General features: G+C 42.0%; 1 protein-coding gene across 4 annotated transcripts; it reads left to right on the forward strand.

Annotated features, from left to right (window-relative positions):
* Positions 1-4806: 4806 nt before the first annotated feature.
* LOC306918772 (protein mono-ADP-ribosyltransferase PARP6-like) lies at positions 4807-52980 on the forward strand. 4 transcript variants are annotated; one of them, XM_079496103.1, is made up of 26 exons: positions 4807-4833; positions 6339-6456; positions 10431-10667; positions 12985-13115; positions 17794-17952; positions 19273-19350; positions 21946-22040; positions 24014-24074; positions 24813-24903; positions 25113-25179; positions 26327-26476; positions 27169-27319; positions 31261-31392; positions 32667-32762; positions 33142-33234; positions 34041-34166; positions 34500-34565; positions 36493-36560; positions 37451-37499; positions 37842-37954; positions 41296-41368; positions 43758-43827; positions 44573-44652; positions 45166-45271; positions 47800-47884; positions 50060-52980. In XM_079496103.1, exons 5-26 carry the CDS (start codon positions 17950-17952, stop codon positions 50160-50162), a joined length of 1956 nt encoding a protein of 651 aa, XP_079352229.1. In that variant the 5' UTR covers positions 4807-4833; positions 6339-6456; positions 10431-10667; positions 12985-13115; positions 17794-17949; the 3' UTR covers positions 50163-52980. The 4 variants fall into 4 exon arrangements, 2 of the variants coding, with proteins under 2 accessions (XP_079352229.1, XP_079352230.1); XM_079496104.1 differs by having other exon boundaries at positions 45208-45271; XR_013789399.1 differs by lacking the exons at positions 43758-43827; positions 50060-52980 and having other exon boundaries at positions 45208-45271; positions 47800-47841.
* The last annotated feature ends 3175 nt before the right edge of the window (positions 52981-56155 follow it).

Below are 56155 nucleotides of genomic sequence, written 5' to 3' on the forward strand. Positions count from 1 at the left end.
GTGGTGAGGTGACCACCGGAGCTGAAATAACGTTGAGCGGTGGTGAGTAAAAACAGAGAGAAGGGCTGGAGCGGTGGCGGTGGTTTGCTCTTCACCGCGGCTCGTGACGTCATGTTGTAGTTCGGTGGTCACCTCACCACCGAAAATCCAGATTATGAATGAGCCTGAAAGGCTCATACATAGTCTGGATTTTCGGTGGTTAGGTGCCCTTCTCTCTGTTTTTACTCACCACTGCTCAACGTTATTTCAGCTCTGGTGGTCACCTCACCACAAAAATCCAGACTATGAATGAGCCTTTAGCCCCTCCTATGTCCAGCTTTGAGGGTTTGTGTAAACAGTAAACACAAACATTACTAACACAAACATTGAATGCCATTGATAATGAATGGCCAGCTTTGACCATTTGTCCAAACACAAACATAAAAATACCATTGACAATGAATGACATTTCATTTGCCATTGACAATGAAAGGAGAATTTACACCATATGTGTCTGAGCAAATCAGCTTTTTGTTCTAACAAACATTAAATGCCATAGACAATGAAAGGAGAATTTACATCATATGGGTCATCTGAGCAAATCGGCGTTTTGTGCTAACACAAACATTACATGCCATTGACCATGGAAGGAGAAGTTACGTCATATGTGTCTGAGCAAATTGGCTAATCGGCTTGTATATAATTCTCGTTAATATTATTTACGTTGGTATAACATGACCAAGAAGTGGTATAGTGTGGGGCATTGTGTAATGCCTTATCTCAGTGATATGAAAGAACTATAGAGCATGTTGACAAATGAATTCATGAGGAAGTATATTCATTTTTGTATTGCATGATGTACGATAATAAGAGCACCTCTCACTTCACATGGGTGTAATTTTTACTTAAGTAAACAACCATAGCAATACCGCATTTGCAATGTAGAAACACTACAATAATTATTACTTGCTTAATGCTGGATGAGTGAGAACTTGCTCAAGCAAAATGAGGATAATAAGACAGAAGTTCTCAAGTCATAATTGGTTCTAGTAGTGAGCAGAGAGAATCAAATTAATAAATAGACTTGTTAACCTGACTGTAGAAAGTAACACTACAGTAAAGAACTTTATTGTTGATTCTGAATTGAATTTTAATACACACATGTTACCAAGATTGCCTTTTATCATCAGCCTATCTGTCGTTCGTTGGACGATGCAAAAACGCTCATCCATGCTTTTGTTTTCTTTCAGATTTACTGCAATGTACTTTTTTTCTGGCCTGCCAAACAACTGACAGATTACAACTAGTTCAAAATGAGGCAGGGTTTTAACAAAAACTAAGATGAGAGATTATATTACTCCAGTATTAGCTTCACTGCATTGGCTCACGGTTGTTATGGACTTTATATATTTATTAATCTTTTATCTCACTATTTTTGTAAACCCTTTTTTCCCACCCAGTGTAAATTATCTAATGCAATCCTGGACACCACACTCCCTCTACCAACCTGGGGAGAGCAACGGACCGATCTCTAGAGTGGCAGCGGTGGCCGAACGGATTGCGGAGAGGTCTTGATACTGGAAGGTCGCCAGTTCGAATCAGCGGTCCGACACGTTAAAATTACCACCGCTGAAGTGCCCTTGAACAAGGCATTGAACCACTACGATGAAATGTTCTATGAGCAGGGCCTGGCTGGAAACAAGTTCTTGAGCTTAGCTCAGATACCCTGGGTAAATATAGTAATCATTTCATTTCATAGCTCCAATCATCACCCACACAGTAAACCTCTCCATCAAACAGGGACAGGTCCCCCAAGATTTCAACTGGCCAAAGTAACCCCCCTGCACAAAAAAGGGAGTAAATTTGAACCCGGCAACTACCGCACTATTTCTATTCTAAGCTCCATCTCGAAAGTGATGGAAAAAATAGTCTATGAACAGGTTGAAAAGTATCTTGCCAGTGCCACTAATAAATTAATGTACGAGTTCCAATCTGGTTTCAGAACATCCCACTCCACTGACACATGCCTCCTCTATTTGAGCGACCACATCAAACACGAGGTGGATGCTGGCAAATACTGCGGCATGGTCATGCTGGACCTCCAAAAGGCTTTTGACACCGTGAACCACTCCATACTGGTTAACAAGCTAAAAGCAATTGGTTTTGATAGCACATCAGTGAGCTGGATGCAATCCTACCTGGAGGGGAGAGAACAGATGGTGGAGGTGAACGGAACACTGTCCCCCCCCTCCCAGTGAGCTGTGGCGTTCCAAAAGGAAGCATACTAGGGCCTTTACTGTTCCTATATTAAACGACATGACATCAACTTGTGACTGCAACTTGTTCCTGTTCGCAGATGACTCAGCACTGCTGGTCTCGGACAGGAATAAACTGCAGGTTGAAAAGGCCCTCAGCTCTGAACTCGGTAGAATCTGCACCTGACTCGCTGATAACAAACTATCCTTACACCTGGGAGAAACTGAATCCATTCTCTTTAATCTCAGCAAGGCAGATGGCTTCTTGGTTAGAGTGGGGTGACAATATTATCACACAAAAATATGAAATTACCTACGTACCCAGGTTCCATCCTGGAGGCTAATCTTTCCGGTGATAAAATGGCCACCAACGTAATCAAATAAGTCAACCAAAGAACAAGATTCCTTTACAGGATCTCCTCACTGGTCAACAAAAACACCTTGAAGACCTTAACAGGAGCCCTCGTACAAGGTTTCTTTGACTATGCATGCACCTCTTGGTACCACAGCACCTCAAAGGCCCTTAAAACAAGGCTCCAGACTTCCCAAAACAAACTGGTCAGGCTCCTACTTGGCCTCACCCCCCGAACCCACCTCACCCCTGCCCACTTTGACAGGCTGGAATGGCTTAGGGTCGACGACAGAGTACAGCATCTTGCAATGGGTCTGGTCCACAAGATTCGATACACCACCAAGATACCCATGTACTTCCTTAATGTTAACGAACAACACCAGAGGGAGTGCAACAAACCATGTGCAACCCAGATTCGGCACAAACAAGGGACTAAATTATTTTCGCTCCTATGCCACCAAAATGTGGAACGCCCTACCAACAGTCATTAAGACATGCGAATCCCATGACTCCTTCAAAACCGCTCTCAAAGGGCACCTACGGATGGCTGCAATTCAAAACTGGCCACCGTACAAATCGGAATCCCCCCTCCCCCACCCCTTTTTCCCCTCACTGTTTCTTTTCCCTTTTTACCTCCTTTATGATGAATTCCTGTTCTGTTCTTTGGCTATATAGAAGTGTCTATTTGTAAGTCTCTAGGGGCTTTATTTTGCGTGTCTTAAGTACCAGGTCTTATTACTTAACTTAAGACCTGGAGGCGTGATCAATGCCATTTGGCTATTCTGAGTGGCCAAAGAGCATTGACCACGCCTCCAGGTCTTAAGTTAAGTAATAAGACCTGGTACTGAAGACACGCAAAATACAGCCCTTAAATGTTTTGATGAATTGAACAAGGTGGACCCTCTTGTAAACAAGTGTAATGCTTTATTGGGTCGTCCACTCACAGTTAACAGTCTTTGTATTGAGTTGTGCTTGAAATGTACTGTAATTCTGCAAACTGTTAATACATATTTAAATCAATCAATCAATCAATCAATCTCATGCTTCCTTCTATGCATGAGGAGGAGTCCAAGCCACTTCTTTTCACCTGGCACCCTTTTGCCAACCCCACCTAGGTATGGGCGCTGATGACACGGAGGAGAGAACACACCCCCAGTGCCCACAGCACAGCATCCGCAGCGGGAATCAAACACAGTACCCAGCGCTACTGACTCTGCATGCCACCGTGCCACTCTTTTTTTTAGGTTTTATTTTAAAATTATTGTTTATAAAGCTCTCAATGGTCTGGCACCTTCCTAAATAAATGACTGCCTGCCTATAGGTCCCAAACCACCCCCTCAGGTCTTCTAGTGCTGACCTGCTCCAAGTGCCTACAAATAATATAAAAATCACACCTGTGTGAAGTTAGGGGCGCTCTTATTATCATACAGTAGGCCTACAACATCATCGCCAACTTCTTACTGACAGTTGAGAGTTGAAATCCTCCACATATCAATGTTTGTGTTACGCAATGTTTGTGTTTACACTATGACTATATAATTGTCTATTCATTGCCAATGGCAATTTAATGTTTGTGTAGGACAACGTTTGTGCACACACACTAAAAGCTGGACATAGGAGCCTGGCTAGCGCCCCTCAAAAATCATGGTGACACAGCATTCTGCTTCTACGGCCCAACAGCTTGGAATAAACTCCCATTACATCAGACAGGCAGCCTCTGTAGATAGCTTTATTGCATAGCTCATATACATGCCTATATCTTCACACTTGCTTTCAGTTGATTCTGTGTTGTTATTCATGTCCTCACTGATCTGCCTTATTCAACACCTTTTTTTGCAATTATTTAATGTTATTTTATGCTTTTGTTTTCCTTTTTCCCCCCCTATATCCAGCTATAGTGTAGATCTTTGTCCTAACACAAACATTAAATGCCATTGACAATGAATGGAGAATTTACGTCATATGTGTCTGAGCAAATCGGCTATTTTGTGCTAACACAAACATTAAATGCCATTGACAATGAATGGAGAATTTACATCTGTTTGATCTCCTATGGTTCCAAACATGTCTCCTATGGCTGGAACTATCCCATTGAGATAGAATAAGCACTTCCGCATACCATTATTACAATGGGAGTCGTTTCTTTGGGGGTTTTGCTTATTTCTCCTGCAAAATCTGGCAACACTAGACTCTGCGTCGCAGATATCCCATCACCCGAAAGGATCACAGGGGAGAAGAGACATGAATGTACAGGTCTAACTTTATCAGTAGACAGCAGATCTATGCTTTAATACGACATTGAAGAAAAACCACGTCTTAATAATTTGTATCGTGTGTTATAATAAATTAGTAGTATTAAAACAAAAAATATATATAATAATAATAATAATAATAATAATAATAGTAATAATAATAAAAAAAACACTAGCCTACCTCGTCAAAATGAGGGATGTAAAGTAGACTCTCGTCTCCTTGCCTGCATCATCTACGGTTGTCAGACAACCAACTAGCGACCATCCCTCCGCCCTATGGGATATACATATATTTTATGTAGATAATGTTATTGACACCAAATTGTTGTACTTTTACATTTACATAATTGTTTTATCAAAGATGGATGTGAAAGGGAGTGGACGGATGCTGCAAGCATCCCATTGCATTCTCGTGCTGGACTCCGAGTCTGGAGCTTTTAAAAACAAACTGGTTAACTGGTAAACTGGTTTTTGCATTCAGCGTCGAAACAACGTCACATTATTATGTTTGCATGTTCCAAGTTCAGGTAATGTATGACTCATGAGTCACGAGTGCCAGTAGTTATCACGTCAAAAAACACGATTATATTTATTTAGATGTTTGTCCAAACTAAACATTCAAAGTAGACCTGGAAATCTTACAAACAACAGCTCCCTCTGGTGGCGGTGATAGATATAACCACAGCTGTGAGAATTTTTCATGGTAATGTATTTCTAATATGATTTGCTTTTACTGCCATTGATTTATACCAGAGTGAGAACTTACAGACGGGGAGGCTGAACAACATTGCAGGCATTGATTGCATTGACTGATATATTATTATAAGTGTTTTTTCTTCCCATTTATGTGTTTATATTGGTCTATATTATGTGAACTTTATATTAACACAATTTTGATTGCATAAGGCAGTCAGTCATGTTCATGTGGACAGAGTTCTGTTTATTGTTTAGTTTCATATTATGTGATAATCAGCTGTGCTTTAGAAATGTCAGTTGCATTACACAGTATAGCAAAAGCATTCCACACAATTCATTCAACAAACATTTAACTTGTACAGTTTGCACAGCACAGTGCACGGGAGACAGACCATGTGATCTACCATGCTCTACCGCTCAGCAGGATAAGTCCCCTGTTGTGATAATCAGCTCTGCCATGGAGATGGCAGGCACAAGTATCTAAACCTTCTAGACAGAGAGACAGGCATGTCTGCTACAGCCATGCAATCCAAATCTTACATTGTCTAACTTGTCCAGATGATTAGCCTCCAGGCAGTCTGGGAAATACACTGTAAAGTAGGCTATGATACTTGCACAGCTCAGAGACAAGTTGATGAATATAACTCATACATTTAATCCCAGTGCATTGGGTGCACTGTGTGCACAGACATGCCCATTTCCTCGCTACTGCCGGCAACAAGTGCTCTTGTAAAAGGAAATACAGTGCACACGTGGTTGCGTGCATACGTGACCATTCTCCTTCCCCTCACCTTATCTCAACAGTTTGTGTGCCTCCACTGCAGCCGATACCCATGTTGCCAGCCGCTGTGTGCGTCCAGCTCTGCTACTCCTGCTGTGACACCCCTGGTCGGCCAACGGACACACACTCCTCCTAGTCCAGGTGAGGGACAAACAAATCTAAAGTCCAATCACCCTACAGTCGCTGAGCCAAGGCCCTGGCTGTCACAGTCTATTAGTGTCTCCTTATGGTAGAGTATGATACCCTGGGAAGATCCGACCTCTGCTGTGTAAATCCCACAGACGTATGCTGACTGGACACTTAACACACTGCTGAGCAATGTTTTGGAATGATAATTCAGATGATAATATGAATTATTTTTGTATTACATAACATTGGCTATTTTATAAATGCTAAACACATAGTCAAATATTAAATACAATAAACGTGTTCACAATAATATAATAGGGCTGACTTCATTATGACTTCATTATAGCACTAGAGACTATGTCAGGCAGGCGGTAGTGGCCGGATGGTAACTGCAAGGTTGCCAGTTCGAACCTGGGCTCCCCCAGAGTTAGTGTCAAAGTGTCCTTGAGCAAGACACTGAAACCCTAATCGCTCCTGATGTGCCTGTTGGAGCCTTTTTGATTGATTGAAGAATTTATTAACAGTTTGCAGAATTACAGTACATTTCAAGCACAAACTCAATACAAAGGCTGTTAACTGTGAGTGGACGACCCAATTAAGCATTACACTTGTTTCCAACAGGGTCCACCATGTTCAAATCATCAAAACATTTAGAGACGTACAAATAGACACTTCTATAGACAGAACAGGAATTCATCAAAAAAGAATTCATCAAAGCCTTGCATGGTTTCCGCCGTCATCGGTGTATGAATCTGTGTGAATGGGTGAATGTGATGCACAATCTATGTAAAGCGCCTTGGATAAAGGCGCTATATAAATGCACCATTTACCATTTATGTCAATTGTCATAATAATGTTATCACAACAGAACTAGTGATTTCTACTTTCCAGTCCACCAAATTATCATTTCAGGGATATGTAGGCTACTGTTGATGTATAGTGTGTTGGTCAATGACAATTGAGGAAAATGAGGTAACATAAGGTCTTCATATTACGGTAAATATAAACAAATTACAATTTAGGCATTTAGCACTTTAGCAGACACTCTTAACCAGAGCGACTTATAAGTGTGAGGTCATAATAGAGCGTCGCAGTCCCGCCCCCTACCAGGGACCAGGAAATGATTCCCATACATTTTCCTCATAGACATTTCAAAAAGTATTTATTTAAAGACCTTTTAAGCCTCGTACAAAGCCAACTCGAGTTGTGACAAATCATGACAACAAACACAATTTTTCGGGCCGAACAAATAATTAGAAAGAAGAAGAAAACGGCAGGTTACAACACTTTTTGTTTTTCTTCTTTGTAATTATTTGTTCGGCCCAAAATGTTGTGTTTATTGTCATGATTTGTCACAACTCGAGTTGGCTTTTTCCGTGGCGTAATCGTCTTTAAATAAATACTTTTTGAAATGTCTATGGGAAAAATGAATGAGGAATTCACTTCTGGTCCTAGCGTCGTCATGAAATGAATCCCGACAGGATTCTAAACTCAGGAGTCATGTCTGATGCTCTAAGTGACCATTCCATTGTCTACTGTGTATGGAAAATAAAAATCCCAAAGTCTCCCCCTAAATATATTACAGTGAGACAAGCCAGAAATATCGATGCTGACAGCTTTAACAACGATCTAATTGCCATCAACTGGGACAGGTTCCAAATAATTCCCTCTGTTGAGGATGCATGGAACTTCTTCCACTCCGAGGTTACCAGTGTAATTGACAGACATGCACCCTTCAAAACATTCAGAGTAAAAGGCAGACGACTACCATGGATCAACCCACAACTACTCAACCTACAGTATACAAACAAAGGGATAAAGCCTGGCTCAAACACCGCACAACCAAAAATCCTGTTGACTGGGAAAATTACAGACTTCTCAGAAACCAATGCAAAACTAAAACAAGGAATGTACAATCAGATCACTATAAAAATAGCTTCAGACATGACTTCCATAACCCCAAACAGTTTTGGAATAAATTGAATCACTTTCTTAACAAAAACAATAAAAGCTCCATAAAATACCTCAAAATTAATAATGATATAATATCTGACCCACTGCATATTTCCCAAGCCTTTAACAATCACTTTTCCTCTATCTGTGCCAACTCCCCTGATGCAAACTCGTATATTACAGCCGGCTCTCCTACAATTAAGACACACAACGGATCCTTTTCATTAAAAAATATCACACCTGTAGATGTACATTGTGTCATCTGTGAATTGAAGGAAAGCTGTGGGGCTGGTCCGGATGGCCTTGAATCCAAATACATCAGACTTGCTGCTCACATTCTTATGTATCCCCTTGCTGATTTATTTAACCTGTCTCTGTCAACCTGCTCATTTCCATCAATATGGAAATGTGCGAAAGTCACCCCCATCTTTAAAAGTGGGGACACATCTGATCCTAATAACTATCGTCCCATTTCCATTATCTGTATCACTGCAAAAATATTTGAAAAACGAATCTATAATCAGCTCTCACAATATCTGAGTCTCCACAACATCCAGTCCCCAGTCCAATCAGGTTTCAGACCACATTTTTCCACCACTACAGCCTTGCTAAAATTCACCAATGACATACTCTTATCCTCCAGCAAAGGCCTCCTTACTGGAGCAATATTTATTGATTTATCCAAAGCCTTTGATGTGGTTGACCATTATCTGCTACTCGACAAGCTCCATGCCATTGGCTTACAGCGAAATGCCATTCTCTGGTTTAATGCGTATCTCCATAATAGGCGCCAGTATGTTGTTTCACAAGGTACCCAATCCACCTTGGGTCCACTCCTTTTTTCTATTTTTATTAACGATTTACCGGATATTTGCTTACATAGCCACGTTCAGCTCTATGCTGATGACACTATTATTTATTTTTCTGGCTCTGACATAACGCGTATTCAATCATCCTTACAATCCGACTTCAACCATGTTCAGAACTGGCTTCACAATAAAAAATTACTGTTGAACAAGAAGAAGTCCTGCACCATGGTGTTTGGCACACGACATAGCCAAGCAAGCACACTTGGAATACACATACATCTTTCAAATGGCTCTCAACTTGAGAAAGTTGACTCTTTTAAATATCTTGGAGTGTGGCTCGACCCAGAGCTTACCTTCAAACCACATATTGATTATATTACTAAAAAAACATATGGTTGCCTAATTAAGCTCACTTTACCGTTCTATGAATTGCTTTTCCTTTGATGTTAGGAAAATAATTATTGCTCAAGTGTTACTTCCCATTATTGACTACGCAGAGGTTGTGTATCAACACAACAGACTCTCATCTTAAGCCTCTAAATGTGTTATATAACTCCCTGTGCAGGTTTGTATTGAGATGCCCATATGATACCCACCACTGCCTCATGTACAAATCACTCAATTGGCTGCAGCCTAAATCAAGACGGCAACTACACTGGTTTCTCTTCATTTATAAATGCATTTATTTTAGGTGCCCTGCTGACTTGAAGCAGTACCTTCAATAAAAATCTGAAATCTGAAAGGGGGCAGGACTGCAACACTCTATAGCAGAGTAAGCATGAACTCTAGTCAACAAACAACAATGTAAATAGTACAAGTAGAGTGCAGAGACAAGAGCGTAGTAGTGCCTCAAAGAAACTACTGTTGGATACCAGGTACCAGTAAATAATGGACCTATATAGCATCTGTCTAAACAACATGCAATCTGAATGACATTAACATTTTTAACAGGAATCTATAGGGTATCGAGCTTCTATATTTCAATGTTGACAGAGGAACTACTGGTAACTATAATGCTTTTTAAAGATTGTGTTCTTATATATATGTTTGTTTGTTTGTTTGTTTGTTTATTTACCTACCTACCCATTGCAGTATTGGGCATAGCAGTGGTAGCCATTTTGTGGTGCCACAGAAAACCAATCCATTTTTCCCAGATAGACATCTTATCACCGCTACACCGATGACACTCAACTGTTTCTATCCTTCCCCCCCTCTGCTACTCAGGTGGAAGAGTACTTCACCGCATGCCCGGCTGACATCTCACAGTGGATGTCTTCTCACCACCTCAAGCTGAACAAGACTGAGCTTCTCTCCTTCCCAGCTAAGTCCTGCCCCATGCAGGAGCTAACTATTTCCATAGACAACTTGGTAACTTCAGTTCCAACAGCCATTGGAACCTTGGTGTGGTCCTGGACAGTCAGCTCTGATTCAAAGCACACATTACAGCGGTCACTCGATCCTGTAGGTTTACCCTCTATAACATTCTTGACTATTGTAACTTGACTATTGTATCCTATCCTGCCGCAGCTCGCTTGGTCTTCAACCAGACGAAATTCTCACATGCCTCCCCCTTCTCCGCTCCCTGCATTGGCTCCCGGTCGCCGCCCGCACAGAGTACAAAATGCTCTGATATGCTGCGATTCAAAGCAACCATGGCACCCCGATATCGTGCAAGTCTAATCGGACCCTACAATCCCTCCTGTGCGCTCAGATCAGCCGACGTAGGGAAGCTGAAAGTACCTTCGCTAAATATGCAGGGACGCTATTTTATGTATTACCATATTTTTGTTCTTGCTTACTGTAAGTCACACTAGATTAAGAGCGTCTGCTAAATGCCTAAATTATCTACTGTATCTAGCATATTTTAGTATATATATCAAAGTTTGGCGGGTTTCGCTACTACTACCCTCATTATAACATTACTAAATGTGTGAAGAGATCAGCATAATAAATTCCCTTAAAATGTACAAAGAGAGGAAAATGTTCAGAATGAATAACACAATTATTACCAAAAGATTTTCCTGGACAGGCGTGTTTTAACAAGTGCTTAAACAGGATAATACTGAATTGACCAGAACAAAGGCCCTGTCTCCTTAATCATTCTCCCGCAAATGGATTTACTATCAGTCTATAGATTCCGTTTACCCATGAAGCCTAATTGCACTTGTGTTGGCAGTCGCACGCACGCACGCACGCACGCACGCACGCACGCACGCACGCACGCACGCACGCACGCACGCACGCACGCACGCACGCACGCACGCACGCACGCACGCACGCACACACACACACACACACACAGACACACACAGACACACACAGACACACACACACACACGTACACGTACACATACACTTATTTTGCTCAAGAGACAACGCAAAACCTTTTGACGTGCCATTCAAAACATCCTCCACTTATTTGAATTCAGGACAAGGGGGGGAAATCCTTTTTTATCAGGGTCACTGCTCTTTAGTTAGCCTGCCAAAAGACATCAGGGAAGAGCAGGGAGATGTTTCTTTTATTGTGCTCTGTTTGGCAGCTGGAGGCAACGCACTGAGCAGGACATTTGTCCCAACACCTGACCATTAATCCATCCATAGGTCAGGCCACCTGGGTCATTGTCCATTCATCCGGTCATTAGGTTTCAGCGTCCATGATAACCAGGGTAAACTCTGATTAGCATCAAAGCCTGCATGCATGCATGGCTGCTGCTGCTCACTATTGTCTCTCATTGCAAAGACTGATATTTACCTCTGAAAACACCCCCGATAGTAGTGAAATGTGTTAGTTAATATATGCTTGTATTGTTGTTGTTGTTCAAAATCACACTCGTGTGAAGTGAGGGGCGCTCTTATCATCATACATCATCATACATCATCTCATTCTCGACCAATGACATATCTCCCACCCAATCACGCCGGGCCAATCACAATTCACGTCCTCACTTTTGTCTTCAATGTTTGTGTTTACACAATGTTTGTGATTAGTACAGAATGTTTGTGATTACACAAACACTGGGGGGCTGAGGGGCTAGCGCTAGATCTCTCTACCAGCCATATACAGGTACTACGGGTAAGCCCCATGGCACAATCGTTATAAGATGCTCAACCAATGACACATCTCCCACCCAATCACGCCTGCCAATCACAATTTGCATCCTCACGCTTGTCTTCAATGTTTGTGTTTACACAATGTTTGTGTAAAAACAAACACTCAAAGCTGGACATAGGAGGACATTTTCAAAAATGTCAGTCATGTTTTAGCACATATGATCTGACACACACACACACACACACACACACACACACACACACACACACACACACACACACACACACACACACACACACACACACACACACACACACACACACACACACAGTGTGTAGAGCCATTTTCCTCCATCCCCCTCCCCTCTCTCCCTCTCTCTCTCCACCCTCCGATCCTCTCCTCAGCAGCAATGCTGTCAGCTGCGGGTCACATGACCAAGCTGCCTGCTCTCACTGAGCATGCTCCGGACCCTCAGTGTTGTCAGGCAAAAAAAATAAGACAGCAGTCGGGAGCAGAGATCTGCAATAGATAAACACACAGACACATACACCAGCTGGCTCGCTGTCAGACATAACGCCGACAAGCACACCAACGGAGCCTGCAGGCAGGCAGGCAGGCAAGCAGCATCAAAATGGAAGGGATAGCTCTGGCCGCGGCACACCTCACAGCCGTAGCTGTCTTTTAAAGAAAAAACTGGCTTCTTTTTCCACATTGTCATCATTCCAGCGGAGAGAGGACGGTGGCCACCGACAGGCACAGAGAAGCAGGTGCACCCTTTAAGAGTGAGAAAACGGAGGAGGCAAGAGGCAAGGACAGCATCACCCCCCCCCCCCCCCCACTCTCCATCTTCAGTAAAGGTGAGTGTGGATGGCAAGGATGGAGGTTGGAAGAAGATGATGGCTGGGGGTAGTGGAGTGGGTGGATGTGCGGGGATCGGGGGAGGGCGAATTGGCCCGTTTAGTGTGCGTTAAATGGATATTGGGGAGAAGAGGGGTTTCCGTTGGTGTGCTTTTCTGACTCCATTGGTATGTGAGACGACAGAGGCGAGGGGGTTGGGGGTGGGGGGGGGGGGGGTCCATGGTCGGGCCAGCAGGCAAACGGAGGAGTGGAGAGAGATGGGTGAACGGTGCAGGATTGTGATGCGGCGCGGAGGACCTGGTTCTCTGTGTAGGTGGAGGATGTTGATGATGGGACACCATCAGACATAGCGTGAAGTGTGAAATGATCTGCAGTGCTAGCTGTTACATGCATTCAATTCCCTTCAGAACATTTACAGAAGTGAATGATTCTATAGGCAGAGCACGGGATTTAGAAATAAATAAATATGTATTCAAAATAGGCCTTGGTATGCAACATCTATAATATAAAATGTCTCAGATCTAAGGACGGTGCCCTGAGCAAGAGAGACAGACAGACAGACAGACAGACAGACAAGTATAGATGACAAAGGAGGGGAGAAGGATAATTATTGGGTCTTCATCCTACAGTTCATCTAACAGAGAGACCTCATTGTAAATCCACATTTGCTTTTGTTTAACGCTCTACTGATATTATTTTTGAAACTCTTAGCCATCATGCTACTGGGCAGTGAGGTCTGTGCTCGAACACATTGACAAACATGTTTGCACTTGTCTAATAATAGACAATGTGTTTCCTGCAGGGGCACACACACACATACCGTATATCATTGTGTTGCTCATTCCAGTGTGATGTAATGTATGCAGTAGTGCTTCTCGGGGCTTGCTGTGTTTAAATGGAGCCGCTGCTCTTTGTTTACATGTCCGAGTGAGGCATTCAGAAGGTAGCCGCAGTGTCATCTGGGATGCTGCTGGTGTTTGTAGTTCTCGTTCATTGTTGCAACACACCAAGTGACATCTCACATGTACACAGAGGACCACCCTAATAATGGAAACAACTAAGACACCTCGGGCTTTTTGTGTCATGCTTTTAGCATAACCTTTGACAGTACTAGATGTATTGTTAACAAGCTTGTTAATAAAGTCATCAATCAATCAATCACACTATGCACTTCAGTTGACTGTGGTCCTCTTCAGTGTTGGGCAGTAACAAGTTACTACCGGTAGTAATATATTACTGTAATACAGCGGTTCCCAAACCTTTTTGGCCTGTTACCTCCTGACCTAGCTGACGCACCCCCCACATGGAAATATAAATTGCATAAGCTATATAGAAGATTTACAAACTATATAGAGACATACATTTCCTATTTATACACATATATGAACCTGAATATGGCATATATATGCAGCATAGGCTATATTCTGCATATACTTGCCATATATTGGCATAATATGTTAATATATTTAAAATATAACCATAGCACCACTATAGAGCACCGAAGTCTGATGTCACTTTCAGTAGAGGGCGCCAATACACAGGTTCATGTATTTTTTTAGTTGCATTGAGATCCCCATAGGGCGATTTTAGGTCGCTTCATATATATGAACTGTGTTTGAAAAATAAACCGACCACCCCGGCCTTTCTGTCAGGGGAGTGGCTGTGCGTCGTTAATGATGGATAAAATGGAATTAATGTGGCCGCAAAAGCCTTGAAACTACATATGAAGGCAATGTCGCTGCTAATATACGTCACGCCCAGCTGTCAACACATTGCGTTCCTGAGATTCCTCGTTGACGTAAGCTCAGCTGGTGGTGACTCGACTCGTACTAACCACGAGACATTAAATATCAATAAAATAAAAATAAAAATAAACGTAATTAACATTCAGTTTCTGTTTCTGTTGATTCTGCGACGGGCAGATGCAGCCACCCGCCTATACCGGAAATGTAGTCTCTGGGTTGTTTCACTCGTTTCTAACGCTTTTTTTCCCTTTTTTCTTTGGGTATATTTGTACATTTCCACCTTCAGTCGATGCTTCATATCCATATGAGTGAAAAGGACGGGGTGATCGGTTTATTTTTCAAACACAGTTCTTATATGAGGCGATCTAAAATCCCCCTATGGAGATTAGCAGATTACAATGCAAATAAAAAGTAGACAAACCTGTGGATTGACACCCTCTACTGACAGCAACGTCAGGACTTCGGTGCTTTATAGCCTTTTCATGTTGCGCACCCCCTAGAAGGCGCCCGCGCACCACTAAGGGTGCACGCACCACAGTTTTGGAACCACTGCTGTAATATTATTACTTTACCCAGTAATCAGTAAAATAATATATTACTCTGGATTCCAAGTAATAAGTAATATATAATTACTTTTTATGGAGTAATATGTAATAAGTAACATATTACTCTCTTGAGTAATATTGCCCAACACTGGTCTCCTTTTGGGTTTATAGTTGGTCCCCTCCTTTTTTACCTCCTACAACAAAATAGCTGATCTACAAGTTCACAACATGTCGCATTGTGAGTGACGAGTTTGTAAATCTGCTATTTCACCTTTGTCAGCCTTCTGATTGGTCCCTGACTGACTAACCAGCAGGCTCTTCTGCCTTGTTCCGCCCTGGTTCCGCCTAGTTTATGTTGAATTTTGCTAAAACATCTTTTTTTGGAAAAAACTAAAAACAAACAGTCACCATGCTGCACCTGTGATGTTCCTTTTTACTGACACCAAGTTTAAAATAAGAATAGAATGCACAGAATATCAATAGGAAGCATCTGAAAAACCTGTAATTTCAATGGTAGTGGATGGAGAGAGAGGATTTTTCTCCAACCACGAAACGGCAACCAATGGGTGCGAAGAGGGCAGAACCACGGGCGGGACTTGACAAAGGGTGACACCTGTGTCCCAGAATATAGATGTGATTAAATTTGCTTTTTTCCTATTTTTTTTTTTTTTATCTTTCTCTTTGAAGACATCAGACCAATAGGCCTATCTCACAGCCCGCTTTCCACGCCCACTTCCGGTAAATAGTGGTGTCTTTAACATGAGCATTTACACGTTTTTTTCTCTGGAGAATCTAAGTACATTTTCTAATGTAAAAATGTGACAGACCAATATTATTATGAAGCAAACAAGATGGTAAATCAGGTCGAACAGATAGAACAAACCTTACCTTGAGAAAACAAAAGTTGTAGACTTCTTAAATTACCTCGGTTAACATGTAGTGTCTATGGAGTGACGTCCCCTTATTTAGGGGGGCGGGGAAATTCTGTGAGATAGGCTTATTCCAGTAGCAGCACCATTTAATTGTCTAAAACACTGGTGCTCAAAATGTCCACAATTATTTTAAACACTTTATCCATTTATATGTTGGATATTAAAAAATAGCAGATGCTTGAACATCTGCTATTTTGGAAAATATTTGAAAAATATCGAAAGGGGCTTAATAGTCCACTATGTGAACACAGGCATGTTGAGTGCACCAAAGTTTTATGTTAGAAATGTTGAGTATGAGTCTCCAGCATGTAGAAACCGCTGGATGCTAACTTGCATAATGTTGAGCAATTTTCATAATTGGCATAATATGTGACCTCATATACCATTACAGTACTTTTTCTGGTATCGGTTTTATTGTATTTTATTGTGTTGTTTGATGTAGTGATGTCTATGATGCTGCAACCAATTTGCTCCTGGGGGACTTGAACCTTGAACTTGAACCTTGAACCATTAACAACAAGGAAAAAGAAAATCAAAATCATGCTTTAAGTAGCATGTGACATGTCAAACTAGGGGTTTTTCATGATGCAAAACCATTCCAATTAGTTTTGCACCAAAAACACTCCTTGGGCTGATGTCAGCACATTTGGGAAAATGCCCAAATGTGATGACCCAACTCCTTCCAACTGTACTAACACTTTAAATAATTTGATGATAAATGTGATGACCCTAAGGATCATAAAAAACCTTGAATGATTACTATTGCAATTTATTTTGGGTCAAATCTTAGATTGACTGGCCTACTTACTATATCTTATGTGGCCTAATCCATAAAAGGCAATCGAGCAGCATGGTTATGTCAGAGGATGTGCTGTTCTCCACAGCAACTCAAGGTGTTCCAGGTGCTTTGATATAAATAGGTGAAGTACAGAGAGAAGTGTGGAAAAAACACACAAGCTGCAGCAAATAAAGAGCTCTCTCTCTCTCTCTCTCTCGCTCTCACTTACTCTCTCTCTCGCTCTCTCTTACTCTCTCTCTCTCTCTCTCTCTCTCTCTCTCTCTCTCTCTCTCTCTCGCTCTCTCTCTCTCTCGCTCTCTCTTACTCTCTCTCTCGCTCTCTCTCACTCTCTCTCTCTCTCACTCTCTCTCTCTCTCTCTCTCTCTCTCTCTCTCTCTCTCTCTCTCTCTCTCTCTCTCTCTCTCTCTCTCTCTCTCGCTCTCTCTTACTCTCTCCCACACACAGTCTCTCGCTGTGATTAATGCCACTCTGACAGACGGCAGAGATGGCTGTTGCTAGGATACATGGCAAGGTGGAGTCCGAGGCGATTAAAGGGATAGGAGGAGGAACGTGGCACTTTGCTTTGAGGACAGACCATCTTTTTGGTTCTTTGTGTGTGTTTTCCCCCTGCGTGTGCTGAGACTTTTATAGATGATTTATTTCCCACCTTTCCCAAGGTTCCTGGGATCTTGAAGAGCGTGCGAGGCGGAGAAGAGGGGAAAAGATCCTCCACTGGCTCTGCTTTCTACCTGGGGGGGGCTCAGCTGCGATGGCTGACAGCAGGAAGAGGCCCAACCACCGTCTCTGAGCGAGTCTTATGAACAACATACCCAATGGTAAATTGTCCTTCTTACTGCATTCATCCTTTCATGTTCCTTTGTATGTCATCAGCATTAAATTACTGTCAGATAGATTGAGATGGGTTTGTTTTTACCCCCAGGCATGCGGAAGACCTCCACATCAGTTAACAAGCGTCAAAATCAGAGAGTCATACTTCTAATAACACATTTTAACAACTAAACCAACCACACCCTATTGGCTGGGCTCCCTCAGGGCTCACTCGTCTGCTATTATATATTATTGTGGGCTTGAGTAGCAAGCCCACTATGTTATTATGGGTCACACCGTTTTTGGTCTATACATTATCATCATACTGTAGTTGGCGAGCTACTCGAGCCGACACTGTTTCTTAGGGAACAGTATTTTCTAGTTAGTATTAGTATTGTATAGAATAAATGTACAAGCTTGTAGGTCTGCTATTTGGCCATATTCGCCCCCAGAATGGGGATGCCAGACACGGTGGTTCATGTTGTTAACTCGTTCACTTTCTGGAGTTTCTTTAGAACAGTCTACTTTAGCGTTTTTACTAATCTTTCAAGACCCACAGTATATTTTGTTCTATGACTATGTAAACACCAACCATCCCAAAAGAAAGAAGATAGTCTCTACTTTCATCTGGAAAAAGAAGTATCTTCCGTTCTTTAGTTATTGGCAGTTGAATATATAGCTTGTTTTCACCAAAAACGCTGTCTGGGAACAGAAAGCAGAGAAACATGTATTTTTTATGAATCCTATAATCTACTAAACCCACTTGGCTTTGATCAGGTGTGTCCTCTGATCCAGAAGCTGTAGATTAAAGGCCACTTTATGTCCTATTGATACAACAGTCTTTACAGTAACTTTAACTCCAGGGGCCTGCGCTAAATAATGAGTCCCTTTTCAGAGCTAGTAGCCATTTCAAACTGAAATAGACAGTTTATTGACTACTGTTTTGAGACAGTCAATTGGCTATTCTTTTTTCTGTGCTTAATTGTAAGAGAATCCCATGCTTGAGGAGTACATCATGCCCTCACCTGTCTAGCTCTATTCACATGCTATAAAAAGCACTGGTTTGAAGCCATTGAATATGAGATTAAAGGACGGCACGTGTGTGTGTGTGTGTGTGTGTGTGTGTGTGTGTGTGTGTGTGTGTGTGTGTGTGTGTGTGTGTGTGTGTGTGTGTGTGTGTGTGTGTGTGTGTGTGTGTGTGTGTGTGTGTGTGTGTGTGTGTGTGTGTGTGTGTGTGTGTGTTTGCTAGTGCGTGTGAGTGTGTGGGGGGGGGGGGGGGGAGGGGGGAAGTGGTGGTCTCTAATGGTGGTCTTTTTTGTCGCCCGCAGGACATCAAAGGCCAGTGCTGGACGGACGAGGAGTCAGATGGGGAGAATGAGTCAGAGCAGTTCCTCTATGGCATTCAGGTATCTGTCTGTCTGTCTGTCTGTCTGTCCGTCCGTAGCTGTATGTTTATCTCTCTATCTGTACACATACTACACACATACATGCATGTATATATTTGGACATATAGCCCTATATCTTGCACCACCCCTTACCCCTTATCCCTAAACTTATTTGCCATTTTTTACTATTTTAAAACATTTTAAAATAGTACAAAAACCCGATCTACAAGCTAACAACGTGTCGATGTAGATTGGCTAGTTGAACTATTTTTAAACGTTTTAAAATAGTAAAAAATGGTAAATAAGTTAAGGGATAAGGGGTAAGGGGTGGCGCAAGATGGAGCCCTTACTCTCATTACCCCTGACGAAACAAGCAACCAGGAGTAATGAATACAATCGTCTGAGTGCCCACTGCCCAGCAGGCCATAATTATTCCTGTGGGCTAAGAAGAGAGGCCTTACGTGTTAATGTGTGAAGCACTTGAGAATCTCTAAAGATGGCCCACCCATCTGACCACTTAAATTGGCCGCCATTGCTAAGTGGGCCGCATACATTTTCAGAGCATGTTTATTTGTGTTCCTGCGTGGATCAGTGGAAGTGGAACTAACATTAATTTCCTATTCATCAGTATCACAATGAAATCACTTAGTTTTTATTGTAAAGAAGAATGCATTTTTTAATATTAAAGGAGTAGTTCACCCCCCAAAAATACGTCAAATTCCTAAGTCCAAATAATTTGGTGACCGGCGGAAAGATGTTAAAGTCCTACCGGAGACTCCATCGTTCATCAAATTATTTGATTAGGAATGCGAAAAAATAAAAATCTCCAGAATTCACTGCTTCATTGGGTATGTAGCTGATAGTTAATGAGTTATTTTTTGTTATAGAATTAAAATGTTACTGTTTTGCCAATTAGTTGAGGGCCCACTTGCAATAGACTTTAAACCATTTAGACCTGAGACCGATTCTACAATATGTCTTCTAAATCCTGATCCTTTTCTGAAAACCTATGTTTCTATGTCAGTGATGCTCAACCTTTCCATGTCAAGGACCCCCAGAATTATCTGTATTTGGCCGCGGATCCCCATCTGAAAATATGTTGTTTCAGGAGCAAAGATTTGAGTTAAAAACGTTCTCTCTGAAAGAATATATATTCAAGGATTTGTGCCACATTTTCACGATTTTTCAAAAATAGCAGACCTGTAGCGCGGCACTCGGTGCCACACTATGAGCTTGTAGATCTGTTATTTTTTAATAGCTAAAGTATAACATACTGCTTAAAACACCAAAAGGGGTTCCCGCCCTGAATGGGCTGACTAGGCGTCAGTCCTCGGAGAGCCATCAGAGCCATCAAACCTCTGCTGCCAGTCGATACACAGCCAAATCCTCACCTCCAAAAAACCTATACCTTCTGATTAGATACAAATCTATAATGCTCTAGTTTTCTGACTACTTAGTCAAGGTTTATCTCTTCTTATGTCTTGTGGTTCACCACCTTGGATTGGACAATGAGTATTTTGACTGTATTTTGAAATTATCTGATATCCTAAACAGCGTCCTGTGGCACACCAACTGTATTTGTATCTAATCTATCTATAAACTATTCCAATTTTTGGTTTTAGAATATATTGAAAACTTTTTTATTTTTAATATATTATAATATCCGGAATGTGTTCCTTAAGCCTGATACTTACGGTGTAGTTGCGTTCCAGTGTTGTGCACCAAACTACATGTTCACAACGCATCACTTGTAGATGTTTGGTACGTGACACGATGCACAACCAAGTATAAATCATGTGCTATAAATGGTCAGAATAAAGAACAAGACAAACAACAAAAAAACTGATTAAGCAAGAATACATAAACACAAAACAATGTTTACAAACTTTACAAACAGAAATAAAAGTGCTGAAAACAGCATTACAGAGTTAGAAAATAGCAAAACCAAGGCCAGGGTTTACTCAAACGGAGTCAGTGGCCACTGTGAAAACATGCAAACTGCACACAGAAAGAGCTGTTCTTAGCATCTTGTTGTTGTCATATTGGCAGCCGTTCAGTGCTGCTATGTGCACAATGTCACTTCCACAGGATTTCTTTCCTGTGGAAAGAGGGTTGTCTAGAAACAGAGGAAAGCTTTTCTTGCCGGCTCTCTACTACCAAAGGTCGCCAGGGAGTACTGCACCCACCGTATACAGTAACGCACGTTTAATGTACGTCACAGTCAACCGAATGGAGATAAAGAATGCACCGACAAAACGTGAGAAATCCCTCTCCCCCTCTGTTTTGTCGGCTCCCCACGGATGACGGATCTTTTGTAATCTACTGACAGAGTATATATATATGGGCCTTAAGAAAACTCATCAGCATGAAATTATTCACTAACAAAATCGACATGACAAACAATGAATGAATGAATGAATGTCAAGTCCATCCGATGTTGTTTTCTCTCCATGTTGTCCTGGCTTCCCTTGTTCCTGTATGTTTACTAACCACTTGAACCCCAGCATCCCCATTGATTCACCCTATACTTTTACCTTTTTATATACTTGCCCAATATAGGACCGCCAGCTAGTGGAAAGGCGTTTACAGGGTGTGCTTTGTGTTTGACTCCACTAGGGGAGCTGTGCTGCTGACCTGTACCGACATCCTCAGCTGGATGCCGACATGGAAGCAGTCAAAGACATCTACACCGACAGCGCTGTTTCTGTCAGGTACCACACTGTTACACAGTTTCACAAACTATGGGTCGGGGCCTGTTGTTGTTGTTTACATTTGTACAGTACACTTGTAGAGTTGCAAATGGTATAGTCTAAAAACTGAGGATTTCATTCCATGTTCCATGTTTGTAGAACAATGAGAGTTTGAGAGTTTGTTTTCTGAAAAATATACGCACGCACGCACGCGCGCACACGCACACGCACACGCACACGCACACACACACTAGAGCAGGATTACTATCACTATTCTTTTAGCTACAATCAGAGCCATATAGCTGAGAGAGTTAAGCCACTGAGGGGTCAGAAAACAGTACTCGAGTGTTGTTCATGCAGCCCTGGAGTGTGACAAGCTGGAGTTTGAAATACATTGTTTTCAACGAGGCCGGCACAGATATCAGCATGTTTGAAAGTATTGTACAGTAACGACTAAAGTCTCTGTAATGTTTATGTTGTACTATTACTAAAAAACAATGTAACATAAAGGGATTTAAGATCATTAAAGCTGGGCTGTTGCCTGAGCCCAGTGCATTCTGCCAACGTGCGGTCTAGGACTTGTCACTCTTGGCCATTGGACTGGCCCCATGAAGTGAACGGAGATGTCACAACTCGTATTTCATGGCTCTGGCTACAGTGGCACGCCCTATCAATTATTTTCTATTAATGAATAAATATTAATTCAATTGATTAAGTGTTGCACCCTATTCGGCTTTTACCAATACAATATTACAATGTCTACTCTATCAGCAATCTGCTTGTGGTTTGTTATGTACAGTAGGTTGTATCCACTAGGGGGCATTCCAACCACCTCCAAGCCATTGTTTTGTTGTTTTGATGGATTGAATGGATTCATTGGCCCAAATAAAGCACATCTTTCTCTGAAACGATGTGACACCTCTAGAATGTATATGCAGTATATTTAAAATAGGCTATCAGAAATGACATGTCTGCAACGATAATGTTGTCACTATTAGTCGAAGACTAAACTGATCCAGACAAGTGAAATGCAAACTCATTGATCGCTGCTTGAATACTTAAACCCTGCTGTAGCCTGTACTTTGATGTTCATCCGGTATAGGGCAGCACTGACCAGGGCAAAAATAGCCAATCTACAAGCTAAAACATTTTGCAATGTGAGGTGAGCTTGTAGATTGGCAATTCTGTTTACATTTTCTGACATGACCGAAATAGGGGCACCAGTTAAAAAAATAGATGATCCAGTCATAGCCAGTCATCCAGTCACTGGCCATCGGGAGATTTTCCTCCGTCCCTGTATTTGAAATGAAATGAAATGAAATGAAATGATTACTATATTTACCCAGGGTATCTGGGCTAAGCTCAAGAACTTGTTTCCAGCCAGGCCCTGCTCATAGAACACATTTCATCGTAGTGGTTCAATGCCTTGTTCAAGGGCACTTCAGCGGTGGTAATTTTAACGTGTCGGACGGCTGATTCGAACTGACGATCTTCCGGTATCAAGACCGCTTCGCTATCCGTTCGGCCACCGCCGAACGGATAGCGACCACCGGCCACCGCTGCCACTAAATGCCACTAAATGCCACTTTACGATGCATTGCTTTCTGCCATTTCAGATACTATTACACTACTAACGTTAGCGAGGTAATTCTTTTTTAATAAATAAAAATAGAAAAAAACACACCATGCCACGAGAGCTTGCCTCAGATGTTAAGGTTAGTCAGCAGCACGCACGCACAGAGAGCCCACTTCTGATATAGACTTATCTGAAGATTAAACAAGATGTTGCCTTGTATCCAGTCCCTCAATACAAAGTAAAAAACAGTCTGAAACAGACACACGTGACATTAGAAGTAAGTTGTAATTTCATCACTTTGTTCAGATTCATGGAGATTGCGACCTAATTCTATCCACCACAGTCCATAAAGGGACCAGATGGCTTCCTTCTGTCTGTGTGGATTGAACTGTGTGTGTTTTCCTTCCTGTGTAAACAGGGAGTATGGGACCATCGATGACGTGGACATTGATCTGCAGATTAACATTGGATTCTTGGATGTGAGTGTGACGACGCCCCGCCCCCACACTGAACTGACAACATGCACGACATGCATGACATTATGTAGCATTATGGTACTTGGTATGGGCATCACAGTGCATGTGGCGGCCATTTTCTGGTTCCATCGATCCAGACCGCATTCATTTTTCCCATAGTGATTTTCAAAAATATTTATATAAAGTATTTTTTTAGCCTAGAATCAAGTCATTCTCTATAGTTAAAATAGACAATCTACAAGCTCACAACGTGTCGATGTAGATCGGCTAGTTGAACTATTCAATTGTTTTTCTCCAAAATATAAGGGGTTTAGCATGGACGGAAATCGAACCCTGAGGGCTACATTTTCGTCACCGCTAAACCCCTTATCCCTAAACTTCTTTGCCTTTTTTACTATTTTGCAAAACATTTTTGAATAGTTAAAATGGCCAGTCTACAAACTCACAACGTGTCATTGTAGATTGGCTAGTTGAACTATTCAAAAATGTTTTTCCAAATAGTAAAAAAAGGCAAAGAAGTTCAGGGATAAGGGGTTTAGCGGTGACAAAAATGGAGCCCTGAGTCTCTTATGTGTTTATTGTGCATATGTCCGTGTATGTATAACGGGGTGTGTGTGTGTGTGTGTGTGTGTGTGTGTGTGTGTGTGTGTGTGTGTGTGTGTGTGTGTGTGTGTGTGTGTGTGTGTGTGTGTGTGTGTGTGTGTGTGTGTGTGTGTGTGTGTGCGTGTGCGCGCGTCCCAGGAGGAGGTTGCAACAGCCTGGAAGGTTGTCAGAACGGAGCCTATCATTCTGAGACTTCGCTTCTCCCTCTCTCAGTATCTAGATGGACCCGGTGAGTCGTGAGTGTGAGTGTGGGAGCTCTTCTTATGCCGCTCTTGTGTAGGAGGTGTGACTCACACGTTCTGTACTGTGTAAACTACAGGGAGTTTGTGTGTGTGTGTGTGTGTGTGTGTGCGCACACAAATTATAAACAAAGTGCATACAAGGGTGTGTGTGGTTTTTAATGTGTTTAATATTATACGATGACTCATCTGTTTTCAGAGCCATCTGTGGAAGTGTTCCAGCCCTCTAATAAAGAGGGCTTCAGTTTGGGGTTGCAGCTGAAAAAGTGAGTATTACTCTCCATTAGTCTCTCTATGGTTGTATTTCAACAACAACAATAAGAAGAAGAAGCTCTGTTTGTGTAGTATTGGTGCTCAAATTGCATTACAACAAGGATACAATAATTTTAAAAACAGCCATTAAAATGAGAATAAAACCCACTTGAGGCAATAACAATAAAAACAAGGTTTAAATAATAAAGTACATAGATTTGGGGTGCATTACAAAAGTGCAGCCGAGAGCTACTGCAAAGATTAAAACTATTTAGGTGGCTTCTCTTGTGCACATTAATTAGTACAGTTTGGGTTACAATTCCCAGCTTACAAATGCACCAATTAGCAGATTCACACACTCACTTCACTTCCTCACTGCACACTAAGCAATTTGTTCAGGGGTATGCCTCTGTTTAGAACCGCAGCCATTGATGATGGTATAAGTGATTATTCTATCATTACTTTTTTGATTCATCAAATAATTGAGAAGTGTTGATGATGAATGAATGAATTGATACGAAGCATTGTGATTAGAGGCCTTCACCGGTCCAATTTGACCGACCCGTACCCAAATAGACCAGTAAAAAATGTACTCGGAGCTGAATGGACCCGGCTATTGTAGAGTTCCGAACCCGAAAAGTACTGAGAATTGTCAGAACCGGAGCCGTACAAAACCCGTACAAAACAGATGTTGGACCGTACAAGTACAAAACCCGCGGTCCAGAAAAGACTGAATGCCAACATTATTATTTTCTTGTTTCGACAGTAGCGCTGCTACTTTCTTACTGAAGTCACGTGACGCAAAGCACGCAGGCAGCTACTGAATCACTGGCCGGAGGAGAAAAAAAAGGGGAGGGAGCGGGGGTGATTGACAGCTGTGACAGCCAATCGTCGGGTCCACTCGGGTATTAGTGGAACCGTAATTTCACTGTCAGAGCCCCGAGACCCAAGACATACGGTAGCGGTTCCGACTCGGTCCCGGAGTCACTTCTTGTGGATGGATCTGTGACCTAGCCGGGTCCGGGTCGGATCCCGGGTATCTTGGGTTTACCCGAAGACCTCTAATTGTGATGCATTTTAAGCTTGTAGATTTGCTAATCAATTATCAATTAATGTTTTTTTTGATTGACTGCTGCACCCATACCTTTGTTTGCTTCCCAGGATTCTGAGCACGTTCACCTCGCAGCAGTGGAAGCACCTCAGTAATGAGTTCCTCAAGGCCCAGCAGGAGAAGAGACACAGCTGGTTCAAGGCCGGGGGGACCATCAAGAAGTTCCGTGCTGGACTCAGCATCTTCTCCCCCATACCCAAGTAGGTTCTCAACTGTCTCTGTCTGTCTCTCTGTCTCTCTCTCTTATTTCACAGGTCCTGGTCCTAAAATAGTGACATCTTTACAAGCTCAAGCTGTGAGCTTGTAGATCGGCTATTAATGGGATTTTCTTCCATGACGTGCCTCCCCCTTCAGGGGTGCTTCTGGTTATAATGTAAACGTAAACAAAAAGCGACCACAGAAGGTTAGCCTTCGTACTTTTAACGTCACATCAAAGAAGAAATTAAAAAATCAAGGATGGAAATGCTACCGAGTAGTAGGTAGTAGTCGTATAGTGTTGAACTATAGCCACCACAAAACGTTTTTTGTTTTGTTTTTGTGGATATAGTATATCGTCCCTGTCATGTGGAAACCTCATTATGTCCAAAACCGTTACTTTTCAGGATTATATCAATTCAAAAGTAACGAAAGTAGCGCAACTTTTGATGCTTTTGTGTGATGCTGTCATATTATCAAGTAGGGTGTGATGAAAATATATGGGAATGAGATTGCCATGTCCACTTCATACATCCGAGTGTCCTACTGTCAATGAAGTATATATACTGTACTTTATAGGGTTTAAGAAAAGTGGTTAATGTGTGTATGTCCTGAAAGCAAAACAACAACAAAAAACATACTGGGGGAATAAGGATTCTGAGTTGTATTTTTTTATTTGATTTACTTCCCTTTCCAGGTCTCCCAGTTTCCCTCTGATCCAGGACACGGTTCTGAAGGGCAAGCTGAGCGTCCCAGAGCTGAGAGTGACCCGGCTGATGAACCGCTCCATCTCCTGTACCATGAAGAACCCCAAGGGGGAGCTGTTCAGTTACCCACCCAACAGCCAGGTCCGAGAAACAACACTCATCGCGTACAGTTCAGGGCCCAATTCTGTTTCAGTCCAATCAGTTCAGAATGGAAACAAAAATCATAATGTGCGTATTATATGTATTAGGGATGCAAAACGAAATTGAACTAATCAATTTTAACGATTATATAAAAATAATTACATTTTAAAAGATCTATAAGCTTATGGCGCACGGTGAGCTTGTACAGTATATCGGTTATTTTTTGCTATTTTGGGTCTAAGGTTAGTATAAAAGTATAAAATGGACGGTGCTTAAAGTGATTAATCAGACAATGGATTTAGTTATTCGATTATTAAAAAATACATTTTACATTGATTCGTTTGATTAATCAAAAAAGTAATCGATTGAATAATCACTAAGAAGGTAACCGATAGCTGCAGCCCTAATATGTATATGAAATGTGTAATGTATTCTCTATTTAGAATTTGATTTTGTTCAAATCAGTGTTGTTTTTGTCGACTAAAACTAAGACGAAAAATGTTCATCGACTACCTTTTTTCACTGACGAAAACTAAATGGAAACTAAATGAAAATTAAGCTATGATGACTAAAACTAAGACTAAATATATTGACAATTTCGTCAACACATAAAAACTAGACTAAAATCTTAGGAAGGGACTAGTATAGTGGACAAGACATCCAGTATGAGTCAATTTACACTTGTTGCATGCTGAAATTAGCCGATCTACAAGCTCACAACGTGAACTTGTAGATCGGCTATTTTCAGCAAGTATAAAATATGTCATCTCGATGGCATCAATGCCCGCCGAAATACATTTCAATCAACTGTAGATTTAGTCAACTAAAATCTTATGATATTTAGTTGACTTTCCAGGTGACTAAAATGTGACTAAAAGTAACTGAAAACTATTCCAGAGACTATGACTAAAATTAAAATCAAAATTTGCTGTCAAAAACAACACTGGTTAAAATGAAACTAAAAACGCCTGGGTTTCCAAGGCTAAAATGAAACTGATTGACCTGAATAAACTGTAATTGTGTGGTAGGGTATGTTAATACAATATCGTATACAATTGGGGTGGTTGTATATATGCTCTTCTATTGAGACATTTAGATTGTGTCCCCTACACACATGGTTCTGACACACATTTTGAACTCATGATCAAGATTGAATTCATCCCCTGAGCAAGCAGGCTGGCTCTATTAAGCTCAATGGTAATAAATAAATAAATACATCAGCACACCAGGTTACATTATAGAGCAGCTTTGTGTGCTTTACATGTGTTGTTGTGTGTCACACCTTTGTGTATATCGTCTGTCAGGTGGAAACCTCATTACGGCATGTCCAAAACCGTTACATTTCTGGGTTAAAATAAATTAAAATAAAAAATAGCAAAAGTAGCAGCTCTACAAGCTCAAAATGTTGTGTTTCAAGCTTGCAAAAATGCTACTTTTGATATTGTACTTTTATGTGACACTATTGTATGATCAAGTATAGGGCATTATTAAAAAAAAATTAATAATAATAATAAAATATGGACATGAGGTTATTGCCCGATAGCAACGATATGTATAATGGTAAAAGTGTGTAAAAATGTGTTTAAGAACAAATGCACTAACGTTTATATCGTCGCTGTCGGGCAGAAACCTTGTACAGGCATGTTCAAAATAGTCACTTTTCAGAAAAGGGAAAACATTTGCTGTAGTCACAAGCTCTTCATATTTTTCATGCATTACATATTTCTAAAACTCGCGGACATAATTCAACCTGGCAGTAGAAAAAAGAGGGAAATAGCAGATCTACAAGCTCACAACATGTCGCCTTGTAGACATGTTATGAGAAAGTGTAAACAAAATTTAAATATGGAGATATGGAGACACCAACATTTTTTCCTACTGTACTCAGTCTGTGTCTCATAGGAGGGCTTTGGGCAGTTCGGACCAGTGACATCATCATTAGGCAGATTATCGTGAGAACGATGGCTTCAACTTTTGCATTGCAACTTTTCAGGAAAAGAAAGCCTGCCGTTTCTATTAGCTTGGATTCACCATCGATGATGTCACTGGTGGACGGGTTTCTGAACTGCCCACAGCCTTCCTATGAGACACAGACTGAGTAGGAAAGAATGGTGGTATTTTATCATGAACATTAGTTAGGACCAATTATAGGAAGAGAAGTTGAAAAGTGGTGAAGTGGTCCTTTAACAACTTGACTTGAGTTGAAAACCTATTAATAATATATATAATGTTTTTATTTATTTATTTTTATTCAGATTAAAAACTACAGCAGATTTAAACCATGGCAGGCTATAAACAACAGAGCTGCGGCTAATCAAGTTAATACTGGTTGTGTTAGTTGTGTGAGTTATGGCTTATGGATGTACAAATGTGCAAGCATAGTCAACGGTATTAGTTACTGTACATTGGGTCACATAAAACTAACACAGTCATTATTCATGTGATCGGCTGCAGCTGTGTTGCTTACATCACAATGTAGTTATAAGGTCTGTATTATGCAGCCTGCCATGTTTTACCCGTCTGTAGTTTTTAGCCTGAACTGGAGAACAAAAGTGAGACACAATCCATGTTACTTACGTATACACAATACAAAATACTATAGTTTTGCATTTTTCATTCGTTTTTATTTGTGTTTTGTTTTGACCCTTTGGTTTTAAATTTCAGCATAGTTGTGATTAGTTTTTAAAGCAGATAAAGACGTTTAGTTTTAGTGTCGTTTTTGTAGTAGTCAGAGGTGGGATTCAGAAGAAGTTCAGAAGAATTGTGAAAAAGGCATTTTCAGTTAGTTATCGTTTATTTCAGTTAACTAACTGTATTATTATTATTATTATTTTTTTTTTATGGATTTCAACAACAAAAAAATAGTTTTATTTTTGACTATAATTACCTTGATCTACCTAATGAATCTACAGCCATACTGGAGGTTCTATTGACATTCGCAGCCACAGACACACACAATGACGCATTTCATAGTGAGACATACTGACCCCCATACAGTACAGCATGTCCAGTGAATGGGTGCTGGTGTGTGCCAAACCCACATGAAGTCCTGACCAACTAAAAAATATCACTGAAACATCACATCCATGAACTCTACATGCAGTGCATGACTCATAATCGTCGCTGTCGGGCAGAAACCTTGGATCTCCATATTCCTTCTAATAAATACATGCCCTATTTTAAACTTAGAGTAGCTGAAATAGCAGATCCATATGCTCACAACAAGCAGATGCAATGCGAATGTGCGATGTGCTATTTTTTAAACATTTACATTTAGTTTGCCATGACATGACAATGACATTGGCCCGGTTTCCCAAAGGACACCTCTTACACCATGGTGTAAGAGGTGTCCTTTGGGAAACCGGGCCATTGTCATTGTAACTAACTGAAAATGCCTTTTTCACAATTCTTCTGAACTTCTTCTGAATCCCACCTCTGACTACTCCATATTAAAAATAAAACAAACTGAAACTAACAAAAAAAATGACATGCACAAAATAGGTTGAAAGTGTTTTAAGTCTGTCTACAGGGTTATATTTACTAAATAATAATCAATGTTGGATCCAATGGAACGCAGGTTCTTTTTTTTGACCCATTCCCTGAAATATAACTGTTCTGGACATGACAAAGTTTCCTCACCGACAGCGACGATAATGTTTGAATTTCCTTTTTGCCAGTACCGTTTGTTTACTGTGTCCAACGGAGACGTGTGCCTCTTCCCCCTCTTCCCAGTAGCGCACCAACCTGCAACGCTCTCACCTGAGCACCTTCTCTCCCTACCTACCTACCTACCTACCTACCTACCTACCTACCTACCTACCTACCTACCTACCTACCTACCTACCTACCTACCGTACCTACCTACCTACCCCGACCCTGAACATCATGGCTGGGCTGGTGCGCCGTTTCCCATAATGCTTTGTCTTCACTTGACCCATCAGACTGTGGCTGTCCCGGCGGCCAGGGCCCCAGCGCAGATTACCACGAGGCAGCTGATTGAATTGTTTTTCTCATCCCAGGCGGGCGGCCACTGCAAGAACATCCCTACCTTGGAGTACGGCTTCTTAGTGCAGGTAAGGGCTGTTTTATGCTCCGGAAAAGAGACGGGTGTCTGTCGACGGCTCACGTCTACTAACACTTCCCCATTCACTTGGGAGAATCTATCGTTCTTATTTCGACAGACACCTGCCGTGCGAGTATAAAACAGCCTAAAAGGCCTTTTTAAGGATCGAGCCGTGCAGTGCACTTTTTGTCAAAGCAGCTAGCTATTATGCTGCGGTTCGTCGAGAGTCCCTTTCCGACCACAGTGGGAAATGATGAAACCGTGATAGACACTTCAGAATCAATTACTATCTGACCATCAGCGGCGGCACAGACAGGATGCGTTTAAAGAGAAAGATGCTGTAATAGATTTGTAACCACTCACACACATCAGTGTGGGGAAGAGCAGAGTGACTGAGAGAGAGTGGGATATGATTTATCTGATGAGTGAATAGGAAACTGTCTGAAGTAATTCAAGGGTCATCGTATAACTTGTGTGGGGTTTGGAACATCAATGTGAAGAGGAAACCATTGTGATGGTTGTCTCTTTCTGTCTACAGTATATTGACTGAAATCACGACACACTGTGTTGCCTCAATAGCACCTAGTTATTTTTATGATACCAAACCCGTAACATTGCCTGTGATACCACAGACACTGAAATAAGTGAAGGTCAACCCTCGTAAAAGTTCATATTGGACAAGCCAGTTATTCAGTTCACCAGTGAGGCCTGGGCCCCACTGGTGAACGGCGAGTGACGAGTGTATTGTATTTGGGACCCCAAATAATTGGCAAAACAAAAATATTTTACTGAACAGAATATGCCATTTTGTCTGTTCATTCATTTCATCATTGAGTTCTCCATCCTAAAATTGGCATCCGGACCTGAAAATGTATTTGAGCTGGAGAGACATGGAGACTCCTGTTACTGAACAAACACTCTATAGCAATGAGTAGCTAAACCAGGAAAAACACGTACCCTACCTTTAACCCATTAAAACCGGGAAAGTATATGTGTCATTTTAGATCGTCTCTTTCGGGTGGAAACCTCATACAGTATGTCCAAAACTATTACTTTTCAGGATTCAAATTCAAAAGCATCATTGTGTGACGGTGTAGTATGATCAATAACGCATTACGTTATTAAAAAAACACAAAAAGTTAAAATATGTACACAAGAGGTTGCTTCCCGACAGCAACGATATATTATAGCAACATAAGTATTTTCAGAAAACTGAATACATTTGTAGAATTGGCCTCAGGTATAAATGGGTTGAGCCAATGTTGTTGTCTCCTATAACAACAGATCATGAAGTACTCGGAGCAGAGGATCCCCACGCTCAACGAGTACTGTGTGGTCTGTGACGAGCAGCACGTCTTCCAGAACGGCTCTATGCTAAAGGTATTAGTGAAAGAAGAACTAGAAGTTCATTATGAAGCTATATTGAAACATCAATGTGTTTGTTTAAAAAAATAATTAAATAGCCAAGAATGCAACTTTAAAGTACATTTTCTGGTGCCTTTAGCAGCCCTGGATTAATGCAAATACAAATGATACAGTATTTCCTAAGTGTGTGTGTTTGTGTGTGTGTGTGTGTGTGTGTGTGTGTGTGTGTGTGTGTGTGTGTGTGTGTGTGTGTGTGTGTGTGTGTGTGTGTGTGTGTGTGTGTGTGTGTGTGTGCATGCATGTGTGCATGTGTGCGTGTGTGCTGTTTATTTGCAGTACATCATATTATGTGAGTATAATTCCATGTGGTCTTTGTGTGAATGTGTGTGCGCAGCCTGCCGTGTGTACCAGGGAGTTGTGCGTCTTCTCCTTCTACACTCTGGGTGTTATGTCAGGAGCAGCTGAGGAGGTGGCGACTGGAGCAGAGGTAACAGAAAAACCTAACTTTTGATATATGATATATACATAATTGAAACATACTTTAAATTTAAAAAAAAGTTGCTCCTCTGAGCCAAAACATTGAAGGGCCCTGTTATAGCTCATACATCTAAATGACGGAGCGGTTGCGCAAAGACCCGCCCGGCAGCACTGTTTAATGCAATTTATTTGTGTGAGTTAAAAGTATTTTTTGTTGAATTATTCATGACAAAGTTGTACAAAGTATGTACATAAACAAGAAGCACGCTAGCAAATAATTCACTAGTTCTTTGTTTCAATCATCATTCAATCATTATTATTTTTCACAATTATATTACCTGATCATCTTCTTCTTAAATACCCTAGTTTGAAACTCTATACCGTCATATGCATACATCTGTCGCGCAAATTATCAAAACAATACAACGTTTGTATTGTTTTCAGTTCTGTTGTCATTAAATTGTTTTGGGAGCTTTCCTTTCCATGCTTATGCATATATACCATATACCATATAACTTATGGTAGCAGCAAGGCTGGCTGGCATCTCTAATAGATGCAGGGACACTGAAATTAAAGAGTCAATAAAATGTATAATATGTCAACCTAGACTGAGTAATAAAGTTTTATAGAAATCACTGGAGACTTGGCTAGCTCCAGCAGACAGTACGTCCAACCAGATTACGGTACTGTATATGTTAATTTAACAGTGTAAAAAAAGCTTTAAGGACCCTGGGGTATTTTGCAAAAAGGCCATAAAAGGATCTATAAGACTTTGTCTGACTGAGTGCTGCTGCTGATCTGGCTCTTCTTCTCCAGGTGGTGGACCTGCTCGTGGCCATGTGCCGAGCTGCTCTCGAGTCTCCCCGTAAAAGCATCATCTTTGAGCCGTACCCTTCAGTAGTGGACCCCAATGACCCCAAGACCCTGGCCTTCAACCCAAAGGTGACAGTCCTCCCTAACCGTCCTGTGACATCCAATATAATGTTCTTGAAATGATTACTGCCTGTAACATAAAGGTGTGTTATCAGCGAATGTTTTAGCTTACAGATAAGTAACATTTATCGTAAAGATGTATTTAAAAAAATATGTGGGACAATGACATCCAGGTAACTTTTTAATTGTTAAGTGTAAATAATACAAATCATAGTAATATTTCAACTACCGGTAACCTCTATTTCTGAAATCATATTTTTTCAGGCATTTAAATGTTTTTGTTGTTTTCTTGTCTTCTTTCACTCCTTTGTCATTTGACCCCTCTTGGCTCCATGCACACAGAAGAAGAATTATGAGAGACTGCAGAAAGCGCTAGACAGTGTCATGTCCATCCGCGAGATGACCCAGGTAGGCATAATGGGTTAATACAGACTTATAGCATGTTATGTAGACAGCACTATAATTGCATTGTAAGTAGTCATAGTACATCATAGTACATATGTATAGCATAGTATAGTATATATGTATAGTTTATATGTATAGTTTCATTATATAGATATCCCGCTGTTACGTTCTTAGCTTACGGTACGCATGTTTCATGATAAATGCTTTTTTTATGTGATGTATTCCCATGCTTTTTTGTTCTTGCTTAATGTAAATCGCTCTGGATTAAGAGCGTCTGCTAAATGCCTAAATTGTAAATTGTAAATTGTTAATGGAAGCAAAGGTGAATTCATTTAAGCTTTTTCTCATTTGCAAATCAAATCAATAGTGCACATGAAAAATAAAAAAGAATCATCACTATTGCAAGAAAAGAAATAGAATGCAACAATACAGTACAGTAAGAGTAAACAAAACAATTCTAAATAAATCTTATTTTAAACGAAAGTTATTTTGAAGTCAGTCTGAGAGAAACTCTAGTCTAATCATTGTGGAGTTGAAAGCCTACTTTCCGTAGTGGACGCACTCTGAGCCCCACACGTATAATATGCACTTTTTGGCCAGAAAAGAAAATATTTCACCAGAAGAAAAAAATATGTTTTATTTACTCCACTACGCCCTCTACAGATCTTGTCAATAGAAAAATCCCATTTAATTGACCAGATTTTTCCTTCCAGTGAAATATGTTTTTGTCTGGCCAAAATGTGTATTTTAGCGTGAGGTGGGGGGCTCTGAGTGTTCCCACCAAGGAAAGTAGGCTTTCATCTCCTCTAAACCGTCTATGTTTTGGTGAGTAGCGAAAGGGAATTATTTATTTTTACTACAGACGAGAGGCTCGAAAGTAACATAGCGTTAAGGAGAACTCCTAACACTATGCACCAGAGCTAGTCTAATAACGGCCCCGTTGTTGAGGAAAACTAAACTACATCAAAGGTAGTCATAATGTATAATCTAATCTTCTATCTATCAAGTCTCTGTACGTAGTGTATGTACGTACGTGTGTACGTCTGTAATCCACGTAACTCGAGAACTGCTGTCTAAGTATTTGCGAACGCAGTGAGCACTAACTATGAGACCTAGCAGAACATGTCTGTCTGTCTGTGTGTCACGCTGTAACACCACCCGCCCGCCACCAGAGGGCGCAGCTGTACACACAAAAAACACACACACACAAACACACACACACACACACACACACACACACACACACACAAAACTTAACTTAAAAAAAACTTAACTTAAAAAAAACTTAACTTAAGAAAAAACTTAAGAAAAAACTTTAAAAAAAAACACACGCACGCACACATACACACTAAAAAAGAACTTAAAAAAACGTAACTTAAAAAAAACCTTAAAAAAAGTACGTAATTTATTCTAATTGTTGTTATTGCAATTCACGAGCTGCGTTCGCTTCCCGCGTTTGCGCGTCTTACTTGTTGTATACTCTGTACAGTGACAATAAATTGAATCTAATCTAATCTAATCTAAATCTCCATATATGTTCTGACATGATTCTGACATCTGCATAGACTCCAGATTTGGGCATGCCTGACATAGAACTCCATATATGGGCATAAAAGGCACACAGACATAATAACTGGGTGGGGCATGCATTTCCAACTTGCATCGACGCATCGTTCCAAGTTGGCCAGTGCCAAAGCCTAACGGGCACCGCTCTAGAGGATCTGGACTGGGCCCAAATTAGCCAATTGATCACACCTGATCACCCTAGGCCAGTGCCCAACGGGCACCACTCTATATCCTTTAAGGAGGTGGAGGTACATTGTTGAATTGTGTGGTTAAGTAGGTTTAGAGTGAGTATTGATAAGTCATTGCTCCCAGTCAGATCTAAGCAGATGGAGTGACTTGTATGTCTGTGTGCTTTTCATTGCAGGGTTCCTATTTGGAGATCAAGAAACAGATGGACAAGCTGGATCCTCTGGCACACCCATTACTACAGTGGTGAGTGGACAGCATGTATACAAGCCATTAAGACCTGAGGAGGCCCAACAGTTTCCTGAAAAACACATGTTGCTACAAGTGGTAAAAATGTAATGCATTTGGCCGCTGACCCCATGTAAAAAACATTTTGTTCCAGGGACTTTTCCGTCCTCACTTTTCCGTCTTCACTTTTTATCCTCAATACTGTATGTACCGTACTTTGTTCAGTCAATCAAATCATCACTATGGGGTGCTCAGCCAATGAAATCATCGCTATAGATTAGACTGCGACGCTCTATGGGGTACACACAAACAGACAAAGCTGGGCATAGGAGGGGCTAACGCCCCTCAAAAATCGACAAGCTCATATTTTGAATAGCCAATGCTAAAATCTGAAATGACACAGATGCCTTCCCAGTTTTAGTGGGTTAAAGGACAACTTTAGTTTTTTTCAACCAACGTTCATGTTTTAGGTTGTTATTAGAGAAAGTAAAAGATGGAAAGCGAAAGCAAGTTCTTTACAAGCACACAATGCGTCACAACACGACACGTTGTGAGCTTGCCTTGTACGTAATGTATCTGCTATTTTCACCTATGTTCACTCCAGTGGTCCTTGAGGAGCTTCCATCTGGTCCCTAGCTAAATGATGGGGAGTTGGTAACCAATATGTGTTGTTAAACATCTGCATTCATTAATTTACTGCAAGAAGTCTACACAGTTAGAGAAAGTAAAATAAATAATTTTGCCTGGCAGACCAAAACTAAAGAATATTTTGTTATTGTTGGATAATAATGAATAGGGCTGTTTTTTGAGATACCGAGATTATAGGGGCGCTTGTGTTTAAAATGGTCAGGGGGGGCAGACATTGTCAGGTTCATTGAAACTGAGTGTTCTCTTCTGTCTTTCCACAGGATCATATCCAGTAACAGGTCCCATATTGTCAAGCTGCCTCTGAGCAGGGTAGGAGGAATCACACACTTTCTTCTCTCCAACTCTGTTATAGATAGAACACTGCGCTGTGTGCCTCTTTCCCTAATTCTCTAACGTTTTCTCTCTCTCGATGACTATCTCCATATTTTCTTTCTCCATGTATCATGCCTGTATTCCACGTTCTTCATGCCTCCCTTTTATACTGTACTTCTTTCTCTGTCTTTTTTAACTCTCCCTCTCTGCCTGCCTCTCTCTCTCTCTCTCTCTCTCTCTCTCTCTCTCTCTCTCTCTGCCTCTCTCTCTCTCTCTCTCTCTCTGCCTGCCTCTCTCTCTCTCTCTCTCTCCCCCCCCCCCTCTGGCCCACTCTGACAGCAACTGAAGTTCATGCACACTTCTCACCAGTTCCTGCTCCTGAGCAGCCCTCCAGCCAAGGAGGCTCGCTTTCGTACTGCCAAGAAACTCTATGGCAGCACCTTCGCCTTCCAGTGAGTTGGACTCTGCTCTTCCCCCAGATATGTCAAATATTGAACAGACTTTGCGCTCATACCATCCATCACAACTAGAATTAGAATGAAAACAGACTTATTGTTATTTCCACCTTTGGCGCAAAGATGGCCGAGGCTTTTGACATCAGCCAACATGTCATTTTAGCCACGTGAACCCTACTGTGTCTATTTTATTGATACATTAATTTGGGAGGGAAGACAGTACATATTAATGAACACCACATATACAATGCAATGCAAATGCACCGGATTTAGCAAGAATGCTAATTTCCATCCGTAGTCACTCCCCATACAAAATACCATCAACATTACAAAAAGAGCACATAAAAAACATTACAAATAAAAAGGGTACAAAAACACTACAGTAAAAGGCCTAGTTTTGACCTAAAATACCAGAGACTCAGGACAACTAAAATAACCTACATTTAAACCTATTTAAAAATGTTTGACTGTCCATGATCCATCATTTTAGTTGGACCTTAAAAGACACTCTCTTATGTGGGTCGATTGTTTCAAATTGCGCTTCCTTGTACTGAAAAGGAATTTTGCGCAAAGGCTGCATGTGCTTCTGGAGTCTAGACTGCACCTCACAATTCCCTCATGGTGACGGCCCTTGTACTGACGCCCGTGTCGGGCTTCCGTTTTTATAAAGTCCTCCTTGGGAGGCAGATATAAACCATGTTAAGTTTTAATGTTAAAAAAACACATTTGAAGAGAGTACTGTATTAACTCCTAATCACCTCTTTGTGAACATCATGCACATAGTCCTTTTTGTTGTTTAAAATCTTTATTTGCGGCATGGCATAATAGGGGAACATTGGTCCGAAAGTAGATAGTGCAAATAGCAGATGTGGTGTAGAGAGAAAATATAGGATAAGTCAACAAAGTATATTATGTAGGGGTTACGTGGTTAAATTAAATTTGTTTAAATTAACACATGATGCAAATATCCAATCAGTATGACTGCACCAATTATCTCAATCTCAATAGTCTCTCATCCAGAGGCAAGTCTCCATAAGAAAGTTTGTAGGATCTGGTGCTGTGGAACCAGAGCTGAGGACCATGCACGATCTACTCAGACTCTAACTTAGACCTGGCACACAATGCCATAAAATGTCCGTACAGTGGAATAGGAAAACTCAGAGTACTCTATATCTCTAGAGGCTTTGAATTGATTGAACCCATCCTCTCTCCAGCATCTGGTCATGATAATGTAGATGGCAAGGCTTGCCGCAGCAGATTTCCATTCCACCATAACAAAGCAACTGCACATGGCACTGGCCATCTCTCTTGGACGGGCAACACGCCCCGCCGTGCCAGCGCACAGAGCCAGTGATGTCTGTGAGATCGTGTCGGACAGTAGCAGATGGAGCTCGGATGAACATTTTAGATACACAAAGCCCATCTGGGTGCTGGCGAAGTTCCGCTAGCTTTGAGAGCAACTCCATCCGTCTCCCCATCCTCGATGTTAACGTTAATTGCTATGAATTATTCCTGTTTTTTTATTTTTTTATTGTTGGCACAGTCGAATGTGTAAATGTTAAGATGGTTAATGCTAATGGTGCCGTTGCCATACGCATGTACCTGCTTGCATGCCCCAGCCGCCCGCATCATGTTCTTAGCCAGTTCGAGGGGAACGCAACAAACCACTCAAACTGGCTCAGTCCCCCAGGGAAGTGATGTTAATTCAACATGCACTCTCTTTAATGTACTGCAGCTAAGAATAACAGCTGCCCTCATACCGCCCACGACGCACACCCTGGTTTATTTTAAGAGACCTTGACAGGAGATTTGATACATCAGCTTGATATATATCAGCTGGGGCCTGTGTTCACGCAACGCGTCCGGTGATAAAAGACGGCAGTGATCTGGGTCTCCGGTTACTCAGAGAGTCTGTTTTGTGAATAATAAATGGTCTAAGTTTAGAGGATGATGTAAGACATGTCTCTAAATATCCTCTGCGTAATGGTGGGAATAGATGACTAGGTTTATTCTGGTTGGCACAGTGTCACTGGCAGTAGACAGAATGCTGGCTCAGATAGTCACATTAAGAGAGTCAAGGTTTCAGTGGTAAAAGTGCCATTACAGAAGCATTTAAGTTTTATAATTCAACGCATATTATTGTATTAATTAATACATTGTTTCAAAAAAGCTGACAGTAACAGCATATCAAATTATAAAATAATAATTCCATGTTCAGTTTAAATCCAAAGATATATTTGTTTTAGTGTCAGTTTTAATGTTCCTCATCTAATTTTACTATTACATTTACATTTTTTACATTTTTGATGACAGAACAGAATACACATTGCGAAATGTAGTGGTAGCAGACAGGACGCAAAATCTTGATTTTCATAATAATTATCTGCGTCTCTCTCTCTGTATGTGCGCAAGCGTGCACACACACACACACACACACACACACACACACACACACACACACACACACACAATTAAATGTTTGTGCTGCAGCGTAGATTCCAACACGGTTTTATCAAGTGAGATGCGCTGGTTACTTGGTTTTATAGATTATTTAACAGCAATATCAGGCTATAGCTACCAATATGTATGACATATGAATTTACCCATGGAATAAAGGTTATATATTATCATATATCAATGCAGACAGACAGACAGACAGACAGACAGACAGACAGACAGACAGACAGACAGACAGACAGACTTTCTGTCAGCACAGCTGTCCTGTGCTCTCATTGGCTGTAATATAGACCTTCTCGTGGTGCAGTCGCAACCCCGTTCATACTGTATGATGTCCAGTCGGCGAGAGAGTCAACTATCAAACCTGCTAGATATACAGAAACGCTTGGGAAGGTATTGGTGAGCGCTTTTATCGCCGCTGGATCTTCTCGCAGAGCCTCTCACACACAGCGAGCAAAACCTTGGCGATCAAACCCGATCTTGTGTCCGATTAGGGGTTTTGTCGGCCAAACCAAAAGATCTCCCCAACAGCATAATCGGAGCAAATATTGTGCAGTGTGTACTCTGTAGGGGGCCTAAGTGTATACTGTAAGTGGTTGTTTTGTCTTTTATACCATCTATTTTGGTTTTTCATTGTATCAGTAAAACTCTGCAAATGAGTCCTCAAGCCTAATTTATGCTTAGGTGGTTAGGTGGAAAAGTGTAATTTTTGTCGAGCGACTTTCCCACCAACGCATACATTGGGTTTCAGTCTCAGAAGCTTAGACATTTTTGAGTGCACACTTCTGCACAATAATGTTTTATTCAATGCTTTACCGTCTCACTCTGTGTCTAACTCCATGTGTCTTATCTCTCCCTCTTTTTCTGTGCTCCTGCTCCAGTGGTTCCCACATAGAGAACTGGCACTCCGTTCTGAGAAATGGACTAGTCAATGCCTCTTACACCAAACTGCAGGTACATAAAGCCCAGCAGTTGGCTGTAATCTAAGACGCATATCCCACCTTGGACAGCGCCTGTTCTCACGGGGAGCAGGCCCGCTGTCCAGCTGATCCATTTTGACAGTTAATGGGTGCCAGCTTTCCTTTTTTATTTAATTTAATTTTTTCATTTTGTCAACTTTGAATTTGGCATTTTTACTGAGCACACGGCACTCTGGGAAACCTGTACTGACCAGTGTCAGCTACTCCCTATACTTTCTGTACTGACAGCAGTGGACGGCACACCCCTTCCTGTTGTGGGAAAGAGAGGGAGGGGGCTGTGGTGTTGGCTGGGGGTCAGCAGGTTACCTGTGTGCCTTGTTGGAACGAGAGGGTCAACCACTTAGAGCACTAGCAGTATAGGGTAGGTCCGGTGGCTGAAAGCCTACGGTTCTGAAGCAAAGCATCGGTCGCGGTGGTGAGTGGGGAAGGCCACTGAATCAAAACATTGCGGTGGTGAGTGAGAATGGCTCCCACTGAAGGTAAGTAACTACCATCTCTCCAGTCCTAATACAGGTACAGCAAGGCATACTCCACTTTTAGGTGATAACCTATCAAAATGTGATTTTGATATTCAGCGCTTAAAATCAAATTTTTTAGGTGATCGCCCTTTTACCTAAAATGTGGTTAGGTTATAGGTTATCACCTAAAAGTGGAGTATGCTTTAATTCCCTTAACATTCTCTAACAATGAGCTATGGAAGAAAAACAGCAGCTTCTGGTGATTGTGCTGTTGTTGAGCTATAATAGACTGCGAGCTAGACAGCTATTAGCAATAACGTCATTGTAGGACAACCACAAAAGGTCAGCACTTAAGTTCCTAGTCATACAATGATTTTGAGTGTGTGCAGTTAGACACTTGTTTACATGGTTTAATAGATTAAATTGTCAGCCGTGAGGAGGTCTGGCCTATTTTCAGCATTTGTTATGCCCTTCCTGGGTAGATTCTGATCTGCATGGGTAGGTGAGGGTTGCCATCATGCACAGTGTGATAGTGTTGTCAGTGAAATTGTCAGTGAAAATTAAATTAAATTTTCAGTCACACAAACTTTAGCATGCTACAGTAATTTGACTATGATTAACCAAACTTTCTAGCACTTGTCATGTATGGTAAACACCAGTCAAAGTCGTACTGTTGTAAAGAAGCAAAAGTTATATTGAAATTTGGATGAAAATGACTCTTTGGGGATACATCTGCGTAGCTTGTGAAAATACAATACTTAAAGCGGTACCCGTTTGCATTTGGAGATCCATCAGTGCGGAGGAGAATATTATTTTGGAAACATTGGTATTTGGGATCTTAAGGATCATGGAACTTTAAAGGCGGCTCCGATCCTCTCGTCTGCCGTGTTTTATTTATGTTCCTCTCTGGTCTTTGATCAGCATTGCTTCTGCTTCTCTGCCTGCTCATTCCCCTTCTCTGTTTCACCTTGAACAATCCCAGGCTCCCAGCCCTTTCCACCATTGTTCTCTTCACAGCGAAACAGATGAATAAATCTGCACACACAAAAAGAAAAACACACACACATACAAAACCCACCCTCTATCTTTCTGCCTGTCTTTCTGCGTTTGATTCCATGCAGACACACCGCCACGTCCTGATCCCCATATTTGCCACATTTCATTCCTAAACTGTTTCTGTTCTTTGTTCTCCATCCAATTTGTCCTCTACCTCCGTCCCCCAGGCTTGTCTTTTGTGCGTTTTTGATCGCCTCCATTCTTTTGGACCCATCTTGTCTTTCCTACCATGGAAGGGACTCTCCTCGACCTCATCCTCGGTCATCTTCATAATTATCTTCTTCGTGTCATCATTCCTGACCTCATTTCACATGTCATTATGGGATGTTCCCCACAATGTTTTGTGCACAACAAGCTGAATGCCTTCAAAGCGTTTAGAAACTCAACATAGCGTTCTCTGTGGTGCTTGGCTAGATGCCTTACTGTCCTTGTTGGACTTTTGCGTGCGTGTGTGCGTGCTTGTGTGTGCGTGCGTATGCTTATCTCTGTATTTGTAGATATCAGACCTACATCAAATATTTCCACTATAAGTGGAAATCTTCCAAAATGCGCCCCACCCAACCCCAAACAAACAAATATAAGGGAGGCATACAGTACGTATACAAGGCAAGCTTGTGGTTGTGTTACTATGACGAAGTAGGCTATATCGCTCTGTCCGGTGGAAACCTCATTATGTCCAAAACTGTTTGATGCAAAACGATCAAGTAGGGCATTCATTAATTTACCCTGCAGGTCTGGTATTTACAGTACAGTTTCTTAAAGGCTATTCTTGTGCCTACGTATTATGAAAGAGTTCTCTGTGTGACTCTTAAGTGACACTTCCTTCCCTCCTGCTCTCTTTAACCCAAGCTGCATGGGGCAGCATATGGAAAGGGCATCTATCTCAGCCCCATCTCCAGCATATCCTTTGGATACTCAGGTAGGAAACGGGCCCTACCCCCCATTGTCTTCCTCTGTGGTGGTGGAGTCCATTCTGTGTTCACCATGGCTGGATGAGATATCATCGTACTGGAATGGTCCATTTTCATCTGTTTGGGGAGGGGGGCGTTCCATCTTGTCCTGTTGTGCTGCACTGTGTTGTCGTCACCACTGTGGGAGGTGGGCTTTGATTCTCTCTGTGAGCTCATACAAAGTTCTGTAAGATGGTCTTCGCTGGGAGGACGGGTGGATAGGTGGGTGGGGGCCTGGGGGGCAGCGTTTATTAGTTTACAAATGATTATATCTTCCCTGCTAGATTTTGAGTGAAGAATTGAATCGCGTGGATCTGGGGGTCCACATGGGAACAGTGTGGCTCTCAGACTGTAGATCATGTGGTCAGCCTTGTGAGTGACTTCAGTCAATCATGTCATAGACTCTATGGCAAATCTATATGACGTTGGACTCTAAATTTGGGTTTCAGCCCCACATTATAAAAGCATTAGAATTTATAATTGCAATTAACAATTTGGGCATTTTATTTAGCAGACTCTCTTATCCAGAGCGACTTGCAAAATGTGAAATCAGAGTTAAATATTAAAAGAAAGTATAAAACTTGAAAAATGTGTTATTACGGTACTTAAGTTCTGTGTAATAAGCGTGAATCACATTGGAGAAGGCTTGACGCCGAATCGTGTCGGTGTCGTGAATGATGGTGGTACCAGAAGGACTGTTACTTGTGCTTGTAGGGATGGGGAAAGGACAGCATCGCATGCCCACCAAAGATGAACTGGTGCAGCGCTACAACCGCATGAACACCATACCACAGGTAAATCCTACTAACATTTAGTTTAAAAACTATCAGGTGCCTGTTTTCTATGTCAGTGGTTCTCAACCTGTGGAACAAGTAATCAACAAACGTGCTATAAAAAGTGATCAAATAATCAAAGTGGCAAAAAATAGCCTAACGTTGTTGTGAGGCGTTGTATACTTGTATACGGCTATTTACACAATGTTTATCTGTGAAACCGAGTCAAACTAAATGTAATGCCTCAACTCCTACAATTCCATGTGCTTGTCTGGGTGGGGGGTCCCCAGTTCAAGTATGATTATTTTGTGGGGTCCCCAGTTCAAATATCCATGATCATTTTGGGCGGTCTCCAGATTATTTAGGGGCCTGAATAGGTTAAGAACCACTGTTCTATGAAACGGAGTGCTAGAAGCTATGATGTCATTGCTTTCACTTGTTCAATCCAGTTAAAAAGTGATATTATTGCAAGCGTATATGTGCTTATATTTTGCATGGCGGGTTAAGTAAACCTCAGTTTGTCTCTCACTGCAGAAGCTTGAAGGAGCCTGCTGTTGTCTCTCTCTATTTCAACAGAGCCGTCCAATACAGTCACGCTTTCTCCAGAGTCGGAATCTAAACTGCATTGCTCTGTGCGAAGGTAAGTAAACACAAGAACTTTACCTGTGACTCTTTTACCTCTGTAAAGACAAACCTGTGCTGCAAAGGAAATATAAACAAAGCAGTGAAGCAGTAAAAGCTAACTTATTGAATCACTATTCTGGGCATATCTAACTATAAATGCACCAAGTCTCTGTACGTCTGTACGTACGTCTGTATGTCTGGAATCCATGTAACTCGAGAACCGTTCGCCCCACCGACTTAAAATTCGACACGCGTTACACCCCACCACACGGGGTGCAGTGCCAGGTGTCGAGTCAGTTGGACCCACGGTTGTCCAGAACCGCGCCAAAAATGCCTCTGCCCGGGCTCTGGACAGGGCCCCTGCCGACTGTGCCCAGTGTCCATATATGGAGCTGGCCTGTTCTGACATCATTCTGACGTCTGCATAGACTCCATATTTGGTCATGCCTGACAAAGAACTCCATATATGGGCATAAAAGGGACACATAAAATATGAGCATAAAAGGGTCATAATAATGGGTGGGGCATGCATTTCCAACTTGCGTTCCAAGTAGGCCAGTGCCCAACGGACACCGCTGTAGAGACTCCAACGGGCACCGCTCTAGTCATAAATAATGGGCAAACATTCGATGGAAAAGGGGCAAAAAGAGGGTACCAAGTATAGAGCCCTTAGGGGATCTATAAACAAAAAACATATACATTTTCGCACGATTGAAGAAGAGATCTAGCGTAAGGGCCGCTACGTTTTTTTGTTACCCTAAACAAACATTAAAAGTCCATAGACTTGGCTACATCACTTGGCTACATCACAACTACCCTAAACAAACATTAATCGTCCATATACTTGGCTGCTGCATGACGTAATTTTGGAAAGCCATGCATTGGAGGGGCCCCCTCAAAAATCACACTTGTGTGAAGGGAGCGGTGCCTTTTAACATCATAATGTATGTATAGTAGATGATGATGTATTAGACCCAAATGACGTCACAGGTGGCGGTATAGACATACACACAAAGACACATGTTGGAATGGTTAGCATTGCTCAAAAGTACCTTCTGGGTTAAGGTGGCTACTTTCGGTTTAAAAAATTCTGAACTTCTGATAGGACAAAAGTGTTTTATGTTGCCGTCTGGTGTAAGCTAGGGGTGCAACAGTGAACGATGTAATCAAAGTAATCACAACTGGCTTGTAGATCTGCTATTAATTGACCACCTCAACGCCAGTATACAGCCAGCACTGGAACCGCTGGTTTCAATACCTCCATCTCCCTCCAATGCACTGAGGGAAATTTGTCACGGAGGTAACGGAGGTTTTTGCCATTGATTGCAGCTTGTATATATGCATGGTCACTCAGAGGGGATTATAGAGGTGTTTGTCCTAACCTCCTCACCCCAATGTCTCTTCCAATACTTTTTCTGCTTGGCAGAATGAAGCCTTGGGCCGAATGTGGAAACAAAGCTAAATAAATCAACACCACCTTCCTTCAAATTCTCCGACCAGGAACACTGTCCAAACTTTGTTCAGCCGGTCAGAACATGTCAGAGTTGCCAGGAGTTTGACCACTTTTTCCATCTACACACCAATGGCTCTATTTTTGTCAGTGCTAAACCCTTTATCCCTAAACCTCTTTGTCTTTATTACTATTTTGAAAATATTTTTTGAATAGTACAACTAGCCGATCTACATTGTCATGTATAGATTTGAACTATTCAAAAAAGATTTTCAAAATAGTAAAAATAGGCCAAAAAGTTTAGGGATAAGGGGTTTAGCATGGGCGAAAATAGGGCCCCTATGTCTTTGGAAGAAATAGTCGATCTACAAGCTCACAATGTGTCGCTAACGTGATGTATTATGAGTTTGTAGATCTGCTATTTTTTGGCGAATGTTCCCCCCAGAATGTGGACACCAAGTGCTTAAGTTATGAATAATGTAATTTTGTAGTATGTAGGCAGCTTTAGTCAGTAAGTCCAGTATCTGATGGAGCTCACTTTTACTGTTTGGACTTAGCTAGCCTGGCCCAGCCACCGTAATTTCTGGTATAGAGGGGCGGGTGCCGCCGGGAGCAATGCGCTGGATGCCTGGATCATATTGGTTTATCGATCTGAGCGCCCCCTCCGCCCCTCCCCTCCCTGGTAGAAAACAGCAGACAACACTGACGCCACAAATTTGGAGCGACGGCCCTCTGCACTGTAGTTCACTCCCACTCCTAGACCAGGAAATGTGTCTCGTTCCCCCAGGCTTTCATTTTTTTAGCCGAATGCGAACGGAAATAAAAGCTTGGATACTGAGGCTAGGACTTAGCTAGTTAAAGTAATTTATCTGTTCTGTAAGCCTACTTTGTTGTAATTATTATGTACTTATACTCTTAAAAGATATATTATAGGCTAGTGCATTTACTCTTTTTATTTATAGCTGATATTAAATAAACTATTTACAATCCAGTTTGCATTCAAAGTATCTCAACGTAAAGTAAAGCTAAATGAAAACAATTACACAAGTTCAAAGATGGTGTTATCTAATTTAACCTCCTCTTGTCTGAAACAGTAATTACATCTAAGGACCTGCAGAAACACGGTAACATCTGGGTGTGTCCAGTGTCTGACCACGTCTGCACGCGCTTCTTCTTTGTGTGAGTAAACCTCCAGCTTCCTGTCAGCACTACACATCCCTCTCATTCCGTACATTCTGAAATTTTGGTATTTTTTGCCCAAGGGTGGCGCTAGATTAGAGCACTGTTTACCAATGGGTCGGGACTGTCGGATTGACTGTTCGATCAGCCAACATCACCATTCTGGGAAAAAATACATGCAAGTTACAACAGTGTTACTGTACACCTACAAATACAAAACCTACAAATACAAGACCTGCCATAGCGTGAAAATACAGCCTGGGTGCAGTAGCTGTTATGACTAGTGATACTAGTCTGAAAACTCTGACAAGTATAGTGTCTACTTTAACCACATGAACCCTAGCATGCCATTTCTGCTTGTCATAATACTGTAGGTGAACTTTAAGACGAAATAGCTAACAATGTGTCACGTTGTGATGCAATGTGTTGCATTGTGAGCTTGAAGATATAGCTCAGCTACTTTCCCTGAAGGGATTTGGTGTAGTTTCGGACAAGGACAATTCCAGGTTGAAAAAAACCTTTTAAATCTGCACCTGGCTCGCTGATAACAAACTATCATTACACCTGGGTAAAACTGAATCCATTCTCTTTGGGTCGAAAATAAACCTCTGCAATGCAGACGACGGCTTCACAGTAAAAATGGGTGACAATCTTATCGCAAGAAAAGAGGAAACTACCGGGTTGCATTTTAGAGGCAATTCTTTCCAGTGAAAAAACTAAAGTACTCAAAACAATCAACCAAAGAACTTTTTTTGTACAGGATCTCCTCACTGGTCAGTATAGTGTGTACCAAAATCTCCTGGAGGGGGCGTCAACATATGTGTCATGTGGTAGCGGCCGCCATACTTGTTGGCTTGTCTGGTTTGTTTACATTGAGCGACTATCCAGTATGCTTGTATACGTTCTTTTTTTAAACTGACCTCACAATGGTGCAGACTTGCTCAGTAAATAAGTGCCACAGCAGTTCATGTCGAGGGAATGAGCCAGAAAACGGAATTAGATTTTCAGCTTTCCAGCATGGAGACAGCATCAAGGAACCCAGATTGACGAGTTTACAAAAAGACGTAGAATGGCTTGGATCTCGGCTGTACGGGCGCAGAGACATAACGTTCAACAAAGTATCTAAGCACAGCCGTGTTTGTTCACAACATTTTCCTTGTCCTTGTAATGTATTTGGGCCCGACGTTCTTTCTATCCATCCTGGTGTTGGTTCACTATGTTGTCGCCAAGAACGAGCTCAATATTTACAAAAACATACCACCGTCACTCTATTCTGAGTGATGTGGGCTAGAATTTAATGCACACGAGAGGGCCGTCCCTAGCTTTTCAGACACCGCCCTCCTCTTGGTGACGTACACGTTTTCACACGCTATAGGAATACATTGAGGACTCTAGCAGGAGCACTCATCCGATGTCACATGCACCTCATGGTACCATAGCACCACAGGCCTTTCTTGGGTTTAATCCTCTTAGCAAACCTTGTAAATGTATTGAACTGTACTTCCCTGTGCTTTCTCTTTTCAAACCGTTAATAAAGTATTCAATCAAAGTACAGACCCCATTGGCGAACCCTGTGAATAATCTATATGGGGTTTAATGGTTAACATTGTTTTATGCGTCCTAGTGTACAGTGTTCATAACTTAGGACGTAATGTTTAATTGGTTAGGATAGGAGCAACCTTAACTTCAGATCAAATGCTTGGATGTGTTGCGTTGTACTTTCATCTGCATCTGAGGGGGGTACTTTGGTCCGACCTGCAGACCAGACTCAAATTGGCCTCGCTAATTTACTTTAAAAAGGATCACCGTAGATCACCAACACTGGCTCTTGCTTGGATGTTTAGCCTCTTTTTAGGTCTCCATGTTTGCACATTTTGTGTATTTCTATTTTATGTAGGATTATTAGCTTTTTTTACGTTACGAAAATTGTATTACTTTTGGAGATATTTTGGGTATTTGCTGTGTATCATGGATGTCCTATTGTTGTTTGTTTTGTGGTGTATGTTTGACAATGTAATGTAATTATACTGTGTGTATGTATGTGTGTGTGTATATATATATATATATATATATATATATATATATAGGGTCCACAATGATGGATTGTGCGGTCAGCACCACACCTTATCTTGTAAGTGTCATCTTTGAATCATGACCTCTGTCTCTTTGGCACAGATACGAGGACGGCCAGGTGGGAGACGCTAACATCAACACCCAGGAGCCCAAGGTCCAGAAGGAGATCATGCGGGTGATCGGGACCCAGATCTACTCCAGCTAATGGAGGCCCGCTGGCACCTCCCCCCCTTGACCCACAGGTTTCTGCAGACAGACAGACAGACAGACAGACAGACAGACAGACAGACAGACAGACAGACGGGTTGAGCAAATGGACTGTGCTCATGGTCTTTGTTGCTTTTCTTCACTCTTCACTCATTCGTCATCAGAGAGATGAGCTGCTCAGATGCTCCTCAGGCTCTGGTCACACTGACCGAGGAAACCAACCAGTAGCTGGAACAGGCCTATAGAACACACACACACGCACACGCACACGCACACGCACACGCACACACACGCATGCGCGCATGCACACCTACGCATGCATGCACGCACGGCACAAGCACACACACACACACACACACACACACACACGCACACACACACACAGGAATACATGGATCCTCACGCACACTCCTACTGTATGCACTTTTCTGTACACTCACACACACATACACAAACATGCCCCCCCCCACCCACACACACACACACACACTCAGTGACGCACGCACGCACGCACGCACGCACGCACGCACGCACACACACACACTCACACTTTCAGACAAAGCTCTCTCATTTCCTCTCGGAGCCATGTCTTGTCGAGCTTTTCATTCTCTTCTTTTATCAGCTGCAGCTTTATGGATTCTTTGGACTATTTATCTCTATTTATCATTTCTCTTTGTGAATATCTAGCAAAAAAAAAAAGAAAAAGGGAAGAAAAATGCAAATGCAATCCAAATGGTTATTAGATCCCTTTGTGGCTAATAAGTGATGGATTTACATACATATAGAAGTTTGTTCTCTCATTGTGTTTGCAAAGACATCATCTCCGTGATCCGTTTATTTAATATTCTTTGACTAATGACATGGATTACGGTCTGTGATAGGATTATCTGTGGGACATGCATTGTTCTCCCATTTCCCCCTCGGCCCTCCGCAGGATGCTCCTGCCTGCGTGGGAGGGCCTGACATTTCAACACCCCGAGGCTCCTGGGTCTCCTCCGTAACTTGATCCCAAAAATAATCTGTCACATACATTAGGGTTTTTCATTTTCTAAATGAATATATACCAGTGCTGTTCTGGCACCCGGCCTCGCATCACCTTGTTACAGTTTCAGGAACTGTGGGGGGAGAAGAAAAAAAGAAAAGGTCCTTTGTTTCTAGATTGATGACCAAATTTTAAAATCTTTAAATCCTTCGGTGAGTAATGAAAGTATGTAACCAACAAAACCAATTTCAGATGTTGTGTGTGTATGGAGGGGGAAACACTGAAATTGGATCTACAAGGTTTCCATCTTTCATCAGTAGAGAGACATGGAATCAGTCATTTTTTACATGACTGGGATGCCGTGTTACTGGCCCTTACCTCACTAAAATGAAATGGTCATGAGTGGATGAGTGAGGATGCAAGATACCACCGCAGACACTGGAAACAGCAACCTGAAGAGTTCTACTCCAAAGTTAACCACTTAAACCCTATGGTTGACTGAAGTCCCTCAGGACTCTATACTAGTGTGTTTTAAGTTATTGTTGGGAAGGATTTTGCTGACAAATAGCTGATCGACAAGCTCACAACACGTCGCCCTTCCCCAGAATATGAATACTGGGGTTTAGGTGGTTAATGTGCGTATCCATTTTAGCAAATACACACTAGTACCTGCATTTTAGCACTCGATACCTCTGCAATATAGACAATTCAGCCTGCAAATAGCTTAGGATTTTAATTGTCGCCTGAGGACTTAGGTTTAATTTTTGTGCTTAACCAGCTTTTGAGAGTTTGAGTATGTCACCTTATGTTTTGTTTTAAATGGTGGTCAATTTGGGTCAATTTGGAACAAAACTATTATCCAATTTGTGTCCTCTGGATTCATTTAAATGTTAACACCCTCAGAGCTAAATAAACACTGAGGATTTTACTGTGTACGTTTCCTGTCGGACGCTACCGCGTCCACATCCAGGCGTACTCACACCACCCCAGCGCCAAGCCCACCCGAAGTTGGATTTTTATTTTATTTTATTAAAGTGCATTAATTGTGCATCTCTACGGTTTATTATAACCATGGGGAATGGCAACCTTGTATAATAGATGAACCTTGTTGATCACTTAGTTATGTAATGTACTGTATGTATGTACGTACGTGTGGGTTTGTATTTTTCTCAACATTATACAAGACATTGCACTTATTCAGCGTTTGCCTAACCCGGAGGAGTTGCACACCACGCCGCCCTTCTAAGACTCGTGACAGACACGGGGCGGACGGATGGATGCAGAACGAAGGATTTATGAGTCATGGAGTGGGGGGGGGGGGAATAAACGTGTTACTGAATACCCACCACGTGCGCTAGCCGCTATACTATGCTATGTCTGAGCTGGAGACATAGTTACAGTACGTACCGAATGAATGGACATGGAGACGGTGAATTGTAAATAAGGACATTGGATGGAGACTGTTGAAATGTATTGCCTGCAGAGAGAGAGAGAGAGAGAGAGAGAGAGGTGCACATGTACAGTTGAACTCGTTGTAGAGAGGCCGTAGAAAGAGAGGGAAGAAACGGCTTTTGAAGCTTTCGCTCCCCCTCCTCGAGCACTCTTGATGTCATGTTGAAGGGTGGTGGCTGATGCCAGTTTCTGTGTAAAGACTGAGGTTCTCTTCTAGACCCTCACTCTGTCTTTCTCTCTCCCCCCTCTCTCTTCTGCTGGTGTTGTTTTCAAAGACAATGATTATGATGATGATGATGATGGTGATTACGATAATGATGGTTATGACAATGATGAAAGGCTGTAATGAAAATAAAAACAAAAGAAAAATAATAAAGACTGATTTTGCACAATTTTAGATTGCCTCCTCTTTGATGTTTCAGGGAAATTGTTTGACCATTAGAGGGTGGAGGAGGTGAAGTCTGTAAGACTAACTACTCCATTTTGGTCAGGAGGGGGCACTGTTGCTACATGAACACACACGGTGAGCTGAGCCCACCATTCTAGTATTCAGATGGTCAATAGAAATAAAACCAATGTATGGTTTTCCTTGTTGGTGTCTCCAACAAAAACATTGTACAGACCTAATCAAATATCATATTTTTAAATGTGCATATTTACAGCCTGTAAGGCTTGTGCATTATTCATACATCATTGAATGAGTTCAGCCCTGTTTGGCTCATATAAGGTTGCATAGATTTTTATATTTTTATAACTTAACCTTGTGATAAATACATATTCATTGTGTTTAAGACCGCGGTCCAGGTCCTGCATTATGAACTATGCCGACATGTTGATTATGACCTTTGAAATGCTCAATGTTTTCTGTATTATTTCACTGAATTGAGTTGAACAAAAGGTGCAGTGTGTCACTAAACAATCCAACAATATGGCAACGTTGCTAACTGACTACACATTTCTACCAGTGTTATATATATTTCTCATGAAGTCCTGTGTGTGTGTGTGTGTGTGTGTGTGTGTGTGTGTGTGTGGTGTGCTTGCACCACACCACAGAACAGATCACTGAAACACTGTCACACATCTTGAATGGATGTTATGCATACAAAGGAATGTACATACAGTAGCACGCCATGATAGAATAGAATAGTGGAACTCATAGCAAAGGATATATCAAAATACCATGCATCTTCAGTGAGAATGTACAAACATTCCAGGGTCATTCCATCCATGTTCCAACTCTGTGATAACTCAGATACCTTAGCAGCTAATACACCAGATATTGTTGTGGTTGATGAAGAGTCCAGAGAAGTGTCTGTATTAGAGATAGGTGCAGACTATTTGTCTTTATATTTGGCAGCCTAGGGCACACGCACATACTGGTTGTTAGAGGGTTCCAACAACTTGGGATGCCCAAAAAGTAGGCAAAAAGGCTGGCAAAGTATTGTGGTGTCTCTGCTATAATTGGCAGCCGTCATATATGGCGGAGACGCTGTTACTTATACCCATAGAGTACTGTGTGACATGCCTGTTGTATCATCAAAACACATGCCATGACTTTGCAGATGTAACTTTAATGCACCTGTAATATTTGTGTCCTTGTACATGCGTGCATGCGTGCACGCACGCACGCACGCACACCTTCTGTTTTTCTAAATAGTCACTACTCTTATTGTTTTTTCTTTCTAAATGTCACCACCAGCTATCTATCCACAACAGCCTCTGTCAATCCAGACTTCTATATGCATGCACTCACAGAACATTAATGAAAACACCATCTATATGCTGGTAGTATCACCAATCAATCTCTGCTATAGTGTAAATCCATCTCCTGATTTTTTTAGAGAAAAAAACTGTAATTTTCCTTTCTTTCACCTATAGGAGAGTGCCGGGGACTCTCTGGTTTATTATTCCCTTCTTTCTTCTCACCCAAACCACAGGAAAAAAAGACTCTATCCCCTTGACTTAATCCCAACAGAGCTCGGCTCTTCGCCGATCTGCAGGGAAACACCAATCTGATGTTGGTGTTTTTTGTTTTTTTTTGGCACAGCCAGCTCCACTGTCTGTGTTCGAACAAGGGCTGGGTGTGCATGTTCAGAATGGCCGTACTAATCACGATGTGGCTGAGGCACTCCCGGGCCCTTGAAATGCACCGTACTTTATATGTGTGTATTTGCGGTAATTGGGTCTGTCTCTTTCATGCTGACCCACTTGACAGACTCTGTGGCGAAGGCCCCTTGTACCGATATCTTTGTACTGTGTGTGTGTGTGTGTGTGTGTGTGTGTGTGTGTGTGACTGGCAGATGATGCGTACTGCTCCCGTGTTACTATGATCTCTGAAATGCAGGCCTCACGTTGGACCTGGTCCCCTCGGTTTGGCTCTGCCCTGCACCGCTCCAGCCAGCTGGCTGCTGCTATAATGCACACACACGCACGCACGCACGCACGCACGCACGCACGCACGCACGCACGCACGCACGCACGCACGCACGCACGCACGCACGCACGTACACGCACGCAGGCTCAGTGACTAGGCCCTTTTTTCTGCATGCAGCTCCACAATGTGCCACCGAGGGGAGCTCTAGTGTTGTTCCACTCTGTTGTTTTCCATCTGTTTCATTTCGCACCTTGCGTGCACGCATCCAAACACGCACGCGCACACACACGGCGCAGGCATAGGTCAACACACACACACACACACACGCGCACACACACACGCACGTGGTTGTTTGGTCCGATAAAGCAGCAATGACGGGAGGTCATCGGGGTCACTAAGGGTGTCTGGCCCTTGGCGGAAGCTGGCGGTCTGCAGCCTCTTCACCTTCCTTCCCGCCGCCGTAATCACTGTGACCGCCCCGTTCCTGCACAAAAGGACCAATTAATTAGAGTTGTTTAAGAACCTCGCTCTTATTGAGCCAGGGGTCTTTTGGCTTGCGGCACCAAGTCCCCCGCCCCCTCCCCCCACCCCTTCCACGCCACACCACCCAAACCACCTCAGCATGTCCGGTGGAGGCGGACGGGAGTGACAGGGAAGGTCGGCGGTGTATGCAGGCCACGGCCGGGTCTCGTTTTGAGTTAAGACTCCGACCGCGGGGCTATTCTGTTTGCCCCCGAGGGATGGGGTATGGGGGACGGGGGGACGGGGGGTGGGGGCGGGTGGGGAGACAAAGACGCCAGCGAGCCTGAAGACATGCCACACACTGGAGAGACACATGGAAGAGACAGAAAGCAGAGGACAGAGCTTTGGGGTGGTGGGAGCTAGGGGCGGATGTGTCAGGATAAGAATTATTCAGTGTAGCCAGGCTAATACATGCACTGGAACTGGGCCTGCTGGCATGGCTGTCGAGACCCGTCCACGGATGGAATGGGATGGGAGATGCTACATGCATGCCGGGGACAAGAACTCCACGCTTGCTGCAAACTGTGTGTGACAATAAACACCTTGAACCTTGGGGACGGCATGCAGTGGCGATGCTTCATTCATACTCCTACTCTATACGATGGCGGTTCTCCCTCCCCCACCCCCCAAAAAGCAGATCTACAAGCTCACAACGAACGCA

The sequence above is a fragment of the Electrona antarctica genome (genome assembly GCF_951216825.1).
Source record: "Electrona antarctica genome assembly, chromosome: 3".
Classification (NCBI taxonomy): Eukaryota; Metazoa; Chordata; class Actinopteri; order Myctophiformes; family Myctophidae; genus Electrona; species Electrona antarctica.

Excerpts from the sequence above, each read along its gene's own strand:
- LOC306918772 (XM_079496103.1), top strand. Across the intron at positions 45,272-47,799 it reads CTGCATTGCTCTGTGCGAAG|TAATTACATCTAAGGACCTG; the intron begins GTAAGTAAACAC and ends TGTCTGAAACAG. Across the intron at positions 47,885-50,059 it reads TGCACGCGCTTCTTCTTTGT|ATACGAGGACGGCCAGGTGG; the intron begins GTGAGTAAACCT and ends TCTTTGGCACAG.